Here is a 72,089-nt window from a genome sequence, read left to right on the forward strand (position 1 = left end):
ACATCGCCTTTGAAAAAAGATCTTCTATGGGCAGGATAGCTGAAGCTCGTTCTCCGGATTTACTCTGGACTAATACCCAAGATTCAATGGCGTCAATGGCTTCCTTAGAGGAGGGGGGGGTGCAGGGGCTACCAGAATTAGTAAGACCCCAGACTAATGAGCCTCCCCGCATCGCTAGTATATTAGACAAGTGTATAGATATAGTTACCCCTGCTGCGACAGGAGGCATATGCTTTGACAAAATTAAAACTCGGTCAACTATTAGTATTAAGGCGGTGCCGTCCAAAAGTGAACAGGGTCTCTCTTCAAAACGGAACCGTAATGGTAATAAAGTACAGACCCCCGGGAAGAAGAGAAAACCTAGCAAAGCTCACACTGTCAACAAGCCCGTAACCCAACCTGGAAGTACTTGCTCTGCAAGTGAAGATATAAACAACCATCCTCGTGATGAACAGAATAGCACAAACGAGCTGGGTCCATCCTTTTGGATAAAAATGGAACAATTGATCAAGAAGTCTTGGGCCCCATTAAGTGAACATTTGGACTCAATTGACTCTAGATTAGTATGCCTTGAACTATTGCTTGCTTCATCCCGGGGTAGGGAAGGGAAACAAGCCACTGGGCTAATCAGTAACTTTGCAGGGGGAGGGGGAGAGGGGTTAATTACAACCCTTAGAGCAGAGATACCCCCCTCTGTCCCCAAGGGTCCTATAGCTCCCAGTAAAACGTCTGCAAGTGGAAATTTGGTAGAACCCCGGGGAAATCCCCCTGAACTAGTCTCAAACAACCTATTAAGGGTAGAGCATTCCGGTGATAGGGGAATGCTGCCGCAAAGAGAGTCTGGTAAGCCTGTAACACAAAAGGAAGCATCGCATAAAAGCATAATGGCCTATAGCGAAGCTCCATTACCAAACATCCAGCTTCCTCCAGAGTCTGCACCCTATGTAGTGGTTCTGGTGGGGGCTCCTTCATTATGTCAGGGTAAGAGGGAATCACACCAGGAGTTAAAGAACAAGTGTACCCATTGGCTCAACAAGAATCGTCCACTACCAATACATGTCTCTGCTGAAATTCTCCACGCCAGAAGAGTGGGCTGGGTGGGGTACAAACCAAAGTCAGTGGGGGGGGGGGATTGTATAGTTGTTAATTTCAGGGATTGGAGGGTGGTGGATTACATATGTGATTGGTACCAAAACAATCCGGTATTATCTATTCACCCTCTTCCCCTGTCTTATTTCTATGCAGCCGCGATTCCAGGGGGGGGGGGGTAAACAGCATTTTAGAGGGCAAAAGGAGTGGAGTACTGGGGGGAATATATCGCTGTGTAATAGGTTTGAGGTGCTATCTGGCCTGGAAGAATGTGACTGACTACAAGGGGATAATTATGGTCAGGGGGTGGTCAATACAGCCCCCAATGAGGCAGAGGTGGTCGAAGTACAAAGGGTAACTGTTATAGAAAGCCTAGTGGTTAATACCGATCCCCAAACATCGACCTGTAAAATCTTGAGTTGGAATATTGCCGGGATGAGAAGTAAGCGTAGGGATAGGTCCTGGTTGGAAGAGATAACGTCCTATGACATTATGGCATTCCAGGAAACATGGGACACAAACCATAATTTTTATATAGATGGGTATACACATTTTTTTATTTCTGCTAATCAGGCCCAGTATGGCAGAGCAAAGGGAGGTTTAGCAATGTTTTTTTCCCTGAATTTGAATGGCTCATTTAAACAGATTGATGCGAGCTGCCACAATTGTTTGGCAGTGGAGCTATCTAGGCCACATTTTGGGAAATTATTATTGGTTAATTTTTATAATTCTCCCAATAGCGAGTGTTTAAATCAATTTTTAATATGTCTAGAGGACTTTTTCATATCATACAAAGTTAAAAACCCGTGGGCTGAGGTTATTGTTATGGGTGACTTTAACATCCACCCATGTGGACAAGAATGTGTTGACAATTCAGATGGTCCCCCATATTCTGCTCTTGTACACTTTGAACACACTATGCAAGGGGAGGCCCTTGAGAAACTTTTGGCCACCACAAATCTTTATAAATTGGGATGTACTGTGGGAGGCCCTAGGGTAGCTACCTTTAAAGGCACGGACACAGGCACAGTCATAGACTATATTTTTATGACTGCCCCATTCCTAGGCAGCGTTGTTTCATATAAGGTGGGGTCTTCTGTTTTTAGTGATCATAACCCTGTAATTTTAGAATTGGCCCAGGGGGCCCAATTAAGTTTTACAGTATCTGAGAATATGGGTACCAGACGAGAGGTGATACCAACGGACCGAGGCAGGAGACTGAAATGGACGAAAGTAATTCCCGAAATTTTCTTGGGAGAGGTTATGTCTAACACAGAGAAGGAAGTCAGTATTTGCTTGGATATTGTTGCACCAAATACACTGATTGTAGAGGCTTTTGACTTTATTTGTAAACATATCAGTAGCAAGTTGACGAAGCAAATGCATTCCACAACCACCATTAGTGGGAAAAGATGGTTTGACAATGCCTGTACTAGGGCACAGTCGGCACTCCTTAAAGCATTAAAACATTGCCCTAGAAATAGGGAGCAAATTAGGGTGTTAAGGAAGTCTTATAAACAGACCATCAGGCTAAGGAAAAATCAGATCAAAGATGAGGCATGGGACAAACTTTTGTCCCAGGAGGTCTTGAGGGATAGTGGGAAATTTTGGCAAACTATCAATGAGCCTTTTTTTTCCGGTGAACATAATTCCCGACTTGACTGTAATATCCAAGATGACCAATGGACTGCCCACTTTGAGAAAATTTATGGAAGTCAAGGGGTTGAGAGCCCACAAGAATATATCTCTAATTTAGAATTAGCGTCAGTAGTGGTCTTCCAGGAGAGTGAAGTATTTAAAGCAATAACGGAGACTAGGATAAACAAGGCACCAGGTCCGGATGGGGTCCCTGCGGACCTCTATAAAAGTCACCATAGATTCTGGGCAAGGGTACTGACCAACGTTTTTAACGCATCAGGCTCTAACATAACTCCCATCTCTTGGTCAAAATCCATCATTATTCCGGTTTTTAAAAAAGTGCAAAGAGATGACCCATCATGTTATAGGTCTATCTCCCTGATAGATTCTGCTGTGAAGATACTAGGCAGAGTTATTTTAGCTAGGCTGACAGATCATTTTGAGGGACGTGGGATCCTAACTAATGCTCAATATGGCTTTAGAGCCAAAAGGAGCACATTAAATCAATGTCTTAATCTACAGCTCCTTATTAGTAAGTATACTGTAGCTAAAAAGGGTTCCCTCTACCTGGGATTCATGGATGTCTCAACAGCTTTTGACCTAGTAAATAGGTCGAAGCTGTGGCAAATTTTACTTAATATGGGCATTGATAGTGCATTAGTTAAATTCCTTGCTGACCTCCACTGTGGCTTGATTGCTTCTATATGAGTCACCCAAGACGGGAGATGTACAAGGCACTTTAAATCAGAAAGAGGGGTTAGGCAGGGGTGCATTTGGGCACCCCTACTTTTTACACTATATATTAATGCATTAGAACCTGCCCTGAAGGGAGCTACGTTAGATGTTCCGAGAGTAGGAGATACAACTATTCCAGTTCTCCTTTATGCTGATGATGCGGTTTTACTGGCCCGCACTGGAGTCGGTCTAAATAAATTGTTAATGAAGTTTGACATATTTATGGAGTCACTTGATCGAAAAATAAATGCAAAAAAATCTCATGTAATGATAGTAGGGGAACAAAGTAGAAAGAAAAATATGATGACATTTTTCTGTGGAAAAGATGAGGTTAGTAGGGTCCCTGTTTTTATATACTTAGGTCTCTTATTTGATGAAAAAGGGTCCTGGGGACCGCAAATGAAACTTAAAAGAAATGTATTTGCTAGATCCACATCAGCCCTTATGGGCTTTTCAAAACGTCTTGGAGCCAGACCCACGGAAGCTATTTTAAAGGTCTACAAGGCAAAGTGCCTTGCAATAGCTACCTATGGTTCTGGGATCTGGGGGTATACCTCACAAGACCATCAGATCCAAGTGGTGGAAAATACATTTCTAAGAACCTTATTATCTGGGCCACAGTCAACCCCTACCTTTTCGATACATGTGGAGATGGGGCTGAATTATGTAGCAGATAAAGTGAAAATGGCCCCGATATTATGTTGGCTCAAGACATGGCTCAACGAGGAGATAACTCTGAACCATATGATCTTGAAAGACTGTCTGGCTCTGGATATGGCCAGTAGAATCCCGTGGTTAGCATACATTGAATCCACTCTCAAAAAACTCGGCCGGCCAGAGCTTTTTTCGGCCCCGGAAACCATTAAGAAAGCAGACATAGATTTGATAAAAACTGCCATGGTAAACCTTCAATTAGCTGAAAGGGAGGAATTAGAGTTGAAAAAACCTCTAGTTAGACTGCACTTTGGGTTAGTGAGTCTACCAGGTCTGGAACTCTACCTGAAGCTAGTTATACGCCCCTTCCATCGTTTTCTGTTAATTAGATTTCGATTTAAATTAATTCATTATTCTCTGGGAGACTTCCCCAAATGGGGAGCACCGGACAATGCTGAGCCCTGCAAGTGTGACAACTTGTCATTACAAGACACTTTGCACTTTGTCATGCTCTGCAAGCATTACTCACACATTAGGAAAAGGTATCTATTACCGGTGCTAAATGAAGTAGGGTTTGCTCAGGTTAGACCGGCACTTATACATTTACAATTATTGAGTAGTGTCCGGACTATTTTCCATGTCGCTAATTTCTTAGTGGCAGCCGTTCGAATCAACAATATGAAGAAAAAAGTAGGCCGAGGGAATGCTGTATTATGACCTGGAATGATGCTGTGGTTTTTATTTAGATTTTATTAAATGGTTATGACCTTTTAATTAATTTTAAGTATAATATTTATTATTCATTATTAATTGTATGGAATTCTTATTGAATATCCAAGTATGGATATGTGGGGAGTGTGTCATTTGTCCCTGTTTTTATGCCTTCTGAAATTGATAAGTAAAAGAACTTATGGTGCTTTATCTGTTTTTCCCTTTTAATTGTATATTTATGTTAATCAATGTAATTGTGTCTTTTTATGATATTAATTTATCGAATAAAAGTATATGACTGACTGAGATTTATGGTAAACTATGAAGCATAGTGTGGGAAACTCGGGGGACTAGAAGGACAGAGCCTTCATCTCATGAAACCCTATCACTTCTTTTCATAATGGGGTCGGGAATTAAATTAATCTCCTGGTTTTAAAATGCTTTAATAAACATGACCAGAATGATCTCTTGGATATTAAAACTAGATGGGAGGATTGCATTGAGACAGCGCTCATGCATAAAAAGCGCATGAGAATGAAAGAGTATGCTCAAAAAGCCTCTAGGAATGCAAGGCTTAAATATTTACTGCTTAATTACTTACATACCACATATTTATTTAAATCACAAAAGAGAGAATTATATACTATGGAAGGATACATAGAGCTGTCCCAGTTGTAACACAAAAGATGCACACTTTTCACTCATGGTCTGGGCATGAGGGGAGCTGATGGATTATTGGAGACAGTTAGTGAACACATTGAAAAGAGTTACTCACAGAGATCTTCACCACAACCTGGAGGGGTGTATACTGGGATTATAGAGCCAGCCAGAGGTTTATACACCTAGACCTTATACAACCCAAGATGTGCATTGCAATCCACTGGAAAGCAGGTGGGGCACCACCATTAGAGCGGAGGAAACAAGATGTCAATATTTGTGCCAAGAGTGAACAAGTCATGCTTTAAGAGGAAGAATGAAAAGAAGCAAGGAAGTGTCCATTTGTAGAGGGGTGGATGGCATTTTAATTGCATTTTAGCACCCTGAACATAATTAAGATGATGAGCACATAATTGTTAGATATAGCATGGAATTGGTAGAGCTGAGGACCCGATTGAGAGAAATGGAGTGATCCAGCTGGGAGACAGGAAGGCAGAAGGATATAGATGTAAAATACAGTGATTGAGATGTGGTTATCTTTTAAGTTATAGAAATGTTTGAGCTTAGTAAAATAAATGAATGTGATGTGACCAACTTATCTGCCCACCATGTAAACAGGAGTATCCAATGTAACAATAGCAAAATGTAAATTGTTGATAGTGTATGCATCCCGAAAATGTAATAATCAATTCTTATGCAGATATTGCTTGTACACAAATGCTGAGAAATATGAATAAATGAAAACAAAAAACAGATCAAAAAAAATACTAAAATCCCAACTTAACACACATACATTAGGTACTTGACCCTACAAATTGTTTTGGGTTTCTGTTACATTCAGGGGTACCCCTCCTCTCTGTGTGTCGAGAGTTCTTTCCCATACACGGGTCTCTATTCCACATGCGGGGCAGAGACTTTCGCAGTCAGAGAAGTGCCCTCCACCTACCATAACAAAAAGGAAATTGCTTCCCAAAACAGCACCCATCCTCTAGTGCTGCCCAGGAGCCAGCCATAGTTCCTTTGTCCTTTCACCAGACAGGAGCAACCATTATTTCTGGCTTCATCCCACAACAGGAGCATTGTTGAATCCCCCTGTCAGTGAGGAGCTCAGGCAGGGCAGCAGATGGCCATTACAACCTGTCTCCCGTGAGCACTGGGTCAGCAAATGCACACAGCACTCTATACTTCATGTTCTGGGGAGAATGGGTCCCCAGGCAATGCATAATTTGGCTGGCCCTGGGAGCTGGGGACTCTAGGGCCAAAGTCCTCTTTGGGGAGGGACACTCAAGCACGCCGTCTCTACATCTAAATAAGATTAAGGGGCTTTTGGTGACACTTGGGGGATTGACCCTCCCCAAGGGCAATCTAAAGAATATGGTGGTGCACCACATACTCATTCTCTTTTATTTCTTGGGCCAACCTTCCATAGCCCAGTTAGTGTTAGGGCCATTTTCGAGAGGTTTGGCTCATTTTGCATTTGGTGGCCAGGGCTAGCCACCAGGCATGTTTTAATCAGGCCTCTAAAAGGGTGCATATTGAGGGGATCTGGTTGTTCTGGTTTCCTGCACCAGCCTTCTTCTCTGCTTGGCTCCTAGTGCTACCGTCCTGCTGGTGGGCAATTCTTGTGTAGCTCCTCTGCAGCCAGCCAGCAGAATACCCTCCTGCATGCACTCCCCAGGCCCAATGGCCTCCTGTCCATCTTACGGAGCACAACAGGCAGTGGAATCAAGGTCTTACCTAACTGGTCCTCAAGGAGCAGAAGGTGGCAAGGGCCTCCTGACACAGCATCATCTGGCTTCTCTTTCCGGCTGTTCATCCTTTCCGCCGTTATCGCCTCACAGTTCTCGGGTCTTCTCAACTGTCTTTCCCTTGAGCAGAGGGTTTAAGAAGGGGTGAAAAGTTTTAGATGCCAGGCACTCCTGGCCAATCCCAGGATACCACATCATCCCTACACCCCAAATCAATCTTGCTTCTGAGCATTCGGGGACAATACATCATGGCAGCTTGAAGGTTTGTCCGAAATGACCACCTTGGAGGGCCTCAGCCATGCCGCTAACCGACATCACTGGCAGATTCCTGCTCACCAAAAAGCAAAAACAAACCCCAGCTGCTGCCCATGTTGGTACCGGAGGGCTGAGCTTCCTACTTTGTTCAGTGAGCCTGTACTGTCCCAGCCTAGGTGCGGTATGACGAGTTAATTATCAGATGCATATTTTCTTCCTCACCCCTTCCTTTCCCATGAACTGTGTGAAGAGACTTTTAGGGTAGATGTTATTCATGTACTTTGCTGTAGTGTAATTACATGAAATTACAGCAAAAGTGTGCAAGATTACACATAAATTTCCCAGGAGCATAATCCTGCATTTGACGCTATTTTCTTAGCAGAAAATGCACTCTTGCATCCAAAATGGACCTAAGGGTGCATTAACCACTAAGAAAATGTCGATAATTGCAAGAAAACAGGAACAGCAGCAGCATTTCTGACCCAAATTATGGACAAATTACGCAAACAGGGAAAATTACATACTTTTTCAGCTATTTTGCATCACAAGAGTAACATAAAATTCCCAACATTACTCTGATTACTCCAGCATAATTAAAATTTCACCCAGAGATAGAGACCTTTGTTTCCTCTGTTGGGAAGCAGAATAATGTAACTTGACCCAGTAGGGGGTACAAAGGACTGACATCTGATTATGAGCGGAACCAGAGAAATATGACTATTCTTGGAGCCCCAAAAGCTGTTGATTTAGTGTGTTGGAACTGCAAATTCAAACACTGTATGCTTCTTTTACCCCATTTTGAAACTTTGATGGTCTGTGTAAACCTAAGTGGAGCAAAACTGCTCTTTAGAGCAGATTTTGACAATATGTATAACTCACTGAAAGCACTACAGATTTTCCAGTAAACCCCGAATGACCGATCTATGAATGCTACTAATACTACAAGGACTATTTCCGGTCAGCACCAATCTATGCAGAGTCCCTTTTGCACCTAGCTACCAGTATGCAATTATCGGGCTGTGCGTGATGGTAGTCTCACATGCACAGCCCACACATGTGTGCACATTTGTTCAGGTGTAACCAACCCGGTGCCCCTTAACCTAGCTGTGCTGCAGGGACCTTATAATAAAATGCAGACACTGATGGTAAACATGCTCAGTCCATTACTGTGAATTTACTATGATCTTCTACTCAGGAAGTACTACTCAGGTAGTGAGACTCACCCACAGTAAAGGTCAAAAACTGGGTAGTCAAAAGTAAAAAAAGACTAGTGGACAAAATTTGCTACACCTTTCTATCAAAATGGCCTAATCAAAGTTCCAAGGGGAAGTCTTTCTCCTCCCCCCCCACTTCAGTGTCTATGATTCCTCCCTTCAATCTCAGGAATGCCAACAATACCCCCCACTGCCTTGAAAAGTATCATCACCTCCATCTTGTGTGCATAAAAAGGCAAGGTGCTTCCAAAATGGAACCCGCAGGCCTGTGCCACTTTGATTCGTTCTATCAGTCTGTGTGTACCAGATGTACCACACACAACATGCACCTATGCACACAGTAAGAGTCTCAGCACTAGGGTCTGGGTTTACCAGCAGCCAAGCACTTTGAACAAATGGAACAGCAGGCCTCCATTCTCAAGACAAAGACAAAAAGGTCTGTTGACTCTTCAATTGCTACTAATCATGGTATGTTGCCACCACTGGTGCTCTACGCACATAAACCTGTGACAGGGACTGTGTTCCTCTGCAATGATGGATGGCATGCTTGGTGCCCGCCACCAGTTTCAGGACCAGACTTTTTATCACAATCAGGTCTAGGCCATTACACATGTTAGGGTAGCATGAGGCTGGGGCCAAAACCTAAGAGACATAATACAGGATACTCACTGTTTGAGCGTTTAAGGCAGGGGACACAAAGGTACACTACGAAGGGGACACCCTTTTCCAAAATTGATGATTTCCTGATTTCAGCAAGGGGCATACAACCTAGGTGGGAGTGATAAGAACCTCCATCCTTGTCAAGTGAGACAAGAGATAAAATAAGGTGGCAGTGGGCTGGTGTTGACAGATTTAAATGTAAATCACTGATCCCCTTGCAATTTCTATTATAACCAGCTTTCAAACATCTCTCTCCTCACAGTCTCCCCTGAGGACAAGTTATAGTTGATTTATGATGAGGGATATGATCCTTGCCAATAATGATTGTACAACTTATTTGTAAGTAGGAACTGCATGTAGATTTGCTTCATTTTCCTCCAAAGCCACTATACCTACAACCAGACAAACTGAACAGTAGCAGGCAATGCTGACAGTTTGCTGCAGCTGGCTATCAAAAGCCGCTTGCTGAAGTGTGAAAACTACAAGAGTTTGCCTCTAATAGAACCTATGCACTGTGTTTTGGTTACCACTGTCCTGGGTTGGTTTGGCACACAGTATCTTAGTCGTGGTTTCAATAGTGATTAGACAGGGGAATATGTACGAGTGCAGGTATGAGTATAAGAGTTAGGAGTACTTCTGCAGCTGAGCTGATCAAAATCGACACACTTTTTTTTAGTTTTAGCACACCTGCGTTTTAGTTTCATAGTTTCATTTATTATATAAACGTATTTTACGCTTCGCTAAATGACGTTTGTGTTCACCAGATATTTTGAAATACAGGTGGGTGTGATCAGAATAGAGGAGAGCAATTACACTGAAGAGCTCCAATGATATTACAGATGCCTCAGGCACCCCAGCCTCGTAATATGTTGGAATAGTTGCACTGCCATCTCTGGTCGACCTGAGAAATCCTGCAATTCAATAAGAAAAAGCCTTCTTTTGAGAAGGGATGCATTTGTGTTCTAGTCCATTAAGTGGCGGTCACATGCACTGAATGTTCCTACGTTATGTAGTTACCTTGCCATAGGGATTAGAATTTTGTTGGATTTAAAACATTAGATGTTTTTATTTGAGATTGTCTCAGAGTTATCAGCATGCTTTACAGTGGATACGGTATGACATTTTTACCATCGCTTGTGATTAATTACCAACTATGTTGACCTAAGTGGGAGAACGTTCATCCACTGAAACTCATTATAAGCTTTGCAATACTTTTGACGGTCCGATTGTGATAGTGACTGGACCTTTTAAAATAACAAGGTGTTTGGTAACTCCTCTTCTTTGATGTTGTTTTTCAATTGACAATGAAACACTTCACGTTTTGCATACTTTAGGTGAGTCCATGGAGGGAACTACACTTAGAGAACTTTATGACCTTTTTGATCCCTTGTTTGTTACCAATGTGCCCTCCTTCTATGGCATTGATACAGGGGCTACTAGTGAGAAAACCTTTAGATTGCCATCCAAATATGTCCCACAAACGCCAAGGGATAGCATAGATGCATCTTGTGAAGTGGTAGCTAATGATCTACTTAAACTTTGTGATGAGGTCCCTAACAGGCACAATTTGATGAAAGACGAATAGGAAGCGGTAACTGCTTTACAGAAAGACCAAAACCTGGTGATAAAACCTTCCGATAAGGGAGGGAATGTAGTCCCCATGGACAGAGAATATTACGTAAGAGAAGCATGATTACAACTAGGCAACACTGCTTGTTATGCCAGGGTTGACAAAATGTATTTAAGGAACCTGCAATCCATGTATATAGACCTATTGCAAGGTTGGTATAATAACCAAATGCTCAGCTGAGACGAATCACAATTCTTGAAAAATTATACAAGCACAACTCCTACCCTGTATTTGCTTCCACAAAAGTTTAACAATCTATTGAGACATCCAATAATCTCATCAAAAAATAGCCCCTTGAAAACACCTCAAATTATATTGACCCCCTTCTGTTTCCTTTTGTAACTAGCTTAAATTCCTATGTGAGGTATACCAAAGGGTTTATACAAAAATACAGACTCTCCATTGGGGAAAACATGTTGGATGGTGTGTTTGGATGTAGAGAGCCTCTACACAAGTATCAAGCATATTGATGTCCTAAATGCCGGTAAATATTTCATACGAGCCAGAAGCATTAACTTCTTGGAAAGTGTCCAACTTGATTGAATAAGACAGGTGTGAAAGCCTTACACTTCATTAATATGCATGCAATGTATGCAGTAGGTTGGCAGTGACTTTTGAGGCTCTGAAGAAGACCGTTGACCCGTAGGCGTTTTGAGCCAGGTCAAAACATATTGGGAATACTAAGTGGATAGATGAATCATTGCATTTCATCAGATATCCATTTAAATCATTTTTAACCATATCCAGGGTACCTGGTAATAAAGGGAACTCCTAGGGTATACCCTGATGTATGTTTATTTTCCACCTGGATCCCTGCTTTAGTGCTGACTAAAATAATATAAGAACTTCTGAAACACTTGAGTTTGCTGGAGTGGTGGTTACTTACTCTGGATTGGAAAGGGCACTGATGATGAAGCATGCCATGATAAGTTATATTTTAGATCCTTTCAGGAGACACAAACAGAGGGCAATTAAAACACACACAAACTTTAGTGTAGGTGTATGTTCCAGAATAAGAACGTTTGTAATAGTAATGCAAACAGTCCAAACCACTCATATTCACTCTGGGTAGCATTCCCACACAATGGGCCTGGTTCACAAAGGTAAGTTACACTTTTGAGTAAGTTTACACTTTGTAGTAAGTTTACCACTATTGAGATTCACAAACATTGAGAGTACACTTACTACAAAAGTGTAAGTTACGTGTGCTCACCCCCAGAGTAATGCAGTTGAAGTACTCATGTGTGGGTGGGTGATGTCTCTCCCTAAACTTCCTCCTGACCTTCACTAAATCCCCATTACTACTCCCTTATCCTATGCCCTTTAGTAGTACTACGTATGTCTTTCCCACCTACTCCTGTGTCCTTCCCACATTTACTGCTAAATAATTACTTGTGCGAAGACTCATTTTGCAGTATGTTTTGTAGTACAACAAAACTTACTACAAAGTGCATTTTGTGAGTCAAGAAAATAGTGTTTTGCCCACTCTGTCACTCTAGATAGAGGCCTTGCTTTTGCAAAACAATTCTGACCCTACTTCTCATGGGAATTGTCCATCCTGAATGGCCAGGAGAGGCCCCCTCAAAAATGGAAAACAAGCAACCCCAGACAGATTTCAGGCTTGTGGGCCTTATTTTATATCCCCTGGTACAGCAGGGAAGGGAACCACATCTGAGCATACCCTTCGTTACTTAAGATGGGATGTATGATGCTACATCGCAAGCGTTAAGATCGCATACCTTTGCATCGGCGTCTTTACATCGCATGGCCATTCACAACGCACGCTTTCACCAGGCAAACCATTACTTCGCTTGCGTATCGAAGTGCATGCAAAATACATTCACAACGCACACAAACACCCCGCATGCTTTAAAATCGTGATTTGTTTCCCGAATACCCCCTACATAAAACACACTACCCTAAAGCCTTAAAACGTACACTACACTTCCCTAAACCCTAAAACAGTCCGCCTAAAACACTGCCCTACATAACACACACTACCCTAAAGCCTAAAAAAGTAGCCTACACTTCCCTTAACCCTAGCCCTAAGCCCTAAACTCTAATACACTACGCCTAACACACTGCCCTACAGTATGACCACTAGACACTGCTCTAAACACTAAACACTGCACTGTAAGCACAATCTCCAGACACTGCCCTAAACCCTAAACACTACACTCTAAGCATACTCCCCCTTACCTCTCTCTCCTCGCGTTGTCCCGGTGCTCCTCCGCCTCTGTCTCGGTGCTCGTCCGTGCCCCCCGCCTCGCGTCCATTACACCACATACGATTTAAAAGCATATGCGTTTTAAATGCGCATGCGATGTAATGGTACGCGGGGTAGTGGTCCGCGTCGTGACGTCGCTTGCGTTGTAACGCTTGCGACGTAAATGCATGCGACATAACGCATGCGTTATAATGGATGTTCCCCCTTAAGATGTTACAACAAACACACAAAGGTTATGAGAAAAATGCTTTCCAAAAGTCTAAACAGTAGTTCTTAACCTTTTGACTTCATTAATTGAATCACAACTGGAAGACAGAGACCCACAAGCCACCTCTATAATTTGCACGTCAACACTACACAAACATTGTACAAGTATACACTATATTAACTTAAAACTCCATTTCCCTCTACATCTCCATGTTGAACTATGGGAGTGACTGTATACCTGTATAAGACCCAGGTCGTAATCTCAAATCCAAGATAATCAAATGAAATGAGAGCTCTCGGCAGAAGTGATGACACAAGTAATAACTGGATTCACAATTCCTTAGGACACAGAAGAGCAATTCACCTTTACATGGACAAAACGTGAGACCATGCAGGTTCTTTGTGTCAAAAGGTAATAAAGGCCAAGATTGTATGAATCCTAGAAGGTCAATGCCTCATTATGCCAGAGTACATGCTGCATACTGGCTAGTGGTACTCTGCCAGTGGAAGTATTTTAGATCTACTTAAAACTGCAGGCATGCCACCTTTCTAATAAAAGATGTGTAGGTGCATAGAGTCCATAACTGCCTGTCCTTGTAAAGCAGAAGTGCAGCCTGGAAGGGCTCTTCAGTCACTCTACGCGGGGATAGATGCAAAGAGCGATTATTACACTGGTTACTTAAGTGTGCAGACACGTAGGATTTTGTGAAAGATCATACACAATTCAAAAGCGATTTTAGCCAGAAGCCAATTGCTAGTTTAGGCTGGAGTGTGTTTGAAGGTGAACAGTTCCTGCGTGTATACACACATGCTCTCAGCTTCTAACTAAAAACGTTTTTAAAATACTCATTGTTAGATCTGGCATTTTATTGGCATGGCTTCCCCTGTCTTTTTACTTCTGACTGCCTGTTTTTAACTGTGTGCTGAACTTCGTTGTTGCTAGTTTTAGGACTCTGGGCACTTTACCATTGATGACCATTGCTAAACTGCATGTTCTCTGTGTCTAAAATCTAATGGCATTTGGTTTCTCCATGATTGGCATATTTGACAGTGCACTATGTGTGTTCAGGGCATGTAAATCAAATGCTACTAGTGGGCCTGCAACATTGATTGTGCCACTCACATAAGTAGCCCTTCAACCCTGTTTCAGGCCTGCCACTGCAGTGCTTGTGTGAGCAGTTTGAAACTGCCATGTCATTTTGGCAGGTTCACCTACTTGCCAGTCCAAACTTTCCCTTTTATTACATGTAAGGCACCGCTAGGATAGGCCCAAGGTAACCCCCCCTGCCAGGGTGCAGTGTATTTAAGAGGTGGGGCATGTGCTTTTGAGTTTTGCAATTCACTGGTACTGAAAAACTGCTCGATTCATTTTTCACTACAGCAAGGCCTATCTCTCTTATATTGGAGCTGCCTTGTAACACTTTACAAATGTAACTTCCATATTGGAAGCAGATAGAAAATTAGAGTTCGGTGCCTCTGCACTCACAATTTAAAAACACATATTTCAGTGAAGTTGGTTTTAAATTGCAGATCTGAAAATGGCACATTTAGAAAGTAGATGTTTTCTTACTTTAACCATTCTGTGCATCTGACTGTCCCTAGAATACACGTCTGAGTCAGTGTGACAGCTGGACTTTGTGAATTCACTCTAGACAGTCACACACAAAGGGAGCTAAGGTGTGCCCTGCATATTCTGATGGCCCATCACCAGGCTGATGGGTCTTCCTTAGCTAGAGTGGTGGGAGGAGTTGACACTTAACCTGAACACGGCTCTGCCTGTTCTCACACAAAGAGCTGCATACCCTTCTGTAGTTTGTCTGGAGCCAGGGCCAGGAAGTGCAGGATCTTGTGCACTACAAAGGCGTTTCTTTGAAGTCTCCCTACTTCAAAGGTTAAAATGGGTATAAATTGTGGATCTATGACACCATATACTCAGAACACTTCTGGAGTGAGGACATTCTGCCAGGAAGAAGAGCTATGGTCAGGGCGGCTCCACCCTGGGATCGGAGGAGCACTGCTCCCTTCCGACACAGCTGCAGAAAACTGGATTAAAATAAAATGGTAATAAAAGGATTTTATTTTTCCGGCTTTCTGCTGAATGTAGAGGGCAGGGCGGAGCCTGTGGTCATTGCTACTGATTGAGAGCAATGACAAGTGGCCCTTTCACTGTGAATTGCGCATGTCAGTTTTGCCGACTACAGTATTACGGCTAAACAGACATGTGCAATTCAACCTCTCCAACCCCGCTGTCATAGACATAGATATAGAAGAGTCACAGGCCTTCAGAGCTCTTCAGAGCACTGAAGCAGCCCGCTCCAGCCAATCCAGACACTTCTCTCGAGCAGCATGAGAGCAGTGTCTGGATTTGATAAGGAGCTGCTAGACCTTGCGCTGGAGGAGTCTGGAGCCGGCAGAAGAACACAGAGGATGTGCTGCAGGCTAAGAAGGTAAGTGAAAGGGTTTTTTTTCATTTTGAAATGTAAATGTTTATTTGTATGTTTAATTATTTTTATGTCGACCCACCATTTTTGTGGGTCACCAACCGCAATTGGTTGTTGTGCTGCCAAGAAGGGTTGCCACTACGCTGCTTGCTTTACTGTATTGGGCTGCTGCTTCTTGCCTGGGAATGAGAGGACTAGCCTTTACTCTCTACATCCTGCTTTCTAAGGTTCTCTAATGGCTTGACTGAGCTTGCCTCCTCTTCCTGAAGTCTCAGGGATATCAAAGACTTCACCTAAATCTTGCTACTAGCACCTCGGCTCTTCTGCTGTGAGTCCTGCTCTGCGAAGAGGTTCCAAATCGAGTCCAAGGCCCTTTGAAGTAAATTTGATGCTGCAACCATGAAACCGATGCATAGGCTCTCAAACGTCACTTAGGAACTGGAGCATCCCTACGAAATCAACTAATTGCCATTGCCTGTGTCAAAGCCGTGGGTACAGTTCACCGAATGCGTGACGCAATTACCTTGACTTTAAATGCAGTCCAAACTTCACTGTAGCGCCTCTGAAGAACCACTTCTGGGTGAGCCTCAGACACTGCATCACCAATATCAAGAGTTCACCATTCCCACTCCAACGCATTCCCGGCCATGGTGACTTTTGACCGATGCATCGAGTACAGCCCAGTGGTTCGACTCCAACGCCGTGGAATCGACGCACTGAGCTCTTCACATTGACAGATCAGCAACCTTACATTGCCTTCGGAAACCAAAGCCTCGGACGCGCAACCAACACATTACTCCGTGGTGCACCGCATCATCCCTGAGCACCAACTCTCCACATCCAGGAACTCATGCACCACCTGCCTCCCTGACACATCCCCTCTGAGCATTGGCGCATTCAAGGTACTGTCAGCGGGTCTGCTTGACTCCTTTATCCAGCTCAAACGCCATTAAGGTCGGACTGAACCTTTTGATTTGCCCCGATCAAATGCAACCAGATAGACCCAGTTGGAGCTATTGGCTTCTAAGCACTGCATTTTGTTTTAGTCTTGCAAAATTCAAATCTTGAATTCTGTATGTTGAATTTTTGTCATTTTGATCTTGTTTTATCCAGATAAATATTGCCTATGTTTCTAAAGTGGTGTGGACTACTTTTGTGGTGTCTTCACTGTGTTACTGTGAGTGTGTGAATGTGCACAAATACTTTACAAATTGACTCATTAGATTAGCATAAGTGGTCTGTGCCAAGCTACCGGAGGGTGAGCAAAGGTAAACTTTTAGAGTGTACTACACTTACCCTGAGTAGAGTTTGGGTCCCTATTTGGACAGGGTGCATACCTCTGCCAACCAGAGATCCCATTTCTAACATTGGTGATCAATGGTAATGATAGGACTTGTATTTGTGCATTACATACAGTGATCGGTGTACCAAACTTCTATATCTAAGACCATTACGTACCAACATACTATTTTCCTTTTTCTCTTTGGCAACCCTTTGAGGTTTTGCAACAACCATGTCTCAATCTGGAGAGCCACCATTTGCACCTGCACTAATAGAGTTTGAGCAGGAGAATTTGGAAACCTACATGCTGTCCCATCTTTAAAGTTTCTACTGGGAGCTTAAATGTTCTTTTATAGGCCTCACTAAAAATGAGGAGCTACAAAAGGCACTGAGGGCCTGGTTCGCAGGCAGGGATGCAGCTGTGCACCTAGAGGATGGGAATATTGTTGTGGAGGAGGAGAATTAAAGTCAGCACCTGAAATGGCTCCCTGCAGAGCTGGCAGCAGTGTTTCTTTAAAGATCTGTCTTCAACAGAGTTAAAAAAAAAGGTGGGAAGGAAGGAAGCTTTAATTGGAGCTGGCAAAGCTCAATGTTGATGTGGAAAAGCTAAAATTTGCAATGGAGAAGGATAAATTGGCCATGGAGGAGAAGATGCTTTTGGCTCAAGAGTTGAGCTTGAAAGAGTTGGATTTGAAAGCCAGAGGGCTGAGTCCAGCGCAGATAGTGGCAGCATATCTTCAGTATACCCAGAGGGAAAGATACCCATATGCAAGAGCCTAATGCATGATTATTGAGTGGGAGATTACATAGATTGGTGATTACAGGCCTACGAGATAGCTTTGCAGATAAACAGTATTCCTGAGAGGGATTGGGGAGTAGGTTTGCAGAAGCATTTCACAGGGGAGGGACACCTTATTGTCCATAGGAGATGAGAACAATACAAGGTACCCCACCATGAGAGAGACCCTGATCAGGAGATATGGTCTGACCCCAGAATGATACAGCAAAAGTTTAGGGAAAGTGTGAAACCTGGTCCTCAGACATGGGTAGATTGTGTTGATTTTTTTCTGCAGAGCACTGGATGGTTTGGTGAAGGGCATTGAGGTAACAAATTATCAGGGTCTATATAATTTGATTGCAGAAGCGCACATGTTTATTCTTTGTTTTCCAAAGCTTTGCCAGTACTTGACTGACAGTAGGCTTGCTGACCCTAGGAAGCTTGCTAAGGAGGTGGATCATTGGCTGAGCACCAAAGTCTACAATAAGTTTTATGTGGAAGACTAAGCCAATGGTGGGCAGGGTCCCCAACAGAAGGAGGAGGGCGGGGAACAAAAAGAAAAGAAAAGAGTTTTCTAAAGGCCCCAAACAAGTTCCCAGGGTAAGCATTCCCTGACCCTGTTTGAGAAGAATAGCTAGTTCCCTAAAAGAAAGCCTGCAGGGAAGGGACACCTGAAATGTTTTGTGTGTAATCCTAAGTGTCCCAAGCGGGCACAGCCCCCCACCAGTGGGCAGTCACTGGAGATGGCTAGTGTAGCACTTGGGGAGGAGTTGGTCCCAGTTAATGGTGGGGGCGAACCTGCTAGTTTGCCTTGGGACAGCGAGACAGTCAAAGGAACCCTTATACCTGACAACACTAGGAAGTAGAGGCAGTAGGTGACCATCATGGGAAGAGTGTGGACACTCTGAGAGACACAGGAGCCAGCATGACAGCCAACCAGTGTAATCTGATATCTTCAGGGCAGGTAGACCCTAAGGTAGTCCTCCAAGTAGTTGCTGTAGACAAAAGTGATCACCAATGTTTGGTGACTGAGGTTCCTTTTGAGTGGTGGAGGGTCTCAGGTACCTTGAGGGTGGCTGTGAGTCCATCCATGCCTATGGATTGTCTGTTGGGCAATGACCTGGATCATACTGCCTGGAAGGAGGTGGAGCTCAGGTCACACTCGAAGATGTTGGAATGGCCTGAGTGGGTGTGCCTGACCACTTTGTCCAAGGCAGCACGTGAGGGTGGCCAGAAGGACTTGGAGTCTGAAAGAGTGGTCCAGGTCCCTACCAAGAGGAAGAAGGGCAGAGCTCTGGAAACCCGCTCCTGAAATCCCAGTGTCCGGGAGGCGGGTGAACCAGAGGGGGAGACCTCATTACCTACAGGGAAAGATGCGGCCAAACTGGGGAACCTGCCTGAGCTGTCCCAGGGCAGCAGATTGGAGCTCCCTCCAGGGAGGAGTTCTCCATGGAGCAGAAAAAGTGCCCTACTCTTGTGGGTCTTCGGAAGCAGGACCAGGCAGCTGGTGATGCCTCTGGAACTCACCTGATCTATTGGAAGAATGATTTCCTCTATAACAAGCCTAAGGTTGCTGAGCCTGGGGCAGCCTGTGTGCTGGTGACACACCAGCACTTCAGAGCCTTTATACTGGGTCTGGCTCATGATGTGCCCCTGGCAGGTTATTTGGGAAAATACAAGACCTTTTACAGGCTTGTCACCCCCTTTTATTGGCCGATAACGAGTCAGGCTTAGGATGTGTTTTGCAGGTCCTGTCGCACCTGCCAGGCAAGTGGCAAGAAAATGGGGAGATGTAAGCTCCCTTGCAAACTTTTCCTGTGGTGAGCACCCTTTGCCAGTGGGTGGGCATTGACATTGTGGGGCCTCTGGATCCCAAGAAATCTAAGGACAACAGGTTCATCCTGGTCTTGGTGGCCCATTCCACCCGCTATCTGGAAGCTATTCCTCTGAAGAGGGTGACTGCACCCGCTGTGGCTAGGCCACTAATGGGGATCTTTACCTGTGTGGGTTCCGCAAGGAGGTGGTATCTGACCGCGGTATCAACTCCATGCCTTTGTACCTGAAGGCTGCGTGGATGGCGTGTGGAGTAACCTACAAGTTCTCTACCCTTTACCACCCCCATACCAATAGGTTGGTTAAAAGGTTCAACTGTTCCCTAAAAGGGATGAAATGGGTCTCTCTGAACACATGAGGTATAAGTGGGACATCTTCTTGACATGCCATCTACTTTCTTACAGGGAGGCCACTGAAAGGGGTTGGCTTCAGCCCTTTTGAACTTCAGTATGGGCACCCTGTAAGAGTACTTCTCAGTTTGGTTAAGAAAGGCTGGGAGCAAGCTCCTAGGAAGTCAACCAGGATGTATTCAATTACATGCTGGCCTTCCACAACCAGACAGCCTGCTTCTGGAAACTCATCCAGGACAATCTGGAAGCTTGCCATGAGGACATGAAATGCTGATATGACCAGAATACCACTCTAGTTGAGTTTCACCCTGTTCAAAATATGTTGGTGATGGTGCCTGTAGAGCCCTGTCCTCTGCAAGACCAATAGTCTGGCCAATTTAAGGTGAAGGAGCGCAGGAGCAATGTCACCTTCCTAGTGGACTTTCAGACTCATAGGAACCCTTTGAGGGTCCTGCACGTGAACCGTTTGCACCCCCACATTGAGAGGTCTGAGTTGACAATGCTCTTGGTCACTGATGATGGGGTGGAAGAGGAGATTGAACCTCTCCACAACCTCCTGTCTTCTAAAAAGCATGCTGGGTCAGCAGAGGGTGTTTGTGTCCCCCCTACTCTGATGCGACAGCAGCAGAGAGACTGTCACCGGTTGCTGGGACAGTTGCATCCGAATTCTCACTCACCCCAGGAGTCACCCATTGGTGCACTCATGACATTTACCTTGGGGATAGTCTTCGTGTTAAGCACAAAACATACAGGTTGTCTGGCAGTGTGAGGGCCAACATCAAAGAGGACGTCTTTAGGATGCTGTAAGTAGGGGTTAATGAGCTCTCTAACAGCCCTTGGTCCGGTCCAGTGGTTCTGGTCCCCAATGCTGCTCCACCTGGTATCACACCTGCACTTTAGTTCTGTGTAGATTCATTAAGTAGGCAATACTGTAAACTTAAAGTAAGTACTGCTATTAAAGAAACTATTATTGAAGAAACACATAAATTATTTAGCTCAAATTGCATTTGTCTAGTGACAGAAAATATTAGAGTTCATCTGGGTCTCCATACCCCCTGAATAGGTGCTGCTGATGCCCCAGTGGTCTGTAGACCACAGTTCAAGATGATCTTACCATTAGTAACCACCCAACCTGTATCATTAGCAAAACTACACAATAGTCCCTATGGCACTGCTCGTATTACTGCTAGCCTCAATAGTTATTTGAGTAGAAAAATGGATCAACCCTGTGAAGCTAGAGATAGTACAAGGGTTTGCTTTCATTTCCGCTACTTCCACCATCTTGGTGAATCAAAATCCATGGTAAACCCCATCAAAAGAACAGGTAACCCCATTGCCCCTTTCACAATGCCCCTTTCACATTAGCTTTCTGACGCAGCAGGGGTGCAGTGCTAGTGCATTATGTTACTCTAAGCAAGCACAAATATCAGCTGTCCCTTGAAGACCTTCTCTGGCAAAAGTCACCTTTGAACCATTGAAGTGGTTACCTGGAGGTGCCTTGCTGAGCACACCTCCTTGGCTTAGTGAAGGATTTGTGCATCAGTCCCTGCATATAGTACTAGGATAGCAGTAAAACACTCCACACTAGGACTGTATAGTAATAGGACCAGCCTCCTTTGTGCATCAAGCCCCAGATAGTTGAAGATTTATTAGCAAATTGTGCATGTCTGTACTAACCAGGCTGAAAATAAATTACAAACAAGCAGTAGCGGCCTGTGGAGGGAGTTCCGTGGTGCGGTGAGGCGGGGCGGGGGAGAGGCAGGGTGGGGGGTAGTAAACACCCGAATATGGCTAAAAGAAGGAAAGTAAACAATTAAATAAATAAAATGAATTTCGTTGCGCGCGCTGCATCGACCTGAGTGCTTCAGTTTTAGGCCCTGATGAGCCCAGGGCTGAGTGTCCCTCAGTGACGCTTGTCACAGAATAGGGTGGGGTTAGCAGTCTCACTGACTCCATCCCACCCTTTGACCAGTAAGGGACTGCTGTATCCTCTCATGGGCTGACCTATAACAAGGTCAGCTAATGAGAGTAGACGGCAATCCTAATAGTCAGGAATCACCCAGGCTTACACTCTTATTTACATAGCAATGTTTGTGCACCCAGTGGTGGTAAGAAAGAATAAGGTTCTGGTTGAAGCCAATGAGTCCATGACAGGAATGAACCTGTTCCACTCAGGCATACTCCCAGACTGTACCTAAATTCGCCTCTACCTCGTAAGTCAAACACAGCGCAGATGCTTGAAATGCATGTTGCATATCAGGGATTAAGAGAGTCGGGCTTCAAAGTCTAAACCTATGATCCTTGCATGCGTAATATAGTCGCATCCAGAGCACCAAATAACTGGTTGTTAACCACGCACGGCATTGTACACATGCCGAAAAGAGCAGAATGTTAAGATTCCAAGGCGCACTGTCTAGAGATGCAGGGAACTTCAGAACGCACTAAGACTCACAGTCCACTGCTACAAGTCACCCAGGTCCCAAGGTAGTTTGCTCCACAGGTACACAACAGTAATAGTGATATCGGTGATCAAACAGCCTGATCGGGTACAGTGACAGCCCATAGTCATCAAATTACGAACACTACAGTCCATTACCAATACAATCCCCAGCTTAAGAAGTTAGCCTGAACGAGAACAGTTCCTACACCAGACTATGAGAAACTCACGGTTCTTTGCCAATCTTTCTTTCGAGTTGAAAATTGATGCTTGTTCCTGGAGATTTCTCTGAAACATCAATAAAGGGCATCTCTGGCAGCTACTTAGGAACCGCTGGCGAAACAGAGGTGGAGTGTGGTTTTCTGAAGCAGAGAGATTTAACTACTTATGTTGTTGGGAGAGAAAAACACGATAGAACTGCATCTACGGGTGTAGGACATGTATCTTGCATCAGACGCAGCTGATAAAAACTATAAGATAAACACTGGCCCAGAGATGTGCATTTTCTTGCATACCTTAACTGAACCCCGCTCGCTGCAGGAATAGTAGATGCAAGTATTTCACAACGCCGAAGCCTGCAAGCAAATCCCTTTTATTAAATCTCGAACTGTGCGACAGGCGTGTTTCATTTAGCACTCCACTAAACAGGTTGTGAGGGAATGGTGGCTGCCAGGCACGCCAATGTGCCAAGCCCCTATTGATGAGTAAATTGGCTTGTTTTGCTGCCTGTGGCCCAGCCTACCTGCCAAAACATATAAAAGGAGACACCTTCTCTTAAAATCAAAGGGGCACGGCACTGTCTCCTTTCCGTTCGGCTCTCTTGTGCACTGTGACTTTTCTGATCATTCCTTGCTTCTGCTACTCTTTCAGGAAGTCACCATGAGTTACTCTCAAAATTCATTCTCTCAGTCTGGAGGAAGAGGCAAGGGTTACAGTGCTGCCTCAGTTGGAGGAGGAGGAGGCGGAGGAGGAAGAGTCAGCTTTAGCTCTTCTTCAGTATCCCAAAGCGGAGGCAGTGGTGGTTATGGGCGTACTAGTGCTGGTGGTGGCGGTGGAGGTGGTGGTGCAAGTGGTTTTGGCAGCCGAAGCCTCTATAACCTAGGGGGCACTAAAAGAATTTCCATCAGCACAAGCAGTGTTCGGGGTGGGGGTGGTTTCGCTGGAGGAGCTGGGAGCTATGGCAGTGGAGGTGGAGGTGGTGGTGGCGGTTTTGGTGCTGGAGGTGGAGGTGGAGGTGGGTTTGGCAGCGGTGGAGGTTATGGTGTTGGAGGTGGAGGTGGTTTCGGCAGCGGAGGAGGCTTTGGAGGTGCTGCTCCTGCTTTCCCAGTTTGCCCTCCTGGTGGAATCCAACAAGTGACAGTTAACCAAAGCCTTCTAACACCAATCAATGTGGACATTGACCCCAACATCTCCAAGGTGCGAAGCGAGGAAAGGGAGCAAATCAAGACGCTCAATAACAAATTTGCTTCATTCATCGACAAGGTAAGTAAAGAACCTATTTTCCTTCATTTTTATAGAGACATGTTTTAACTTGTGATTCACTAACATGTAACATTTTTACATACAGCATTAAAAATGCAAATTCATTTGCAGTCAACAGGACTAACATTACTATCAGTAATACAAAACATTATAACTGTATAAGGACTATTGTATCTTTTAAGGCTGTGTTTACTGCCGAATAAAGATTGTTGTTTATTTATTTATTATTAGTATAAGGACTGTTGACATCAAAGGCTCTCCCTAGATTTATAAATACTTCATTTTCAGAAGATGTATATGGTTGTTGCTTAGTGAACATGTTCTTGTGCCTCGATTCTGGGATGTAAGGTCTTGATAAACAGCATCATGTCTATGTCTGTATGCAATGAGGGTTTTAATAAACTGTGATAAGTCACAATATTTCCTGACCTGTTGCCACTCACAGGCTCACAGGTCCTGCCCTGTCTGTGTTGGCTTCTGTTTCTATGATGTCATTCGAAAAGCTGGAAAGTCTTCATGACTGACATATGTAGCTAGATTAAAAAAGTCAAAATTTAACAAGCAAATGTTGTTTGTGGTTTGTATGGGAGAAACTCACCACATGCCACAGTGTTCCCGATATGAATAAAAACAGGTAGTGAAAGGGATGAAATGAGAGCCCATGATGGGCAAGTGAAGCATCTACTGCCCAGAGACTTAGCTAGTGTTTGTCCTATGACTTTTAGGTCCGATTCCTGGAGCAGCAGAACCAGGTGCTCGAGACCAAGTGGAAATTTTTGCAGGAACATGGCCAAACTGGGGTCAAAAGGAACACCATTGAGCCCCTCTTCGAGATGTTCATTAATAGCCTGAGGAGGCAGTTGGATAAGCTGGTCAGTGACAGATCCCGTCTGGATAACGAGCTGCGGGGCATGCAGGACCATGTGGAGGACTACAAGAAGAAGTATGTGATGGGCATTCTGCAGGAGGAGGGGTGCTGCGCGCATGCGGGATAGGGCGAGCGTGAGACCTAGGGGGCGAGCGGTATAGGGCACTCTCCTGGGAAATCCGGATATGACGCTAGCTGAAATCAGTGTCAAGCGCCAAGTGCAGCGCTTGCAGCAGAGGTGTGCCCTGGAAAGAGAACAAGCAGGGAACGGCGTGCACAGTGCGACCCCGGTCTCATTAAGAATCAGGTGTGCATATGTGTATTGAACTTTAAAGGCATATTTAATATTCTACAAACAAGTAGGATGTTGCATCTAATTGCAGACAGGGGGTAGTTGCTTTGTAATCAGATTTCTACAGTAAATAAAAAGGTGTCAGGTTTGGGATTGTGCACATGATCGGGGTCCAGTAAAAGACGTGTTGCAGTAAATGCAACACAAGGAGTCTTGCGTTTTGGCTGAGACCTACAACTAAGCACAGTCTGCAGCGATTCTGCCATGACCTATCCATCCTTAATCCGTGTCTTACTCCCACAGATACGAAGACGAGATCAACAAGCGCACGGCAGCAGAGAACGAGTTTGTGGTGCTGAAGAAGGTCTGTGGTCTGAGAAACAATAGCAACAGGAGCTGCTATGTACATGTCCTGAGGTTGTGTTGTGATGTCATGTGCAGGGGTCCCAGAGACACAGGGGCTGCTATGTACATGTCCTGAGGTTGTGATGTCATCTGCAGGGGTCCCAGAGACACAGGGCTGCTGTGTACATGTTCTGAGGTTGTGTTGTGATGTCATGTGCAGGGGTCCCAGCGACACAGGGGCTGCTATGTACATGTCCTGAGGTTGTGTTGTGATGTCATGTGCAGGGGTCCCAGAGGCACAGGGGCTGCTATGTACATGTCCTGAGGTTGTGATATGAAGTCATGTGGAAGGGTCCCAGAGGCACAGGGCTGCTATGTACATGTCCTGAGGGTGTGTTGTGATGTTGTGTGCAGAGGTCCGAGAGGCACAGGGGCTGCTATGTACATGTCTTGAGGTTGTGATGCGATGTCATGTGCAAGGGTCCCAGATACACAGGGCTGCTGTGTACATGTTCTGAGGTTGTGATGTCATCTGCAGGGGTCCCAGAGACACAGGGCACGCTGTGTACATGTCCTGAATTTGTGTTGTGATGTCATGTGCAGGGGTCCCAGAGGCACAGGGGCTGCACTATTGATCAGGGATGCTTGGTCTCCTTGTACAGTATGCGTGAGCGAGCACTGTGTGCCCCTATCCTCCTTTAAGGGCAGGATGTGGGCAGTGTCCAGGATGAAGAACAGTGGAGAGGAGAACAGGTACCGTAGAAGGGAAAAGCAGCATTCAAAGCCATGGAGGTTTCACAACAGCTGGGGCGCCGGAACCAAAAACAGAAATGCAAATTCACAGGAAGGGGAAGGGGAGGATTAATAATGAGTCACTGGTGATAGAGAAATATGGGGACAACGAGGTCAGTATCATTGCATGAGACAGCACCTGAGCATGATGAGCATAGAGTAAGTCACCTGAGCAGAGAGGTTTGAGCGGATCTCCTGGAAGTGCATAAAGGGATGTTGCTGAAGAAGTGTAAACAGTCTGTGAAGGTCACCAAGTTGCAATCTAAGCGATCCACCATCTAGTGCACTGTTAACTTCTTGTGATTCGTTTCTCAGGATGTTGACGCTGCCTACATGAAGAAAGTGGAGCTGGAGGCTAAAGTGGATTCTCTGACTGATGAGATCGCATTCCTCAGGCATCTATACGAAATGGTGAGTACGCAGTCCCCTTCACCCTGAAGTTCACCATCAACACCCTCTTCACTTCAGAGGGAATAGTCAGAAAATGGCTTCTGTCACTGATAAATTACAAATCATTTTTACATTTTCTACCATAATTTCTTTGGATCACAGCCTGCTCCTCTGGAACTGAACATCCCCCAGTCGAAGAGGCAGAGAAACATGCAAGTCCTATATGAATACAGGTCCAATCAATAGGGGCAGTGAAATATCCAACTGCTTTAAAATTTGAGCCTCCCTAATCCAAGAAGGCAAAGAAACCTCCATATCCTGTCATAAGGCGCACCCTCAATCAGAGAGGGAAGAGTAAATTCCCGTTCCTACACAACTAAGACCCAATAAACCTAGGGCACAGGGATATGCGACCCCATTGGTGCTAACCCCCCCCCCCCCTTCCCCAGTGAAAGAGGGCAGAGGAGAAGTTATCTCCTACAACGATTAGTGCTACCTAATCAATTCGAGCAAAGTAACGTCAGGCACTCTAGATCTGAGAACCTAATCCAAGAGGGCAGAACAGCATCCAACTCCTACAGAACTGACCACTCCCTATTCAGGAAGGCAGACAAGCATCCTTCTGTACGTCTGAGCCTCTAATTTAAGATGGAGCAGAACATTAGACTGCTATAAGGCTGAGTACCCAACATCAAAGAGGGCTGTGGCCTGTCCAGTTCCTACATCACTGAGAATCCCTGAATACCAAAGACGCAGGTACATTCACCTGTTAAGGACTGAATCACACACACATTGTCAATAAACACAGAGGAACGTCTAGCTCTTGCAGCACTGATAATCCCTAATGAAGGAGGGCAAGGGAACATGGAGCACCTACAAGACTTAGATTCAACAATCAAAGATAGTAGCGGTACATCCAGCTCCTATAGAACCAATCATTTGTAATCAAAGAGGGCAAATGGACATCCAGCCACCAGCGGCCCAGAAAAGAGACATATTCATAAAATGTTCACCACAATTGCCTGGCCCTTTGTTGAATCCTTGTGTACTTACATTTAAACATACTGTGGCCCCTTGTCATCTCTCCCCTTTGACACTTTGTAGTCCTAAAAGTCTGTTGTGCATCAAGTCCATGTGTGTGTGTATCATTGTGCCTGATCACTGCTAAAGCCCCAAAAGGAAGAGGCATTTATGGCTGTACAATATGAAGGGTGTGTGTAACGAACCTCTATAAAGTCTAGAAAGGACGTAGTGACATAAGAGGTGCAGTGTCTGAGCCTTGGATAGAAGAAAACTAGAGAGTGCAAGATGAGCAGTAGCAAGGACAGCAGAAGGGGGAGAATCAAGGTGTAGCATAACATCTGCTCAGTGCTGTGCCGCTTGACTTGCAGGAACTTGCAGAGCTCCAAGGACAGATGTCAGACACGTCGGTCATCTTGTCTATGGACAATAACCGAGCCCTGGATCTGGATAGTCTCATCTCTGGTGCGAAAGCTCAGTATGAAGAAATCGCCAGGAGGAGTCAAGCTGAAGCAGAAGCTGCCTACGCCAACAAGGTATGTGACACGCAACCTGGCACTAGAGGGATAGGGTGCATCAATGAATCTAGGGAAAGATATCACCTTCTGCCTGGCACATAAGAACAATCTACGGATTCCACAATTTACAATATTGACAACATAACATGACATGGCGTGACATAACATACGGTGGTGGACGATCTTCCAAGTTTTATATGTCTTAAATAGTGGAATGAGATATTTCAGGGTTCAGCTGTCCGAGGGTTTCTTTAGAAAAGAACATAAATAGTAACTATGTCTATGAACTTAACATGTTTTTTCACAGGATTCAGTGACGTACTTCTAGTGTGTACAACATTGTTCTCCTGATTGCCCATTATTTCATACATTTACGGTAACAATATCAAATGGCCAAGCCCCAACCATAGGCGAAACTAATGCACCTTCCATTTCTGTGTGTAGTTGTTATGTGTCTGGCGGTCCCGAATGCCAAAACTCTCAAAACTCTGCTTATGTAAATTAATATGTATTATTTAATGCTGAGCCTTGAAATCCCTTTCGGTGCATTTCTTTAAAGGCAATATACTTCTGTGTATTCATTCTTTGCTATCATAAATCTCAGGGGTCTCAAAGGTTTGCTATACTGTCTTGTCCAGTAGAATGCCCTTAATTGTGGCAATATATGCCACCATGTCTTCCAACGATTGGTCCTCCACTCCATAGCCACGCTAAGTCTCCCAATTCTCAATTTCCTTACATTTTAAAGACAAACTGTTGTATCATCTTTCACCTTTCAAAGGCGAGATAAGGTTTTCAAACGCTCATCATCTTTTTACCTCCAGTGCTGCGACTGCAATGTCTTGTCTTCTGTCATGCAACGGGAGTTCTACTCCATGCCCTTGAACGGATGCCACACCTTGTCATATGACATTCATTTATACTCAAATTCTGTGTCCATTCCACTTGTTCCCATTCTTCAATGCCCTTTTTAGGTCGAGCCTAGGGCAGCGCATGCGCTGTGCTCTGGCGAGACTCTTAGTAAGAGCTTCAGAAAATGCTACCACTGTGGCCTAGAGCTTGAGTGCATGTGCGCGGGCACGCGCTTACGAGCAGAGGCGCCATATGGCTTTCCTCTCTCGTCATGGGTCAAAGGCCCTGGCTGTTCTCTCCGCCCTCTGCATTCCACAGACCTTCTCCAGCCTGCTCTTTCCCCTCTCGACCCCTCCCTTTGGACCGGGAGGAGGGAAACTGCTCCTGTTTGCAAGCCTTACCACTATTCATGCCATGGAAGTTTGTCAGTAGGGCATGAACAGTGCATTTCATTTCTTGAAAACAAGTGTCCCTGTCTCCCTTTCTACTCTGGGCTGCTCGCTCCTCTAGCCCCCACCTCTAGGCCTCAAGGTCAGAGTCTGCCAGCAACTTCACTCTGCAGCTCTTCTCTTCTCCTCCCCCCCCTTTTTTCAGAGGGGAGGGGGAAGGGAGGCTGGGTCCATTGCAAGCTTCTCAACCAGCAGCATTAGGTATGTCAAAGAAGCGGCCACCTTACCCTTAATACGTAGTGCTTACCCCCTCTGCCCCCCGCTCTGTCCTAACACTTATCATCATGTTCAAAGCTCGCCTTGCTTACCCCCTCTGCCCCCCGCTCTGTCCTAACACTTATCATCAGGTTCAAAGCTCACCGTGCTCACCCCCTCTGCCCCGCGCTCTGTCCTAACACTTATCATCAGGTTCAAAGCTCGCCGTGCTTACCCCCCTGCCCCCGCTCTGCCCTAAAACTTATCAGGTTCAAAGCTCGCCATGCTTACCCCCGTCCCCTTCTCTGTCCTAACACTTATCCTCACTTTCAAAGCTCGCCGTGCTTATCCCCCTACCCCCCGCTCTGTTCTAACACTTATCATCAGGTTCAAAGCTGACTGTACTTACCCCCCTGCCCCACGCCCTGTCCTAACACTTATCAGGTTCACAGCTCACCGTTATGCAGCACAATATCCTTGGTGCAACAACATCAACTGTTTCATGGCTAAACACTTATAAGGTCCCAAAAGCGGGACCTATTGGCTATGCCAATGCTTGTTTACTTTTTAATCCCAGTTCAATGCCGTGCCTTAGACATCAACAGTGCCATGCGTCTTTCAATGCTTTGTTACTACTTGTTGATAAATGCGCCTAGATCATTCATTACATGCTTTTTGATAGAAGTGTCCAGCTTCCAACACAGTACAGCGGTCACACTCAGCAGATTCTCCCTTTGCATTTGAGTTTCCAGGGCCAGTCTGAGAGCAGATAGGAGGCTTCCAGCCTCAAAGAGAGAAGCAAATGTCACAGTGCTGACCCAGATGTAGGCTTCTGATGCCCATACTGCCAGAGCTTGAAGAGGATCATGGGTATTCTGGAGCTACATGTTATTCCATAAGCGCAAGAAGGCTTCAGAATAGGTTGTGAGCTGAAGAAACCACACCAGAGAACATTAAGAAGCAAAATGTTATTTTTGTTAGCCAAATAAATGCTTTTATATCAGTCCTCTTTTTCCATTTCTGTCTCCATCAGTTTCAACAGCTTCAGGCAACTGCTGGCCAGCACGGGGACCATCTGAAGAGCACCAAACAAGAGATTTCTGAGCTAAACCGGGCAATACAGAGGCTGAAGTCAGAGATTGACAGTGTGAAAAAACAGGTACTTCTTGCGTAGCTATTAAAAAATGATCCATTTTTGAGTGGCCCACACAACCTTTGATGGAGATGATGCCACCCTGCACAGATTGTGCTGCATGCTCAAGCACAGGAGGGGTTTTATTGTGCAACCATTGGACCTCTTCTCAAGAAGAGAATGGTGTTCCCCGGCCACAAATGTGCAAGAGGGCTTACTTGAATATAAGTTTAAAAATACATTAGAATAGGCCCCATAACTTTGTCACGTGGCCGCAACACTTCTGAGATCTAAAGCCAATATCTTTATGGTAACACAATCGTTGTATCAGGTCAAGCTTGACTGTTTTATTAACACCTGTAGAATGGCATCAAAAGACGAGGCAGTCAAACGATTGAGCTCAATAAACAGCCAGAAATAAGTCCATTAAGAATATAAAATTAGTATTGAATATTGATAAGCAAAGACCCCTGAGAGGTGGGTAAAGAAGGATGCATTAAGGATGAATCATCAAGGGTGAGCCCTTCTAGTTACCACTACGGCGGATCAAGAGGGAAAAGCAGTAATGTTATTTACCGTGGGTAAGTGCTTTAGAGCTATTATTCAGAGAAGTTCCTCCAGTGGAGGGAAGACGAGGATATCAGATGTGCACAACCCTGGCTAATCATACACTGAATGCCCCACAGAGGAAGGATTCTCAAGAGAAGACAATGACTACACCCTATAATGAAACCTGGGTATCCAGGAATGACACCATCCAGATAGAAGTAGCAAAGGTGGTAGCAACTTAACAACATAAAAAGCCAAAGTAGGCTAACTAATATGTTCTTCTTTCTTACAGATTGCCAGTCTACAGAAAAGTATCGCTGAGGCTGAAGACCGCGGAGAGCTTGCCCTGAAGGATGCCAGGGCAAAGTTGGCAGAACTGGAAAAAGCGCTCCAGAAGGCGAAGGAGGAGATGGCGCGCCAGGCGAAGGATTACCAGGAGCTGATGAGCGTTAAGCTAGCCCTGGACATTGAAATTGCAACCTATAGTACCCTGCTGCAGGGCGAAGAACACAGGTGAGTGAATTGTCACAATGTGGAAGTGATATAATTTAATTGTATTTTGAAAAGGTTTTGCTAGTGGTCTGCTTACGAAAATCATGTTTAAAGTCGGGTAACTTTCGAAAACCACAGATATGCACCAGAAAGGCCTTATCCTAGTTCCTTTCGCATGCGATTAATTGTCAGCGCCCAGAGTTTTTCAAGCATGCACACGATTAACAGCAAGGAACCGCCAATACGAATGCATGAACATACATGTGCTTAAGTCACTAATACTCCCCGAATAAAGGGTCAGAGGATCCCTACCATTGGTGTAATCCAAGCAAACTTCTGAGAACTACAAAAGAAATTCCAGTGAGTGGCTGAACTGGGAGAGTGGACACAATATCTGGGTCAATGAAATTAAATATCAGTTAATAAATTGGAACAAAGTATGAAAAAACAGTGTTTAAGGGAATCACAGATAGGATTCTGAATAAACAGTACATTTCCTTTCCATTAAATGTACCTCTGATTTAACTCTTGTGCTTCTGGCCTAAATTCTGCACCGTACATATTGAAACTCATGCAAATATCTACTGGCCTTTGTCTGATGTAGGTGCACCCTATGATGTTGGTTTAGCCTACTGCGCCATATCTAAAAGCGTATGACAGTCCCTGTAACAAAAGCATTTAATGACACTTCCTCCGATCAATAATAACTTTACTCTGTTCTTACTATGGTGTGTATAGATGCTATGCTGTGGCCTTTGGGACATTATATAACAAAAACACACAAGCAAAAAGATGTTCATCGAAAGTCTGTGTGCTCAACCTCCTGTTCACCAATGTTGTTTTTTTTTCTCCTACAGGATGTCTGGAGAAATTCAGAATGCAGTGAGCATCTGTAAGTATCCCAACTGTTTCTGGAGCAGTGCTGCATTTTGTACATTTTGTTGTAGGATTCCAGAAATGCTCAAATGTAATTCTGATGTGCTTTTTCTTGCAGCTGTGGTCAGCAGTGGTGGAAGTTACAGCTCTGGAGGAGCAGGAGGAGGTGGAGGATTTGCCGCAGGAGGCGGTGGATATGGTGGTGGCAGCGGGTTTGGTGCGGGAGGCGGTGGAGGATATAGTGTGGGAGGCAGCAGTGGTGGGTTGAGCGGTGGTAGTGGATTTGGCTCTGTCAGTGGTGGAGGATATGGTGTGGGAGGCAGCAGTGGTGGGTTCGGCGGGGGCAGTGGATATGGCTCTGCAGGTGGGGGAAGTATTGGTGGAGTAGGTGGAGGAGGCAGAAGCAGCTCTGGGGTGGCAAATGTTCAAACAACCTCACACAGTACTTCAAGGCAAAGTAGACATTAAATGTAAAGTGCGGAATGGCTGCTCACCAACTGATTGAAATGTGCTCACTGTATTATGGCCTCACCACATACAACCCTCTCTCTCCATCCCTGCCTACCGAAAACTCAGAACACTGCCTCTAAATTCCCATTTTAAACCAGCTTAAGCAGCAAGGTGATAACATGTTTAGAACCTGACGCCATGCCTACGAGATTGAACGGCACAGTTCAGAACTATAAGTCCACCTAACAGATCCTGTCCTGCCCTGGAGAAGAAAACAAGAACTCGACTCCTGGAGCAAGACTATAGTTTACAGACAAATGGGTTATTCTGCTAGGTCTTGGTCTCCTTTGCAGAATCTCCTTCTCAGGTCGCTGTAGATGTCACTCGATGCTAGGATGGTAATCTTCACGCCCTCAGCGTAATATCTTGTCACCCAGGGTGTTTTAATGTCAGTTCTATTGAACAGGTTGTATAGCTGTTGTGTAGTGTATGCAAAAACCATATTTGTACTGTACACCACAACCTGCACCCACTCTGTGTGCACTGTCTGCCCTCGCTTGGACTGTATAATACCGTCAACTCGACATTCTTGTATTGTTATACCTGTGACCGACTCTAAACCCCTGTCTTTGTTTGGATTTCTTCTTGGGACGTTTTCTCTACCTTTGCATACATCTAATAAACTATGCATGCCACAAAATGATGTGTTATCAAGTTTATTTCTAACGTGTTGTGTTGTACGTTGCACATATCATACATTTCGAACGGGTTAAAAGGATAGCCAGTAATCATCTTCTGAGGCCATGCAGTCATTAAATTAACCAAAATAATTTCAAAGACTTTGCCAAAAATATTTTAAGGCAGAAAAAAAAAATCAATTCTTGATGAACCGTGAGATCCAGTCCTAGCCCTTGCAGGCCAAATAAATATTAATATTTTAAAATCAACCATGCCCACCATGGCAAATATTTTCCCCGCATGTGTATAGAAAACAGAGAGATCCCATTAACAGGATCAAAAGAATGAACCAATGAAATGTAGAACTTGCCTGTGCATTACGGTGTTATTGCATACCATTACAGTGTAATGAATCTACGAAGTATAACGTGTGTATTCACTGTGAGTTTGCATTATGTTGCAGTATAATAGCCCTATTAGGTATAGGCTGTCTATACATGTGCATTCCACGAGCTGAATGTAGTGAAATAATAATCAACAAGTGAACTCTACAATGTGTGTTTGTGTGTAACACTATTATTACAACATGCTGTTACAGAAAAATCAACAGTAAACTGTAGTGTGTATTGTACTCTACATTATTTTTGCCTGCTGCTGCTGCAGAATAAAGCACATACCTTACTGACCCAGAATTCCAGCCCTGATACTTAGGAGGGGGCTGATGTTTTAAGCCATTTTGTGGTGTCAAAGCCGGAAATTCTCATAATCACAGGGTTTGTGACTGCAAAATGTGTTTCTTAAATTTACTAAACCCATTTTGTGATTTCGTAAAATGTTATAGAATCACAAAATGAGTTTAGAAAGCCATAACAAATCGCTATCTGGAAGGGGCATATTGAGGGCATCCCTTCTAAACAGTGATTCAGTATGGTATGTATCAATGTTTTGTGACCGTAATCCAGTCGCAAAGCATTGAAAAGTTACTTTCTCCTGAGTTGGGTTGGAAACACATTCACAAAGGAGAAGGAGTAACATTTGTTGAGCAGTAAGCAGTGATCCAAGGGATTATGGGTAAATCTCAAACACATTACAAATATATATTGTTAAATGCAGCCAGGAATCCGTTTAGGAAAACAGGCTGCATTTACAAAAAAAGTTTACTTTATTAGAATGTGGCTACTGACATGGTAGACTGCTGTCCCCAGCAGGCCACCATCCCTGTGATGGCCGCCATTCATACTAATGAACAAAGAAGGGCCACCCAATAACTCCTTCTGAGCTTGTGCATAGTATATACTGAGGTAAATAGCCAGCAAGAGAGCAGGCGCGTACAAGTACTGGATTCACCTGGAAGGTCATTTATCAGTGACAATATGTCAAAGTAGGTAAGAAAATATTACACTTGCCATATGAGTATGATATCCACCTTATGTTAGCCTTCTTTGCACCTTGAAAACATCTACCAGCATGGAAAAGAGCAAGGACGAGAGAGGACACCTATTTCTCATTCCTTTTCCAAGTGACATTAGCCCTCATAAATAACCATTAAAGTGTCGCTTTGCCACGGGGCACAATAAATACCTGGTATAGCTCTCATAGGTCTGGGTCCCAAGCCCAGTGTCCTCAGGATCTTCCCCAAATATGACCGGCCACATGGTCAGAGGCTTTTCCTCTAGCCTGTTGAACTAATATTGCAGGACTCTGGTGTCTTCTTGATAAATCTACAAGATGCATATCTGTCTGTGACTTCTCTACTTCTAATGACCTCCACATCCCTACCGGAACCTGGCATATTCCATAACCAAATGTTATCGTGCTTGCTGGCCAACATATTTCAAAATATCTCAACATCAGTATGGAGACACAAGATGCGAAGCTGGGGATTCTTTTACAATCTTGAAAGGACTGTTACATTGATATCTTGTGCAGGCAAAGATACAGCTTCTCTCACCAACACAAAATTAAATCCATAAGCGGACCTAACAGTTTTTGGAAATAATTTCTAAGAATCTTTCAAATAAATCTGAAATGCCATTCAGACCCTGTGCTTTAATGAATCTAAGAGTTTTGATTGCCATTAGTGCTTCTAGTTTCCATGAGGGTACCTCCAGAAGGACCCATTCACAGTCAAATTATTTTGAAATAATTTACAATTTTCAACATTTCCCTGGGTTCCTTACTGCAAAAATTCGGATAAATTTACCAAATTCATAAAAATATACATTGTTCTCAAAATTGAATAGACCCACCTTCTCCTTAATCTTATGCACATACTTTTATATCCCTCTTTCCTTACATTTGTGCACTAGTACCTCATCGGCTCGGGTGTTAATCTTGGTGAAGTCATTTTGGCTGTGCGAAGTCTGTTTCTCACATGTTACATTTTCTTTAGAGTAGAAGAGGCATCTCCTATTATTGGAGCAACAGTTCTATAACCCTTCATACCATTAAGAAGATGCTGACATTCTGACAGATGGCAGGACACCCTTCATTACTTACAGCACAGTACACAATTAAATAGCCACAAATCTTCTGTTTTTCCCCATAGAATCTCATCTCTCTCACTTGCCTCATGGATGAGCTCTCTATGTTTCTTAAGAAATCTTGGTGGATAATGTGCCCAGACAGACATCTGCAAGGCAGAAGTTGTGGCACTGGTCTATAGAGGAACTATTATACAGCCTTTGAAGGGATTACTGTTGTTATATACTATTTGGGCTGCTCATTTATGAGAAACGTGCTAAAAAGTCAAGTTTAATCAGATATGAGTCTACATAATAAGCGCGTCTTCATCGTGTATAAAGCTACAGATAAAATACTTACCTAAATTCATTCAGCCAAAGCATTTTGTCCTTATTCAATTGGGACTTTGTTAGGGAAAATGTGGGTGAGTTGATAAGTGCAGGTTTTTAAATTCTGCTGCACAATGCCAACATCACTTGTTCTAATGTTCCTGTGAAGAACATGCACCAAAGTAAAGTTCCAATTAGTATGAATCACTGTAAAAGTGGGTTACATTTCATTAAATCTGCCCTGGTAAGCCTACTCCAGTAATGTGCACAATTCTCTAGGCCTGTGCCTGGCAGAGTAGGGTATGTGGGGCAGCTATGTTGATCAGTCCACATGCATTTTTATAAACCCTATACAATTGAAGCTTCTTTCTACGGTGAAGTATGATTTGATCACAAAGTTCTATACTATCTATTTGGCTAGACTTACGCTGCCCAATAAGGGCATTGCCTCCTCCTTTTCTATTTTCTTTACTCTTGAATCAACCAGCAGGTTGGGCATGGAAGGTTCCAGTATCCAGGAATAGGATATAAATCCTTTTAAGAACTCCCAATTTCAACTAAAAATTATTTCCGGTCCTGTGAAGAAGTACAAGCAGAAAACCATTCCTGTTTATGGATTGCTGGGTCAGGAAGCAGGGAAAGGTTGGTCATTTTTACCTTGAAAAGCTCTTCTGTGCAACCTCAAACAGGCATCCCTGTTACTCCCATCCCATACTACCTCTTCCATGCATACTGATTATGCCCCGAAACACACCCACATTGGACGAAGAGGAAACAAGATATATTAACATAGCTATGAATATATCCTAGATTAAGGTCCTATAATCTGGTGACCTAGCGCCAGCCACCATAGATTAGGTAAGTGCCAGACTAGGCATTCAGCATCCTGTGGATCACTTCTCTTCAAACTGAACGTATGCCCTCAATGAAACAAACACTTAAAATAAGCATATGACCCTGCAACATTCACCTGAGAGAAGCTCTAGAAAATTCAATGAAATTTATAGTTAAAGAGTTGTTATGGTTATAAATCAAATTCTAAAATCTCCCAAAATTCATACCTCGTCTCCCAAACAGTGTACGTGCATAATAGGAATCCATAGAAAATGAGTGCAGGCAAGGTGCTACATATACACTGAAAAATGTTGAGCTGAGAGCAGACCCTAAGTCCAATGTGTGATATGTGGAGCTGCTACTATAACCGATTAGGCCTGTACACCGCTTGGAGCCCTGATTGCTCAGCAGTTGCTGTTAGAAGAAGGCTTAAGTCAGAATTAAATGCTCACTCCATGATCCCATCTGTGAAATGGAACCAAGGCCTTGGCCTGTTGTTAATTGGCATTATTAAGCATTGTGAGGTCAGTGCCAGACTTTTTTAAAAGCAGTATCACTGTTTAAGGCTAGATGGTGCAAAGTCCATAGTGAGGGATAGGTGTTAGTAAAGCCAGAGAAAGAGTGTGACTGTTATGGCGATTTTATTGAGTAGCCAAGGAGAACATCGAACTAAACTAACTATTTTTCTTCACTCCTAATTGTTATTTTCACTCCTAGGTTTTTTTGTTGTTGCTGGAAGTGTCAACCTCCTATGCTAGAAGGGTCAGCAAACCTCGAAAAACTTGAGTGTGCAGTGCAAAATTTGTAGCTTTGCAAGACATCACTTGCCTGCCTTTTTAAAATAATTATTCGAAAATGTCCATCATCCTTCTTAGAACAGGAAAATATTTTTTTTTTCGAAAAATCGAAAACAGGTGCTGATGCATCACGACTCATGGACACGTATGCACATGTTTCAGCAGCTATCTTTGAATGTATCTTCTTTAATAGAAATACCATTCTGAGACAGCTGCGCATGTGTGTGGATGCATTGCAACTCACTAACAGCCATCTTGGAATGCTTTTCTCTTTGAAAAACCACATTTCAAGATAACCAGTCATCCATTCAGATGCATGCACATGCATTTTCATTTTGCTAATGTCAATGCATGCAAGTCATGGCAAAGACAAAAATTTAGCATTCAACTTTTAAAGGCAAAAATATATCGGCTTTGCCAAAGCTTGTTCGTTTATTGATGATTTAATCCTCTAAATTCATTGATTATTAAATAAAGGCATACATGAATTAATGGCTTTGTGGGTGTGAATGCCTCCTGCTGATTACAAGCATGAAAGTTTAGAAGATAAACCGTATGGTCTACCCTGGACACTTTGACTTGAAGCTCCAAACCATTTTAGCCATACTCATAACCACCATTAAGTATATCTCTCTATATATTTTGATAGGTGAGGTGCCAAGGCTGTCAACCTCTTAGAGTCTTTTTAAACTCCTTCTACTCAGTTTCTTTGTTCAACAGCTACATGTTAAGAGCATGTAGATATAGATCTTAATATATAGATTTTGAAGGTCCCCACAGATTGTTGGACTGGATACCTGTATCATGGTAAACACAGGGCTACCAACATAGCTGATGGAGGAAACACAAATGTTCAAAATTAGATAACAAAACATTCTCTAAACCCTCAGAAACGTAATCACATGAAATCAGCAGCCATTGCCTTTCAATGGCTCATATCTGTGACAAAGAACATAGTTAAAATTATTTACGCCACCCACAAGATCTAAGGGAACAAGACCTGGGTACCTGCAAAAGTTGTCTCTTCATGTTATTTCAGCCAACACTCATTCACCTCAACCTGATTACCAACGTATCTACAAGAATTTGCAATGCAATAGGTCTCGCATTTGCAAGAGTTTGAGATATTGGGACGCGTTCTTGAGACCTGTTGGTTGAACATTTGATTTACCTACCTGCCGTGAGAGGAACGGCCATCGCAGGGGGCTCACACTGTATTTCCATACAGCCCACAAACTTCGCCGCCGTGAGGGGAACGGCCAACGAGAACTACAACCCCCAGCATCCCCAGCTCTCGGCGCTTGCCAGTGACGGCGCCTGGTAGCGCCGGAACACTCTTAAGGCCACCAGGTGCCCCCGCAGCGCGGGACGCGCCCGGGCAGCGCCCGGGCAAAGCTCGGGCCAAGGGCGGGCCCGTCCTTGCCCGTCAAAGGCCGAAGGAGGCCGGGCTGGGCCATCCCCCCTTACTGGTGCTAGCGGGTTAGTTGGACTTCGCACCTCTTTCATGTGTAGCAATTTTACTTGTTTTATCTTCTTTTATGCAAGCAGTCAAAAGCTGTTAATATAGTGTTGCTACTTCATTTACTTGTGTTGATAGCTAATTAGTTGATACCCACAAGGTAGAGCTTGTGCCCAAGTGCCTGGTGATCTAATCATGGGGAAACACTGTAAGCCCTCTACTGCTCGACCAATGACCAGGAAACTTGCTAATTCGAACCCGCGCTCCCGAGCCTCACAGCTATTGATAAAATGCTCCAGAAAACCATTGGGGTGGTAGCCACAGCAATTGAAAATACCGAAAGGCGGTTGTCAATTACTCCCGCTATTCCTCCTGCATTTTCTTTGGATGATGGTTCGGTAGATTCACTTAATCAGGTTGATGCGGAAGCCTTGTCATTTATGTTGCCCTCTTTTACACACCTACCATGTGTCCAGACTTCACTCGTTGAGAATGCGCAAGTGGAAGCTGTTCCGCTTACATCTTCCTTGGTATCTCCAGTGGCACATAAAAAGCGAGTGAAGCCAAAGAAAAAGAATCTAGCTAAAAAAATGGTTAAAAATCCAGCGCCTTCCTTATCCATTCCTGATCACCCGGATACTGGTCCCCACCCATCTATTTCAAGTCCGCCGGTGTGGGTTACCGACTTATTAATAGATCTACAGACTCACATAGACCAGACCTTAAACGCTCTTTTCAAATCCCTGTCGACAAAGATTGACAGATTAGTAACCTTGATTAACACTAAAGGTGTTGGGAAAAACCAGTCAAATTCTGCTTTGCGAGATCCTGGTAGCCTGGGGGGTTTGGGAATATCAACCATGATTAGCAAAGCTACCCCACAGGTTCCCTCTATCTCCCCACAATCCACATTACCTGATTCAGTCCAGCTGCCCTTGTTGATGCCAGCGTTACCCCCTATTGTTGTTGGTTCTTCTATCTCTTCCAACACGTCTCGAGTTGCTATTGGTCCAGCCTCCTGTGAACAACCTCCCAGTATAAAGGCTTGTGGAACACGGAGCCTGGGGGTGGGTAGGCCGCAACCGGCTGTGAATACTGGCACAAAGGGTTTGGCTAAATCTCCTCCCTATCCGCAGCTTCCCCCCGAGGCTTCATCCTATGTGGCGGTGCTCACAGGAGTACCTCCATTATCGAGTGATAGGGGGGAATCATACCATGAACTAAAAAATAAAGTTATTCACTGGTTAACTAAATATAGACCACTGATTGGAGTAGATCGGGGGGAGATTCTCTTTGTACGTAGAGTTTGCTGGTTGGGGACCAGACCTAAAGATATTGGTGGGGACTGTGTCCTAATCAATTTTAGGGACCCGAGAGTAGTTGGCCATATACTGGATCTTGGAGGGACGACCAAAATAGGCCCTATTGACACCTGTCACTTGGGGTATTTTTATATGCATCCTAGTGCTCCAAGGCCCATGGAACTACCCTATTTTCATCAAATCACCCAGCAATCTCATTATAATATCCCGGTCGCCAACTCATTTGATGCACTTAGCTTTGTGGATTGACCATCATTTTTGAGGCACACCGAAGGAACGCCCATGTATGCGAAAGGGGGCCAGATAAAGGGTGGCTGTAGTATGGTGGTGGGCCTCCTTAATTCAGCACATGGAACTGGGATAGGAGTAACTTCTATCCCCTTATCCCCCCAAAGTAATAGCTTCGCACAAGGGTTAATAGAGTCTGGTCTTTCAGACCCAATAGCATCCCCCTGTTCTGCTGCCTGTGATCCTTTAGTGGACTGTCCCTCTCAAGTAGTTACATGCAGACCCTTAGTAGGGTCTTGGAACGTGGCTGGTTTGGGGTCTAAACTCCCCAACCCAGAGTGGGGAGAGCTAATGGATAACTATGATATATGTTTATTCCAAGAAACGTGGCTACGGTCCATCCCAGTGAGGGTGGGCTATTCGTCTTTTTTTGTCCCTGCGGTTCAAGGAGCCAGGGGTAGACCTTCGGGGGGCTAGTTGTCTGGGTTGCCTTTCACCTAGGTTGCTCAGTCAAGATCATAGACACTCAGTGCCCTGATATTTTATATTTAGTGCTTACCTTCCCCGCTGGATATTTGCTGGTAGTACTTAATGTCTACTTGCGTCCCCATCCCCTTCAGCTGGGTTTATCGATTTTGGGTGCCTTAGATGTCCTTCTACACTCTCTTCCCCCTTTGTCCCACAAAATTATAGGTGCTGATTTTAATTGCCATTTTGAACCCCTCCTTATGATCCCCTCAGTGACCCTAGATGAGGATGAAAATTATAAAATCCCAGACTGTATTATGTACCCGGAAAAACGTCTATTGCCTTTGGCCCTTGAGATTAATAAGATAGTTATTTTTCATTGCTTGAGGGCCTGTAATGGCAGACTTCTCCCGATGTCCCGGGTTCTTATACTTTTAATAGACCCGGGAACTGTTCAACAATTGACTATATCTTGGTGAATGTCAAATTCTGGGGCTATTTGGGAGCCTTTTCTGTTATTCCTAGGGTTGACAGTGACCATAACTTACTGTCATTAGAACTGGTAAACAACATTGGGGGTCGTATAGTTCCTAGGGGTCCAGTAACACCAAGAAGTGAGAATTTGGTATTAGCTGCAGGTGGTAGACGCATCAGGTGGGCAAGGATCGCGACTGAGGAGGCGAAGTTGGCGGAATTATACCGCAACGTTGCCTGCTCTTTGGCGGAAGTTTCCCACCTTTTGAGTCCCAATGGAGATATCTTTCAGCATTATCGCCCGGACCTGCAGCATATTCATAATAAACTCCTTGGTTGTCTGGCTGGCTATTTTTACAGCTCTACCACACAGAGGCCAAGGACATCTAAGAATGATCACTGGTAAAATAAAAGTTGTAGGTTGGCCAAGACTGCTTTGATTAGGGAAGTAAAAGAGGGTACCCAGTCATGCATTAGAGCTGCGAGGGTCTAATACAAAAACCTGATAAAAGAGGCAAAATCCGAGTGGGAGGATTCAAGGTGGTTAAGCATGAAGCTACCATTAGAAGCTCGTGATTTTAGGGTGTTTTGGAATCTTTTGCGAGCTGGTTCGGCAGAAAGCACTTCTGCTATCATTCCTAATCTTAGCGAGGAGGTTTGGCTTGAGTATTTCAAGCCCCTCTATTCGCTTAGTAATACTGATAGTGGATTAGACCTAGTAGCCCAGCCAAATGACATTGTTTTGGCTTATCCGGAACATGTGGATCTGGAGAGTCGATCCTGCACCCTCTCGGAAATCGAGTTGGCTCTTAGTACCCTATCTGTGGGGAAAGCCCCGGGCCTCGATAGGATCCCAGGTGATTTATATCAAAGTGAAAAAAAAATCTGGGCTCCTTACATTCGGGTTTATTTTAATGTTATCCTGCAGGGCCTTGAGATTCCCTACACCTGGCTAGGAGCTGAAATTATACCTATCCACAAAAAATCCTCCCCTTTGGACCCGGCCAATTATCGCCCCATAAGCCTGATCGATGTTTTACAGAAACTGTTTGCCCGCATGCTTTTAACAAGATTACAGACTTGGATGGAGGAACATCAAATCTTAACCTCTCTTCAAGCGGGCTTTCGAGCAAAAGTCTCCACCATTGATCAACTGTTCAGGCTACAGTTGGTCTATTGGAAGACGGTTTCCATGGGTGCTGGCAATCTGTATCTGATCTTCGTGGACCTTCGGTCCGCATTTGACATGGTCCAAAGGGAGAAGCTAGGGGCTTTACTATTGGAGGTGGGCGCTCCCCCTTATCTGTGCCACTTATTTAAACAAATGCATGAAGGAACCTATGCAAGGGTGAGATATGGGAGATGTGGGGAAATTTCGGGTCCATTTCCGGTCGAAAAGGGTGTGCGGCAGGGATGCGTTCTGGCTCCAACACTATTCTCCCTTTTTATTAATGGGCTGATTGAGCATTTATTGTGTGCTACTAATCTGGATTCCCCAAGGTTAGCGGGGCGTAAGATACCTGCCCTAATGTTCACGGATGACACGCTTTTATTGTCAAAATCATTTATGGGCATCCAGCGTTCACTAGAGGCATTTTGCTCCTTTAGTAAAATAAGGGATCTGGAATTTTATCTAAAAACAAATTTATGGTCTTCAGCTCTAGCTCAGCCAATTGTCCTCATTCCCAGATGGAAGATATAGAGCTGGATCGTGTATCCACATTTGATTACCTGGGGGTAACCCTTAATGATAAAATAAAATGGGGGTCTCATATGGTGAAGGCCAATTTGAAGTTAACACAATCTGTGGGGGGTATTTTGAAGGTTTTTAATAATACCTCTTCTAAACCCATGGGCCCCCCTATGGAAATATATAAATCCCAAGCTAGAGGGGGTGCGCTTTATGGCGCAGAGCTGTGGGGCCACTGTAGTATTGCCCCTCTAACCTCAACCGAGAACTCTTTTATCAGGCGACTTCTGAAATTACCTATGAGTACCCCCTTAATCCCCCTGAGATGGGATTTAGGATTAGTTCCTATTGAAGAGATCGCCCTGAACCGCCCACTCCTGTATTGGAGAGGACTCTGGTCAACACCCGAGCTTGCGAGCTATAGGCAGGATCTTGGTGATCTCCTGTCAAGAGGGAATTTGGGGAAAATACCATGGCTGATGCATGTTAAGAACCTCTGTTATGTCTTAGGTAAGGGGGACTTGTGGTTGGCACCTGAACAGTCTTGCCGTTTGCTGACTAAGAAATCATTGATTGTGGCTCTTCAGCAGTATCAAAAGGAAATTTTATTAAATTCTTCCTTGGGTAGGCTCACCAACACCTTTTTGGACATTAAGACTAGTCCCCACTTTGAAATTTTCTTGGATGTTATCCAGCCCCCACTGGCCAAGAAATTATACATTCAGTTCAGACACGGCTTTTCACCACTGAGGGCGCTTACCCATAGGTGGTCTAGTGTGCCTTGTCCCATGAGTTCTTGTCCAGAATGTATTGATACCTGTGAGTCAGAGTTGCATGTTGTGCTCTTTTGCCCTCTCAACACCAAGGCAAGAGCAAAATGGATTATTCAACTCTGTAAGTCCAGGGGCCTTAGGGACTACCGGGAGGTGTTCAGAATTCTTAAATATAACACTACCCCTATGATAGTGTTTGCGACGGCTAGATTCCTCCTTTCCATGTGGTTTTCAAGGTGTAAAAAATTACAAAATGAGAGGTTATAATCTGTTCCTAAAGATGTTTTTAGTGCTGTAGCAAAAGCATGTCTAGATATGAGATTGTTTAGGGATTGGATCTTGTTCTACCTCGTCCTTCCTAATAATGCTTTCAATTGTGTTTTAATACAATTTAATTTGTAAAACAGGTTTTTATCTTTGATGGACTATATTATATGTTAATGTACATTTTTAATCATTTTTATTGTAAATAGGTATTTATGTCTTTTTATGGTATTATACCGAAATAAAAGCTTTTGACCGACTGACTGATATTGGTATTGTAAATGACAATGTCTTTTATTTATGTGTTTTAAAAACCTGCAAGCGGTGCGTAAACACACACTTTGTACTTATAGTCCTTGCTTATGAGAAGCAAGGCTGACAGGAAAAGAGATGCAGTTACTGCTAGCCTTGCTTCTGTAAGCAAAGACTATAAGTACAAAGTGCATGTTTACACACCGCTTGCAGGTTTTCAAACCACATAAATAAGAGACATTGTCATTTACAATGCCAATAGCTCAAACTCTCGCAAACACAAGATCTATTGAATTGCAGATTCTTAATATATGTGTAGATACTTTGGTAATCAGGGTGAGCTGGATGAGTGTTGTCTCTGGCTGAAATAAGATGAAGAGACAACTTTTGCAGGTACCCAGGTCTTGTTCCCTTAGATCTTGTGGGTGGCATAAAGAATTTTAACTATGTTCTTTGTCTCAGATATGAGCCATTGAAGGGCAATGGCTGCTTGTTTCATGTGGTTATGTTTCTGAGGGTTTAGAGAAGGTTTTGTTATCTAATTTTGAAACATTTGCGTTTCCTCCATCAGCTATGTTGGTAGCCCTGTGTTTACCATGATACAGTTATCCAGTCGAACAATCTGTGGGGACTGTGTCAATTTAATCTTGTGATTGTTTTGTGGGAGATGGAAGATTTTCCAGAGTTTTTACAACTATAAATTTAGTCAAAAACCTATGAAGAAATCTATTATCCAATGTAGTGGTTGGGGAGTTGGGTGGAATTATAAAAATAAGTTTGGCCAACCTTCAAAATCTATATATTAAGATCTATATCTACATGCTCTTAACATGTAGCTGTTGAACAAAGAAACTGAGTAGAAGGAGTTTAAAAAGACTGCAGATACTTGTTGAGCTTTGAGACGGAGGCAGCAGCAGCCTTAGGAAGGCAGGGACCATCACGCTCTGGCTTTAAAAAGCAGGAGGAAGTAAGAGGCAGCTGCAGCCAAAACCTTGGTCTTTTGATGCACAGCAAATGTGGCAAGATAAGAGTACGTTTTGCAGCCCTGTTTACAACAGAACTCTGTAAACTACAAGAACTGGTCTAGAGTGATCCAACTCAAAGAAAGAAACAACCCTCAAATGGGGAGCTGTAAACAATGCAGCTTAATATCTGGGATATATGGCAAACATCCCACCTAAAGGTGTTATGACTACTAGGTTACTTACAGCCAATCCAGCACGTAATAACCACCTCTACAACAAGACCTAGGGCTGATCTCCAGAGCCCACAAAGTATATACACATATAAGTATATACTAAAATATTTACAAGAGGTCTCAAATGCTCAACCTAAAAAAGGCTGAATCCTGCTTGAAACAAGTCTAGCAATAAATTCTTTGTGGTGAAATAAGAGATTTGGCACTGACACCGCATCCTGGTAGCCAAGCTCCATGATGCCGGAATACAAGGAACTGCCCTCGACTGGATCCGCTCCTTTCTCTCCGGCAGAACCCAAAGGGTCAGCCTCACCCCCTTCCTCTCCGAACCAACAAAGATTAACCATGGAGCACCCCAAGGATCCTCGCTCAGCCCCACTCTTTTCAACATCTACATGGCCCCCCTCGCCGCTATCGTCAAAGAGCATGGGCTCAGCATAGTTTCCTATGCTGACGACACCCAGCTCATCCTCTCCCTCACGAAGAACCCCGAAGACACCAGACGCAGCTTCCAAGAAGGAATGAAAGACATCACAACCTGCATGAGTGACAGCTGCCTGAAGCTGAACTCGGAGAAGACCAAGATCCTCGTCCTAGGACCCTCCCCCACAACGTGGGACAGATCCTGGTGGCCCCCTGCTCTCGGAAACCCTCCTACACCAACAGACCACACTCAAAACCTCTGCATCATCCTGGACTCCTCCTTCACCATGACCCTGCAGATCAATGCCGTTGCCTTGACCTGCTTCAACTCCCTCCGCATCCACCAAAAGACCTTCAAGTGAATTCCCCACGGATGCAGAAAGACCATCACCCACGCTCTCGTAACAAGCAGACTGGACTACGGCAACGCCCTGTATGCCGGAATCAACAAAACCCTGTTACACAAGCTCCAAACCATCCAGAACAACGCGGTCAGACTCGTCCTAGGAACCCCACAACACAAGCACATGACCCAGCTCCTACGAGACCTCAACTGGCTCCCCATCCAGAAGAGAGTAACCTTCAAGCTTCTCACCCACACCTACAAATCCCTCCACAAAATCGGACCCAAATCCCTCAATGAAAGAGTCTCCTTCTACGTACCCAAGAGGAAACTTCACTGAACCGACCTCGCCCTAGCAGAAACCCCCCGCATATGCAGAACCAGACCAGGCGGAAGAGCCTTCTCCTACATTGCAGCACATACCTGGAACGAGCTCTCTGTCAACATCAGATGCTCCCCCACCCTGAACACCTTCAGAAAGAGTCTCAAGACCTAGCTCTTTGACTGAACCGGAGTAGCACCCTCCCCACCTCCAGCGCCTTGAGACCCTCACGGGTGACTTGCGCGCTTTAGAAACCCTGCTTGATTGATTGATTGACTTCTCTCTCCGCTTTCTTGGCGTTAGAAAGTAGTAAAGATACAGGTCTATAGTTGCTTACAGTGGCCCCAGAAAAGGAAGGCTTCTCCAGGAAGGCTTTTTTTTTTTTTAGTCAAGGAGGATCAGACCCGAAACAAAAGAAGAATCTGCCAAGTTGCAAATCACAGGTGCCACAAAAGTATACTAGCAGTCATGAAATACAAGCAGGACACGACTTAGGAGGAGATCCAGCTTTAAGCACCTTTACTAAACACACAATACGATCTTGAATAAGAAGACTGAATTCAGTTAGACATTTCTGCAAGCCCAAGGTCGTTCCAGACAGAAACAACTGTGAACAGATCAGATGGACTTGAAGCACAACTGGATTCTAGGAGTAATACATGGAAACAATGTTGTCCTGAAAGTAAATGAAAATAGAAAAACAGTGTTGCAGTATTTGTTTAAAAGCAATGCATCATAAGGCATTTTGTAAATAATGTTACGCAGGTGTCAAACAAAAAGAAACAGTAACTTGGGGGCATATTATCAAGCCAGGCGATAAAATTATCGCTGCTTTAGCGGCAGAAAACTGCCGCTAAAACGGCGATAATGGGCTTGTTAATATGCTCTATGGAATTCCAATTGAAGCCCATGTTAGATGTCCTTCACATTTAACAAGGGCTTCAATTGGAATTCCTTAGAGCATATTATCAAGCCCATTATCGCCGTTTTAGCGGCAGTTCTCTGCCGTTAAAGCGGCGATAATTTCATCGCCTGGCTTGATAATATGCCCCAATATTGGTAAGATCCTTGCTGTACAAAATTAGAAAATTAACCATTCTAGTGCAATTATAACAATGCCATTTACTTTGCACTTTTCATTAAAGTAAATCTAGTTAAAAATAGTTATATGTTATATAAGACAGTAATTTATTTTACTTAAAAAGATTAAAGCAAAGTGTGTTGATCATAAGATGTTTCAGTGAAAAAAGCTCATTTAGAACGAAGTGGAAAAATTGAGGAAAAAGCCTGAGCACAAGTAACATTTGTGCCTGATATGGGTCTGTTTTTAAAGATAATTTACACCTATATGAAGAACAAAGGTTGAGAGTATTATGTGCAAAAGGTGAATGTACCCATTTTTGTCCAACAGTAGCCCTTCTTTTTACATTTTGCTAAGCGCTGGTGGCTACAACTTAGGCAAAGCATGAGCAGTCATAATCTGTGCTCAGTTCATGAGCAAAAACCGGTCCAAACATGGTTTGTGTCCGTTTTACCAGGGAGGTATTTGTCGAAACATGTTGAAGCAGTTTGTAGGGGAGTATGGCAGTAAGTTTGTACTTGCAGATGGTAGTAAGTTTGAGTTTACAGTAGGACAAGTAAGATTGGATCAGGTTGTAGAGTATAGATATAGTGACAAGTTTTGGGAAAAGTGGGGGGAAATTAGAGGTGGGGGTAGGAAAATGATATGTGACTTTTGATGTATAGTGAGGTTGGTAGTTTTGTAAGGCAAATTGCCTAGAAATGCTTAAGTTTATAATGTGCACTTGCTTCAATAAAGTGGCCTTTTTCCACATTTCAAGTTGTCGGTGTCTGTGCTGTACACTTTCGCTCAATAGCGACTGGTCCCACATCAGTGTAACGGGGCAGAAGAAGAACTTAAGTCAGGAGAGAGGGAAATCTGCTTCCACCTGTTGAAGTGACTAATAAACTAATCGTAAGAAAAAAGGGTATGCAGTTCCTCTAGTGGTTTAGACGAAGAAGAGAGATATGAGGGGCCTTGTGGAGTGTAGATGTGGTGAGGAGTGGTTAAAACAAGTTGGATAGTCCAAAAATACTTTTATTCAGACTGGCGATCCGCCTGATTAAAAGCGTGAAAAAGAGTGGCAGCTATCTGAAGTTTATGATTCAGTTTAACTACGCTCAACTCTGTGGGTCAACATGTTTCATGCCGTTAGGTCAGGAGGATCCCGGGCAATTCTTCAGGACCTAGTGGTTGAACTATCTACACTATGTGGTGGGTGTGAAACCCACCTACCACATCTCAACACTGTGAGTCGAGTACCCACAGTATCTCCGAGCGACCTAGTAGTAAACAAAGTATTGCTTCTGTCAGTTGCCGGGATTAGATCCCGGTGCCGGCGGAGAGGGGTAGGTTTTGACGGCTCACATCCTGGAGCCCAATGGGCATTACAATGTATTAGTCCAGTTATGCTGACAGCAACTGACAGAAGCGATACTGTAGGTAGTTCAATCACGTTTTTAATCAGGTGGATAGTCAGTCTGAATAAAAGTATTTTTGGACTATTCAACGTGTTTTAACCACTCCTCACCACATCTACACTCCACAAGGCGCCTCACCCCCACTGGACCATACGGCAAGGAACAAAAGATCTCTGCTAAAGAGCCCCTCTATGGGTGCCCGTCGGGTATTGCAGCGCCGACCCAACGAGGAGCAGGCCCATATGATGAAGCATGACACCTAGCTGGCTGGGTGTGTGAGGGCCCTAGTTCCGACAGGAGGAATTCCCCTCCTCCTAAAACTTTCCAGAGCAGCACACACTTGGGTGCTGATTGATATATCTCTCTTCTTCGTTTAAACCACTAGAGGAACTGCATACCCTTGTTTCTTACGATACGATTGGGCATGTATGCTGGACTTCCTTCTTCAAAAAAGCCCCCTAGTCCCTCCTTGTTTGATTGACTAATAAACGAATACAACAAATATATAAGATGACCTTAATTGCCACGCATCAGCTGTTTTGTCAACAGATTGGCCCCAAAAGTATATGCAAGCCACCGTGTTCAGAACCCCTTCAGTGACCTTACAGTGCATGGCAGTCCTGTGTTAAACACAGCTTTTCAGTCAATGAAAGGAAGTACGGGAGCGGGTCCCAACTGCGTTGGGTGCCTTGAGAAAAGGAGTGTAGATATCAATAGTGCAGCAGGCGCAGTGGCAGAGGTGTGTGAGGGGCCCTCTGTATCTTAATTAATGGTTGTTTTTTTGCTATTAAAACAGAGGATGGAGGAGCAAATCTAATTTCTTACATTATTCAATTAAAAATAAGCCACTGTGTCACCTAAAAGCACAGATGATGATAAAGCAGCTATATGAGAGACCTTTATTTTATACCATTCTCTGCTTGGCCGAAAGGATCTTTGGCTAACAGAGGCGAGGGTTTTATTAGCACGATTTAAAACTGTGAGAGCTGAGCAGTGAAGGATGACACAGCTCCTCCCCTCAGTCCCTTGTGTAAACAAATGCCTGCATCACGGTGTGACTGCCGGTGCTTATTATTAGAGTTTCGATACTAGACAGCAGCTGCATCCCTATGGACTGCTAGTAGCGTCTTCCTACTCTGTGCGGGAACCACGCAAAGGGAGCAACAGCACGGGGACGGCATTTCAATGAAACGTTACAGAAACAGGATTTCTTACATGAAAACCATAGTATCCATTGCAGGCAGTTGAGAGGAGGCGGGCACTGTTACATGCTGCCATCGAACTCCCAGCTAACAATTTCACTCCCAGAAATGTAAACAAATACAACGTGCAATAGTTCTTCCCCTACACTCTCCTGTGCCTGCACTCTTTCGTAGGATAAGCGGTCCCTTCCAAACACTGCGTTCAGCATCTCTGCAGTCACAAACTCGTTCCCAAATGGGAGCAAACTGGAGCCGTTCCAGGACGCAGTGTCTGCTCAGATGCTGCTGGGAGAGAGCGAGGCCTCGTGACATCTGGGAGGGAAACTGGTTTTTGGACAGCCAGATCAAAAACGTTAAAAACGAATTTGAGCACCCAGCAGACTGGCACTGCTAAACTCACAGTCCGTCTCCCTGGAGCCACCGCAGTGTTTCCAGCAAATTATTAGAGCTGGGTGGCATGCATGGAGAATTCCCCGCCTCACCCTGAAAGTCGAAGTTCAGCAGGGAGCCTCTCACAGCCGCCATCTTGCTAGTAGCACATTGTACTATAATACGTAAATCAGGACAGATACTCCCTGTAGAAAGTAAAGTGCGACCAAAGTGAAATCCTCCTAGGAGAAGGGGCATGGCCATTCGCCTAAACAAAGAACACCGAGACGGATGTAGAGGGCGGACTACGTAGTCATATCTATACATTTATTTATACGATTTTTTATATAGAGCAGCTGACATTATACCACTTGACTACTAAAGCTTTCCACAATTTATTTTTGCACTTTTATATAGCGCTAGCTCCATTGGAGAATATTGGAGGGGCATTGTTAAGCCCTCCGACGGCCAGGAGGAACTGTGAACACAATGCCCAACAAGCCCAATCCTACTAAAAAATAGCCCAAATTACAATCAACATCGAAAATTGCTAAAAGTCTAAAAAATATAAGCAACCAAGAAGGAGGCATGACAAAAGATGTACTCCAATACAACTGCGTAATTAGGAGGAGGTGGGAGGGAGGAGTACGACATTTAAATGTAATCAGTTATGGTGCTGAAACTACACATAGGCAAACAGAAACACAGCAGGAAACCAAGAAAAAAAGTAGCCCATCAAAGAACAGAAGTAGAACTATAGTGTGATGAGACAGTACTCAGTTCCTGGTGTGTTGGAGGAACCTAAGAGAGAAAGGAGGGACAAAGAGGCAGGACTGAGCACTGGCAAGCAAGGATTTTTGCACTGCCACAAACAAATCAAAAGCTGGGGGATGGCTTTAACCCAACATAAGAAATTACAATAGGTTTCGAATGCTCGACCTAAAAATGGGATGGCAGATGTTTGGCCATTCAGGAACCTAGAACATCAAATGCCTTGAACCCTATCTTGAAAGCAGAACTCAACTGAGGAGTTCCAGAACACAGAACCCTGTAAATCAGACTTTCTTCATATCCCTGTTTGCAATCCAGTACTAATGAAATTCTTGCCTCAAGTTTACCAGCAGATGATATTGCCGATTGTTTTGTTTGTTTTCATTCAGGTCCATCAGTAGACAAATCAGCGCATTTAAAAGGTACCCAAACAGGGTAATGTAAATGTAAATGTAGTGCATTTATATAGCGCTCCGCACACCCCCGAAAGGGTCTCTCAGGCGCTGTGCACATACCGCTGTGGAACCCTTCCTGGCCTTTCCCTGTGAAGTGCCCACTCCTGGGAACCCCCAAGGTGAAGCCAGGCATCCTAGCGCTTTTGGGGCCGTTGTGGAGATTAAGCAAGCTATTTCCCAGAGTTGCAGAGTGGGACCCATGATTAGAATAGGCACCAAGGCAAGAATTATCAGGTCTGGGGAAATTGAGCCCAAGACCCACCAAGGCGGGAATTGAACCCTGGTTCGGGTCAGACCTCTGCATCAGGGTCTGCCGCTCTAACCATTGAGCCTCACTTCTCCACTAATATGAATATGTTTCCAAATGTCTAAGCAATGACTAAGGTGCCCAGGCTTAAAATGTTACACGTAATGCAGACAACATTTCCAGGTATGCTGAAGGCACTGTTCTTAACCCCTTGAATGCCCATGACGAGCTGGACTCGTCATGGCACACAGTTATCGTGTGCCCATGACGAGTCAAGCTCGTCATGAGGCATTCCCTGGGAAATCCCTCTGGTGCGGGCACTAGAGGGATTCCCTTTAATTCAAAATAGCCTCGGGAGCTGGGAAAGAGCTTCCCCAGCTCCTGAGGCCGACCCCCTGCTTTCCGTGTAATGACGATCGGCGCGCATGTTGCGCCGACGTCATTACACTGAAACTGAAATGAGCCAAGAGGCTCATTTCAGTTTCACGTTCAACGTGCTCAGGGGGCTATCTCAGCCCCCTGAGCACGTAGAAAGACGGGAGAGGTATCGTTGGAAAGGGGAGAATCTCCCCAGTAGATCCCGGCTTGGGGATCGCCACAGGAGGGCAATCCCCAAGCAGGGATCCACCCACTAGACACCAGGGAGGGGGGAGCGGCCCCTTGGGCAAGGGCCTTTGCTCCCCCTGATGACTGTGGCACCATTGAGTCTTTTTGCCCCCCCTGGAGCAGGCAGATGGGGCAGTAGCCCCCAATCTGCCCCCCGGGGGGCAAAAAGCCCACTAGACACCAGGGAATAAAAAAAAAATAGGGGTGGGGTCTGCCCAAAACGGGGCCCCTAATCTGCCCCTTCAGGGGGGCAGAAAGCCCACTAAACACCAGGGATTTGTTTCTAGTTTTTTATTAGGGTCGGCGCTGTCCGAAACGGGCATGCCAATGCCCCCACCCACCCATCATCATTACAGCCTTTCTACCCCGCCTGGGGGGCATATGGGGCATTGGCCCCTAATCTGCCCCTTCGGGGGGCGGAAAGCCCACTAGAAACCAGGGATTTTTTTAGAAAGTAAAAATAAGGGTGGGGGCTGCCCAAAACAGGCATGCCCATGCCCCCACCCCCGCAATCATTAGTCTTTCTGCCCCCTCTGGGGGGCAGATGGGGCATTGGCCCCTAATATGCCCCTTCGGGTGGCAGAAAGCCCACTAAACACCAGGGATTTGTTTTTAGAAGGTTTTCTTTAGGGTGGAGGCTGTTCGAAACAGGCACGCCAATGCCTCCCTGGAATCCCCCGGGTGTCTAGCTGTCAGAAATGTGTGGGTTTGGTAGGTTTCCCTCGGTGGCTGCCGAGCCCCGGGCCAAAAACCCAGGTGACCCCCCTAGCAAAACCAGGTCGTTTTGAGGTAGGCAATTTTCATGTCGCCTCACTACGTTGTGGGCCCTTGCCTGTCGCGGTGTTAGGACCACTAATGTGAGTCCCAAAGCGAAGCGCAAGGAACTTGGTTCAATAGGCGTTTCAGTTTCAAATGGGCTTCAATGGTCGAGTTTGTGGCATGCTCCCAATTCTAAGATGGCCGCTCAGGCGCTGGGGTCTGCGGTCTAGTTATTTACAAATCCAGAGAGACGATGAGACGCGCGCACGCCTGAAGTAATGCGCACTCACCCAGACATTTCCTCAGAGAAGACGTGTTCGAGTTTGTTCCCAGTTCTGAAGTAAACTTTTGAGTAAGAAGCTTTCCAGAGTAACGCTTGAGAGTAGTTCCGAGTCAAGAAACCGAAACTTACCGAAGAGGTCAGAAAAGTCGCTAGAGTCCGTAGTGGGCTATTTACCGGGAGTCGAGTACGGAGTCACCTCGTCTCTACAGGGAAAAAACGAGTGAAGACTTCAGCCGCACCTGAAAAGAAAACCGAAGAAAGCTAAGTGAATTACTGATAGATTATTCGTTCACATTAAAATGTAAGTAGTGTTTGGTGACGCAATAAGTATAACACTTACCAAGGTCAGCAGACATCAGCATACAGAGTCCTGTAACAGAAAATGAAGAATATTATAGGATTTACTGAGAAAAGGTTCCTAAGGAAAAATTAATTGACAATACCAACAGTTAACTAGGAAAGTAAGGAGAAAGACTTACCAGAGTTATAGCAGCTCCGCAGTAACCTAAGGAGAGGAAGCAAACAGGAAAAGTGAAAAGCACAAAAGGCTTAATTTAGAAGACGACAGTTTTTAGAATAGCAAGAGGCAAGAAAAGAAAGAAGTGAAATCACGAGAAGAAAAAGAAGGCCACACACAGAAACATTAATGGTAGGTTTAAAAGAGAAAGAGTTAGAAGATGTTTAAAAACAGAGAATAAATAGGTATAATAAAAAGATATATGTTTTACAGATAATTAGTGACATCAATAACAAGAAAGAAGAAAGACAGAGTTGAACAGGAAGAGAGGCACAGAGTTCAGGATTCTGGGTAGGTAAAAAAATTATAAGAGAAGAGAAGAAAAGAGACAGAATAGAGTAGAGAAGGAATAATAATTTGTTGTGTGCTTAGTTACCCTTAGGAGTCTTCAGAAGGCAGAGTGATAGCTGAAGAAGAATTCCAGATAGGAAAACCAGAAGGTCCAGAACCAGTCTCTTCTATCGTTTATTATTTTATCCAATTTCCCCCTTCCCCCTTGCTGATCAGTTAGAGCCAAAGACATTTCTTGGGGCTGAGTGATTAGTAGTGGGAGTCGGGAAGCTAGTGACTTCTGTTCCTGTGCAAGACAACAGTAACCAGCGAGAAGTTGAAGGTGAGCCCTGACACGTAGGTACTTGGGCCTCCCACACGAGTGAGGCACCATTTTTATCGGGAGACCCAGGGGAACGCTGGGTGGTAGGAAATTTGTGTCAGCCCAGTGATGCCACAACTTTCCCACACAAAAATGTGTGAAAAAGGTGATTTTTTTAGCTAAATTTGAGGTTTGCAGGGCATTCTGGGTAAGGAAGCATTGGGGGATCCACGCAAGCCATACCTGCCTGGAATCCCCCGGGTGTCTAGTTTTCAAAAATGGGTGGGTTTGGTAGGTTTCCCTAGGTGGCCGCCGAGCACCGGGCCAAAAACCCAGGTGACCCCCCTTGCAAAATCAGATAGTTTTGAGGTAGGCAATTTTCATGTCGCCTCACTACGTTGTGGGCCCTTGCCTGTCGCGGGTACTTGGGCCTCCCACACGAGTGAGGCATCGTTTTTATCGGGAGATCCGGGGGAACGCTGGGTGGTAGGAAATTTGTGTCAGCCCAGTGATGCCACAACTTTCCCACACCAAAATGTGTGAAAAAGGTGATTTTTTCAGCTAAATTTGAGGTTTGCAGGGCATTCTGGGTAAGGAAACTTTGGGGGATCCACGCAAGCCATACACCCCTGGAATCCCCCGGGTGTGTAATTTTCAGAAATGTGTGGGTGGAAATTTGTGGATCCACGCAGATTCCATAACTTTCCACCAGAGAATTGTGCGGAAAATGTGTTTTTTTGGGCAATTTTTTAGGTTTGCAAGGGATTCTGGGTAACAGAGCCTAGTGGGAGGCAGTCAAGTCACCCCATCCTGGATTCCCCTGGGTGTCTATTTTTCAAAAATGTATAGGTTTGCTAGGTTTCGATAGGTGCCGGCAGAGCTATGGTTAAAAACTACAGCTAGGCACTTTGCCAAAAAAGGGTCATTTTTCACAGCGAAATTGAGGTGTGTCCACGTTGTGTTTTGCGCCATTTCCTGTCACGGGCACTAGGCTGACCCACACAAGTGAGGTACCATTTTTCTCGAAAGACTTTGGGGAACGAGGGGTGGGTGGAAATTTGTGGATCCACGCAGATTCCATAACTTTCCACCAGAGAATTGTGGGGAAAATGTGTTTTTTGGGGCAATTTTTTAGGTTTGCAAGGGATTCTGGGTAACAGAACCTGGTGGGAGGCAGTCAAGTCACCCCATCCTGGATTCCCCTGGGTGTATAGTTTTAAAAAATGTATAGGTTTTCTAGGTTTCCCTAGGTGCCAGCAGAGCTATGGTTCAAAAGCTACAGCTAGGCACTTTGCCAAAAAAGGGTCATTTTTCGCTGCGAAATTGAGGTGTGTCCACGTTATGTTTTGCGCCGTTTCCTGTCGCGGGCACTTGGCAGACCCACACAAGTGAGGTACCATTTTTCTCTGATGACTTTGGGGAACGCGGGGTGGGTGGAAATTTGTGGATCCACGCAGATTCCAGAACTTTCCACCAGAGAAATGTGGGGAAAATATGTTTTTTTGGCAATGTTTTAGGTTTGCAAGGGATTCTGGGTAACAGAACCTGGTGGGAGGCAGTCAAGTCACCCCATCCTGGATTCCCCTGGGTGTCTAGTTTTCACAAAAGTATAGGTTTGCTAGGTTTCCCTAGGTGCCGGCAGAACTATGGTTCAAAAACTACAGCTAGGCACTTTGCCAAAAAAGGGTCATTTTTCACTGCGAAATTGAGGTGTGTCCACGTTACGTTTTGCGCCGTTTCCTGTCGCGGGCACTAGGCCGACCCACACAAGTGAGGTACCATTTTTCTTGGAAGACTTTGGGGAATGCGGGTGGGTGGAAATTTGTGGATCCACGCAGATTCCAGAACTTTCCACCACAGAAATGTGGGGAAAATGGTTTTTTTGGGGCAATTTTTTAGGTTTGCAGGGGATTCTGGGTAACACAACCTGATGGGATGCAGTAAAGTCACCCAATCCTGGATTCCCCTGGGTGTCTAGTTTTCAAAAATGTATAGGTTTCCTAGGTTTCCCTAGGTGCCGGCAGAGCTATGGTTAAAAAACTACAGCTAGGCACTTTGCCAAAAAACGGTCATTTTTCACTACGAGATTGAGGTGTGTCCACGTTACGTTTTGCGCCGTTTCCTGTCACGGGCACTAGGCCGACCCACACAAGTGAGGTACCATTTTTCTCGGAAGACTTTGGGGAACGTGGCGTGGGTGGAAATTTGTATATCCACGCAGATTCCAGAACTTTCCACCAGAGAAATGTGGGGAAAATTTGGGTTTTTGGCAATTGTTTAGTTTTGCAAGGGATTTTGGGTAACAGAACCTGGTGGGAGGCAGTCAAGTCACCCCATCCTGGACTCCCCTGGGTGTCTAGTTTTCAAAAATGTATTGGTTTGCTAGGTTTCCCTAGGTGCCGGCAGAGCTAGGGTTAAAAAACGACAGCTAGGCACTTTGCTAAAAAAGGGTAATTTTGCATTGTGAAAATGTGGTGTGTTCACGTTGGGTTTTGAGCCATTTCCTGTTGTGGGCACTATGCCTACCCATACAAGTGAGGTACCATTTTTATTGGGAGACTTAGGGCAATTCAGATTTGTAAAGGAACTGTTATTACCTATTGACTTTCGATGCATTTCTGCCTTCCAAATGAAAGACATTGTGTAAAAAAGAAATCATTCTAAAAAATGACTGATAATTCTCATGCTAGTATGAGTATTCCCAATTTTGGAAATGTGCCAAAATCTACTGTTTCTAAACTTTATATTTTGTTCCCATTTCAGAAATACATAGATGTCTTTCATACTGATTTTTTCATGTACACATTTTTACAGAATAATTACTATACACCCGGTACATAATAAAAAAACATTGCACGTTGCTGCTCAGTTTTTGGCTCTGGGTTCGTCGGGTTCTTGGTGAACCTACAAGTCCTATATATCCCAACAACAGTAATGTCTAGCGGATGTAACAGTATATTGCTTTCAAAGAGCTGTCATAATTAGAAGAAGTTACAGGTGAAAACGTTGACACAAAAGGCTTTCTTTCAACAAATTTTCAATTTATCCTATATTTAACTGTTAGTTTCTATAAAGAAACCTTGATGGATCTACACAAATCACCCCTTGCTGAATTCAGAATTTTGTCTACTTCTCTAAAATTTATAGCTTTCCAGGATCCATTATTGCTTTTGTACCCATTTCTACCATTAACTGGAAGGAGGTCGAAAGCACAAAAAATAGCAAAAATAGGCTATGTCCCAGAAAAATGCCAAAACTGTGTAAAACATGTTGGGTTTCTGACAAAAGTCTGGTATCCTCTAAAAGCTGGGAAAATGGTGATTTCAGCCCCACAATCCCTTTTTTGATAACATTTGCAGGGAAAAACCCAGATGCTTTCATTTGCAGCCCATTTTTCCAATTTTTCCACCAAACTACATTTTGCTGTATTTTGGCTCATTTCTGTGACCCCTCCAGGGGAATCCACAGACCCTGAGTACCTTTAGAATCCCCATGATGTTGGAAGAAAAGGACGCAAATTTGGCATGGATACCTTATGTGGTCAAAAAGTTACAGGGGCCTCAGCGCGCACTACCCCAAATAGCCAAAAAAGGGCGTGGCACAGGAGGGGAAAAAGGCCTGGCAGCGAAGGGGTTAATAAATACCCAACAAGCAAAACAAACTGTTTTACTTTGGGCCATAAAATCAGAGATTATTCCTGGATCTTACACAGGTAGAAGGGGGAGTTTGGAAGCTCCAAACGCAGCAACGCATCAAGTAGCCAAGAATGCAATAACTTCAGGAAATTCATATATCTCCAAATTCAATTAAGCTTTTTAATAACACAAATGCCTTATTGCCCAACTATCTAATATAGCCTTATAGCCCGCCGTAGCGGGCTATACCGGCTGTTAAAGGCCCGCTGCAGCGTTAAAGGCCCGAGCTGAAGGCGAGGGACTTTAACAAAGCAGAGGGACTTTAAAAGCCGGTATAGCCCTGCTACGAAGGGCTATAAGGCTATTAGAACATTCTGCCACTAGAGGGCAGAATGTTCCAACAAAACAAAGCCTGAGGGAGCGCGAGGGGATTGAAATCCCCTCAGGCTCCCTTAAGCCTTTGTTCACAGCCAGAGCTGTGAACAAAGAGACATTGGAATGTTGGTGCTCCGGGCTTATACCAGCCATCTCCCTGGAGCCACCGCAGTGTTTCCAGCAAATTATTACAGCTGGGTGGCATGCATGGAGAATTCCCCGCCTCACCCTGAAAGTCGAAGTTCAGCAGGGAGCCTCTCACAGCCGCCATCTTGCTAGTAGCACATTGTACTGTAATACGTAAATCAGGACAGAACTCCCTGTAGAAAGTAAAGTGCGACCAAAGTGAAATCCTCCTAGGAGAAGGGGCGTGGCCATTCACCTAAACAAAGAACACCGAGACGGATGTAGAGGGCGGACTACGTAGTCATATCTATACATTTATTTATACGATTTTTTATATAGAGCAGCTGACATTATACCACTTGACTACTAAAGCTTTCCACAATTTATTTTTGCACTTTTATATAGCGCTAGCTCCATTGGAGAATATTAGAGGGGCATTGTTAAGCCCTCCGACGGCCAGGGGGAACTGTGAACACAATGCCCAACAAGCCCAGTCCTACTAAAAAATAGCCCAAATTACAATCAACATCGAAAATTGCTAAAAGTCTAAAAAATATAAGCAACCAAGAAGGAGGCATGACAAAAGATGTACTCCAATACAACTGCGTAATTAGGAGGAGGTGGAGGGAGGAGCACGATATTTAAATGTAATCAGTTATGGTGCTGAAACTACACACAAGCAAACAGACACAGAGCAGGAAACAAAGAAAAAAAGTAGCCCATCAAAGAACAGATGTAGAACTATAGTGTGATGAGACAGTACTTAGTAGTTCCTGGTGCTTGGGAGGAACCTAAGAGAGAAAGGAGGGACAAAGAAGCAGGACTGAGCACTGGCAAGCAAGGATTTTTGGAGGGCACTGACACAAACAAATCAAAAGCTGGGGGATGGCTTTAACCCAACATAAGAAATTACAATTGGTCTCGAATGCTCGACCTAAAAATGGGATGGCAGATGTTTGGCCATTCAGGAACCTAGAACATCAGATGCCTTGAACCCTATCTTGAAAGCAGAGCTCAACTGAGAAGTTCCAGAACACAGAACCCTGTAAATCAGACTTTCTTCATATCCCTGTTTGCAATCCAGTACTAATGAAATTCTTGCCTCAAGTATACCAGCAGATGATATTGCCGATTGTTTTGTTTGTTTTAATTCAGGTCCATCAGTAGACAAATCAGCGCAGTTAAAAGGTAGCCAAACAGGGTAATCAATTAATATGTTTCCAAGGGCCTCATGTAGGTAGCCAAATACCGGTCGGTAACGGCCGATTTTCGGTAAATATGCCGTTACCGACCGGTATTCAGACAAGTGAGATGTAGGAGTCCAAAAACCACTTTTCGGTAAATATGAGGCGGTAAATACCGATTCATAGTTACCGAATTCTAAAATACCGATTCATATTTACCGAATACATTATTAACGAATCGGTAAATATGAAGTGGTAAATATGAAGTGGTAAAAATTTAAAATGACATGTAGGAGCAGTCGGTAATTAAGAAATCCAGGAAAATCGGTAAATAAGAGTCGGTAATTAACACGGATGGAAAGCAGGTGGTAACCATCAACAATGCACATAAGCAATCCCAAAATGCAACAGCGTGGACAACATGGCCGCCATGTACGTCATTGCAAGGCGCCTACGTCTACAGGCAGCAGGACTGAGGGTGTGGCGACGGGAGGAACAAATCTACAGACAGCGCATCACACTATTACAGCTGACTGATGCAGAGATACATGAGAGGTACAGGCTACACCCCGAAACCATCATGGACTTAATCAGGGACCTTCACCCACTCCTGGACCAGCCAATAAGAAGGGCGCACGCCATACCCCCACATGTGCAGGTGCTCTGCAGCCTACATCTGTTGGCATCCGGCAGTTATCAGGTGGTGATAGCTGCGGTGGGTGGGGTATCCCAGAGTTGCCTGTCACGTTTCTTCAGGAAGTTCCTGGATGCCATGATGCAGAGAATGCACCACTACATAAGCTTCCCAAACACACAGGCTGCACTGCAGAAAACAAAAACAGACTTTTATCACATGGCACAGTTCCCCCATGTCATCGGCTGCATTGATGGTACACACATCCCAATCTGTCCTCCAGCTGATACAGAGCACATCTACAGGAACAGGAAGTCCACCCACTCCATCAATGTGCAGGTGATCTGTGATGCAGGGAACATCATCACAGATATTGTTGCAAAGTTTCCTGGGAGCACCCACGACTCTTACATCTTCCAGAATAGTGGGATCTACACACGACTGAGAGCCGGAGAATTCGGAGAGGGATACCTGCTGGGTAAGTAACAGTGACGCCCCTTGAAACCTGCAAATCAGAGTGTATAGAGGCATGTAACTGATGGTTCCCTTTTACTCATCCAGGCGACAGTGCATATGCATGCCGTTCATTCATCCTCACTCCCTACCTACACCCAGCAACCCAGAGTGAGAGACGATACAACGTGGCCCACAAATCTACACGCAATGTGGTGGAGCGCACGTTTGGACTGCTGAAGAGCAGGTTCCGCTGCCTCCACAAGAGCGGAGGCGCACGCCAGTACAAACCCATCACCTGCTGCAAGATAATTGCCACTTGTGCAATGCTGCACAACCTTGCCACGAAAAAAGGTACAGATGTGGAACTAACATATTTTGAGGACAACGAGGATGAGTCAGGCCAGCCAGAGGGCAGCGCAGCTAGAGTGCCAACTGCAATCGATGGGAGAGAGAGACGGGCAGAGATCACATGCAACTATTTCTGAGTAAGTGAGGGGACACAGCGAGTTGTGAGAAGTCATGACGTAGTTTAATGTGGCACCACGCCATGAACACATGAACAGGCCAATCTGGCAATATGCCATCTATACAATGAGTATGTCCAGGGTTACGTCACCCAATGGCAAGTGGATAAGCAGGGCCACATCAATGTTTGCGCATACGCGCTGCAGTGGTGGATTGCACGGCCTGTGCATCCTCACTAGAGCCAACCCCAAGCCGCCTGCTGCTCCTGCGTGCTTCTGGGACGGGGGGTGTGATGCTGCTGCTGGTGTCGATGCTCTCCGCAGCATCCCCTGCAGCAGTTGTCGACGCCTGACTAGTCAATAGCACCCCTAGTGCACTTGTCACCTGCACCATCCCCCGAGACAGATCGCTGCAGCACTGTGTTAGGCCCTCCTGCATCGTCACAGAGCGCCGGCAAAGTAGGGAAGTCGCAGTTGCCAGACGGTTGAGTGCCCTGCTGGTAGTGTCCCTTCTCTGGCGTTCCCGGCGCCGTGCTTCGATGTCAGCATCTAATTTGCTGCACAACTGCTGGATTGACTGGGACATGTCCCGAATGCCCGCAGCCATGCCGCCAATGTTTGTGTCCATGTTGACTAAGCTTGTCCTCATCACCCGCATGTGCCTCTGGACTGACATTACTGCCTTTGATTGCAGGCGCTGTTGCTTCAACATTTGGCCCTCGAGCCCCAAGAAGACACCATGGCCGTCAGTGGGTGCTGGTGGACTCTGGACACGCGACCTGCGGCGCCCTCTTGCTCCCGTCTGTGCTGCCTGTGAGGTGTGGGGCACAGTGGGATGGCTCCCTTCCTGGGGCCCGGTGCGGTCTTCTGGGCCCATGCTGTCGTCTGACGAGGTGTCTAAGGCTCGTAGCCTGGCTGCTGGACGCCTCCTCATTCTCACACCTGCAAGCGGAGATGTGGCCGGTGAATCGAACATGAGTGGCGATGCTGGCTCTGGTGGTGGTGATGCTGGCTCTCGGTGAGGTGATGCTGGCTCTGTGTGCGGCGAGGCTGGCTGCGTAGGTGGTGCGGCTGCAAGTGGGCCTGCTCCCTGGTCTGAACTCGTGCTGGCTAGAGGTGATTTTTGTGGCCGGTGTGCCGTCTCCCCTGCAGCATGCCCTGTACTGCATGATGTCACATCTGTGGACAGAAAAACAACATTGGCTCAGTGTCCCCGAAGGGCTGCATTGCAAGCGGCACAATAAATCATTTCACATTCCAATCTGTCCTCTGTCTCCTTGTGCCTCGAGTGCGTGACATGCCTTGTTGCCCTGTGACATTTACGTCATGGATAGTGTTGCCCTGACTACATCTCCCGGAATGCATTGCCTGTCTGCACTGACACGTGTGGACTGCAGTGTGATTCTCGTTTCACAATGGGGGATGTGGGATAGGGGTAGGGGGGGCTACATTGCTGTGCTTTCGTCTTACCTTGGTGTGTTGCGGCTCTGGCAGAGCTGTCGGCGTCCCCAAGACCCACGACGCTCTCTTGCTCGAGTGTGGCCGCCACCAGCTCCTCCAGTTCGGTGAGGGCAGGTGCCCTGTTGGTTCCACCTCCGGTCTGGCTGGCCTCCTTCTGGATGTCGCCCATCTTCCTCTTGGTCACAATCCTCAGGTCATACCAGCGCTTTTTGAGGACCTCAATGTCCCTGTGGGTCACTCCCACAGCATTGACCTGCGCCTGGATGGCCAGCCATATGTTGCACTTTTCGGCCTCAGGCACTTGCAGGGATTGCCTCCCAAACAGCTTCTGGTGCTGCTTCACCACCTCCTCCACCAGCACCTGGAGTTCCTTGGGGCTGAATTTGAGCTTCCTCCTCCTTTCCCCTCCGTCTTTCTGTGTTCTCTGGCTGGACATGCTGTTCGTTTCCCGCTCGCACATGCAACTGCTCCCTGCCTCTCCTCTGCACTCCGAGCCTCTCCAGGGTCGGCTAATTATGTACACCTGCCTGGGTGTGGCCACTTCGGCTAATTGTGTACACCTGCCTGGGTGTGGGCAGTTCCTGGTTGGGTGGGCTGTCGTTGCACAGGATTAGCTGTTTCGTCAAGTCATGTGATGTTATTTACCGAATCCGTACGTACCGATTCGGTATTTTCCGATTCGGTAGATACCACCTCGGTATTTTCCGATTCGGTAGATTCCACCTCGGTATTTTCCGAATCGGTAATTATCACCTCGGTATTTACCGAATCGGTGAATTCCGATTCGTATTTACCGAATGTTACCGAATCGGTAACTGTTACCGAATTTTTACCTACATATAACTTACCGATTCTAATTTACCGATTCGGTACGGCTCGGTATTTAAGAACCGGTAAAAATTTTTTACCTACATGAGGCCCCAAATGTCTAAGCAATGACAAAGGTGCCCAGGCTTAAAATGTTACACTAATGCAGACAACATTTCCAGGCATGCCGAAGGCACTGTTCTTAATAAATACCCAACAAGCAAAACAAACTGTTTCACTTTGGGCCATAAAATCAGAGATTATTCCTGGATCTTACACAGGTAGAAAGGGGAGTTTGGAAGCTCCAAACGCAGCAACGCATCAAGTAGCCAAGAATACAATAGCTTCAGGAAATTCATATGTCTCCAAAATCAATTAAGCTTTTTAATAACACAAATGCCTTATTGCCCGACTATCTAATTAGTGATAGGAAACGTTATACTTCTCCTTTCCAGACTAACAACCTTTCACAGACATGGTCTAGTCTTCGTAAAAAACAACCCCACCCAAGATACAAGGATAGCTTATACTGGTCCTTTGTATTATGAAAGATGAGCTATTATTATTCCCCGCTAGCTAAGTTACATTAATACAGTTATAACCGGACAAATGATGCAGATATCTAATTTAATTTCAGTTATGCATGAATTTCACTCTCAGGCATGGCGGACCGTATCAGGTTTTTGCTTTGGAAGTGTATTTTTACTAATTGTGTGCAATCTGACTTGGATGTGTATCCATGTAAATTGATGTATGCTTGATGTAATGTTGAAGAGCAATGTCTGCACTGTTTTGTCTTTTTATTTGCAGAACCAAGAGAGATCTGTGAATTCTGAAAAGTAGTGCAGAAGCACTGCTGTAAGATGAAACTTGAAGCTCTTTAAAAAGTAAAAGATTAACTGGTTGCAGGAGTGGCTTGAAGGTGAAGCAACATGGTGGGTGGAGAGAAGTTTCAAGTAGGAGAGAACACTGGTGAAGGAGAGCAACATGGAGTGTGTGGGCAGAAGCACACAGTGAAAGAGAGCAACGTGGAGTGCAGAAAGCAGAAGCACAAGGCTGAAGAGCAATACAAGAGTGGGTGGGGGAGAGAAGTACATTGACAGAGAGCGAGGGGGGATAAAAGCCCATGAGGGAGACATCTGGAAATTACATGGACTGCCATGCAGTGCATAAACAAAAAGAAAAAAGTAGATCGCTAAAATCAAGCAGAGGACACACAGTGGCAATCTATCAAAGATATCACAAAAGGAGGCTATGCTTCATGGCAGGGACAAACACAAGATATCTCTTAAGAAGAAGGCAATTGTGAGTGACAGGAAAAAGGCTAATGGTAAAATGGTAAGCAATGGGCTTGTTCTAAGGCCCTCTATGGCTTTCGAAAGCCAAAAATAGCGAGAGCAGATATAGCCAGATTTTAATTCAAGAAGAGTAAAAATAAAGAAACTAAGTTTAGTTAAGAGAAGAAATCAAAAGGCACCTCTAGCCAATTTAGTATTCATGTTCACCAGCACAAAACAGTCATTCACTGTTTTAATGAAACTGGTGCAGGTGTGTGTGATGTGACTGTCCCCTTAGTAGTTCTTGCAAATGACGATAGTGTACTATTTTAAGTTCCATGCATATAAATCTACTAAACCTCTACTGGCCAAACTCACATTATAGGTTCAGTTTAGTTTCTCATTGGCAGATTATCATTTATACATTTACTGACATTTTTCTATTTTGTCTCTGTCTGCCAGTGTACAATAGGTCTTAAATAAATAACATCTTATGTGGACGTTTGTATATCTATCTATCTATCTATCTATCTATCTATCTATCTATCTATCTATCTATCTATCTATCTATCTATCTATCTATCTATCTATCTATCTATCTATCTATCTATCTATCTATCTATCTATCTATCTATCTATCTATCTATCTATCTATCTATCTATCTATCTATCTATCTATCATCTATCACAGTTGACTCTGGGTAGTTATAGTTAAGATCGTGTTTCCATAGGAAAGTCATTTTTTTGGGTTGCTAATAACTTTGGTGCTATTTGACGGAATTCTGTGCAATTGGTGTTAATGTTGAGAGTGGAGGTATTTTGTATTTCTAACTACCTTGGTTCTTCTTAAAATGAACTACAGTTGTATAACAAAATAAAGACAAGACCCAACAACTACGTTAAAAAAGAAATCCTGTTTTTGATCACTGGTGTAGCTGGAGTGATGTGGAGAATCTATGTGTCAATTATGGGTTGGTTGGAGCAGTATGCACAGGGACCTGAATTTGGGGCTCAATATATGGTGAACAGAGTGGCAATTTCAAGCCCCACATATAATTCCCTGTTCCAGGGCAGAATCTCAGAACTGTATGATGCAGGGGAAGATTTGACAGTCACAACTGGTTATTTTGACCTCAGTGATTTTAGCAGGCGTGCCACAATTAGGGCCTAAGCCTTCATCCATTTCTTTGTTTTGCATCTTCACATCCCTTGCAAATATATCCTTTAGATAAACTTTACTTAATGGCTGTCTTTAACTTACTCTTGGGCAAGGAATGCATCCAGTCAACCCTTACACTTCATACTCTGAAAATGAGCAACACTGAATTTGATTTCAATCTGCCTGGCAAGGCATCTAAATCCAGAAAAGTTACAAATTCCACTTCAAAGTTAACACTTGTCACTGAAATTCCTGCAGATTTATTATAGCTGCTCTCCCTGGATGATAGAGGTGAATTACATTATCAAGGCTTAGTGTATAGGTTTGGTAGGGGGCCCTCTAATGGTTTCTTGCAAGGGGGCCCACTAAGGTTTGGAATGCTACAGATGCCCGAAGTGGCCGCTGAGCAAGAAGTCACTGTGCCGATCTTGCAGACAAAACCCACAGATCATGGGATATGGTTTGAATATATGGCGTTATCCCGCAAACAATTAGGCTGCATACCATCACTCCGCATTTATTACAACGCAGGTGCAATTACTCCTCAATACCATCACCTCGCAAACTTTTACCCCGCATATGACTTTACCACGTATGCAATTACAAATGCATGCGTGGTGAAGGCATAAACTGAGTAAAAGTACTTATCCTAAATATATATATATTGCTTGGAGATTTGTTGTGTGGATTTAATCGGGGGCATGACCCACTACAGTCGCCGAGCCTATTGAGGAGATAACACGAGGGTGAAAAGAAGCGACTGTGTGGAAGGGAATCGGAAAGGGTGACATCCCGTTTTCCGACCATTCAGAAAAGTAAGTATTCACGGAGGCTAACGTGTAACATGAGCACTTGCAGGAGATGAAAAGCACATGACAACGTGATTAAACGTTTCACTACAGCAATGCAGGTACGGACTAAACACTGCGAACATTAAAGCGGAATGAGAATCCATCTGGATTCTATGCAAGAATTTCCTAATGGCAGTATCATGCATTGTGGGACTTGTATTTTCATATTGAGTCATGTGACCTCACGTACAAAGAGCATGCACGACGCACTTTGCATTTTTAAGTATTTCCACCTGTGACCAAGGCGAAAGCTGAAGCGCGTAAGGACATGGAAATATGTGCTGCTGTCTTCTAAATAAATGCTTTGCTTTCTGAAATGGGCCTCATCTGTTTGGAAGAATATATAATTATATATGTTTATATATTTTTTAAATATCTAAATTAATTATTAATTAAAATATTAATTATTATATATTTTTTAAAAAAATATTACCCTTTGAACCCTAAAAACCAAACCCACCCTGATCCCTTAAAATTTCCCTGCACCCCAAAATCCCAACCCACCCTTACCCCTAAAAATTCACCTGAACCCCAAAACCCAAACAAACCCTGAACCCTAAAAATACCCCTGTACCCCAAAAACCTAAACGAACCCTTACCCCTAAAAATACCCCAGCACCCCAAAACCCAAACCCACCCTAAACCTTAAAAATGCCCCTGTACCCCAAAAACCTTAACCCACCCTTACCCCTAAAAATGCCCCTGTACCCCAAAAACCTAAACCCACCCTTACCCCTAAAAATACACATGTACCCCAAAACCCAAACATACCCTGAACCCTAAAAATGCCACTGTACCCCTAAACCCAAACCCACCCTCAACCCTAAAAATACACCTGTACCCCAAATCCTAAACCCACCCTCTACCCTAAAAATACACCTGTACCCTAAAACCCAAACAAACCCTGAACCCTAAAAATGCCCCTGTACCCCACAAACCTAAACCCACCCTGACCCCTAAAAATACCCCAGCACCCCAAGACCCAAACTCACCCTAAACCCTAAAAATGCCCCTGTACCCCAAAAACTTACCCCACCCTTACCCCTAAAAATACAACTGTACCCCAAAACCCAAACAAACCCTGAACCCTAAAAATGCCCCTGTAGCCCAAAACTCAAAATGAACCCTAAAAATACTCATGTACCCCAAAACCCAAACCCACTCTAAACCCTAAAAATGCCCCTGTACCCCCAAAACCTAAACCCACCCTTACCCCTAAAAATACACCTGTACCCCAAAACCCAAACAACCCATGAACCCTAAAAATGCCCCTGTACCCCCAAACCCAAAATAAACCCTAAAAATACACTTGTACCCCAAAAGCCAAACCCACTCTAAACCCTAAAAAATACCCCTGTACCCCAAAACATTAATATCCCCCTAAACCCTAAAAATACTCAAGCACCCCAAAAACCCAAACCCAGCCTATACCCTAAAATTACCCTGAACCCCAAAACATATACCCCTACACCCCAAAACCAAAACCATATACTTACCTTAAACTTAAATATAAAAACACATGCTTTTACCATTCATGCATTTACAACGAATTTCATTGTAAAATCATGCGTGGTAAAAGCATATAAAATGTAATGCCATGCGTTATAATGCTATTGCGGGGTAATGGTACTTGCATTAATATTGTATGCGGGGTGATGGTATGCGGGGTAAAAATTGCGTTGTAAATGTTGATTACCGATTCCATATGCTAGAGGGGGACACCAGGGGCACCAAGTCTGTGACCTGATCTTCCCCCCAGAGAAATGAGGACACCATAGGTGCACCAGCGTAGCATCACAGAGGCATGGAACCTAAGAGAAAATTATCGTAAACCCTCCACTAGGAGAAGAACAGGACACTTATCCCACAAGAGGAACCACAGGGAGCCTCCGGTCACATCAGGAGTGTGACCATGAGTGTGAGACTCTGCAGCCACTGACTGCAGCCACCTGGACCACATGCTGCCAATTTACTGGAAATTGTCTGCAGCCGCAGTGAGCACCCACAGACGGGGTGCATTCAGGAACTCCAGATGATTCACCCTGCTGGAGCGGGTAACACTAACTTCGTGCCTTGCTGCCCACGGGAAGTTTGCTGTTAAGTTAGCCCAGTAGCACTGGAAGAATATTGACTTTAAGTTAGAGTCAAAAGTGGACACTTGAGACTTGAACTACTAGTTGGCATACCCTGGAAGTTACTAATAATGAATGGCGAATAACCGCTATCACGAGGAGGGAGTGAGTCTGAGAACCACCAAAGAAACACTAGGTTCCTGCCCCCAGAGGAGATTGTGTAATTGTTTGTGAATGTCGTATTTTTCCTTTTTGCGGCAGGCGGTAGAAAAAAATACTTGACTTTTTCTAATAAAAGTGAGAATTTGGTTTTACAATGATTTATTGATGCTGCTGCTTTCTGTTGAGTTGTGAGCCCATGATCACTAACCTGTACCACCACCTCCCCACAGAGGAAAGTTTGGACTGCTAGAAGCACGCTATTCTCAGAGTCAAGTGCAGGAGGCATACTTGGTCCAGTTGCTCAGGATCCAGAGTAGGTCAGTCCCCGGTACATCAGGAGTAAAAGGCCTCAACCGCTACGGTTGGGCCCAGTAGCCTCTGCACAGCCCATGGCCCTATGAAAGGGGTTCTGGGAATGTGTTTCAAGTTGGACTTTTTTGAACGTTTGTGGCAGACCATCCTGAAAGGAAGGCTACTTCTTAGTTATATCAGGTAGCAAAGTTGTCTAATTCACTTTCTTCAGTTTAGTAGTGTGCCCCCTCTGAGTGTTGACTGCAACCACTCAGCACTGATCTGTTATATATTGTGCAATACAAGATGACATTTAAATATTGTAGAGGCTTCAGTGTGAGGGTGTTCATTTATCTCTTGTACTGGATTAATGTCTGGTGTAATTTTACAGGGAACCCAGATCCTCCGGCCCTCTTGTGCCCTCGTGTGCCCCTGAACACCCTTACTTCTGGAAGAGGTCTCCCGTTTTTTTCTCAACGTGAGAGCCAGTACTAACATTATGCTGGTGGGAGCCTCAGTAGGTTAAGAAAAGTCCCAAGGATTCCTTCCAGTGATTTTCAGGCACACAGACAGCATGCCAATCTGTCTGTGCTGCCACACTGTATGGTGTGAAGCAGAGCCTTAAGTTATATATTTCACTAGGGGTCCTGGCTCATACTCCCTCAGCGCCCAGTCACAATGCACCTCTGTGTTGTGACATTTGTGCATCAAGGGGCTAATGGTTTCTTAAAAAAGGGCAGCACGCTTGGCCATTACTACCTGACCGCGTCTGTGTAGGGAGCAAGCACCTCCGCTACTACCTCGCTAGTCTCCCTAGGGAGACCCAGACTTAGAAGAGGGCGCATACTAATTGCAAATGCAGCAATGAATTCTAGCTTTACATCTCTGGATGCTCACTTCAGCCTTTGGGTAATTCCTGCTTCACATTTAAGGCATGGGGCTGTCTGTCTCCCTTGCATTCACCGCTGACTCCGTTGTTGGCCCTCGTAAGCTCTCCAGGCCTATAGAACCTCTGGGCTCATTGACGCAAATTCCCGTACCACGACCCTATTGTTGGCAGGGTCAGGTTTCTCCACTGCAGATCCTCATGAGCAATCCATGTTTCTTGTCTGGCTACCTGCCCCTGGTGCACCTGCAGACCAAATCGATATAGCTGCATCACACCCACAGCCTCTTTCCTTAGCTAGCAACCTCCAGCCCTCTCCACCACAGCACTTGATCACAGGTATCCTTCCAGTCACAGGGCTATGGCAAAAAGCCCCCAATCAGCTACGAGAGTCCCAACTGCC

General features: G+C 44.7%; 1 protein-coding gene across 1 annotated transcript; it reads left to right on the plus strand.

Moving 5' to 3' along the window:
* The first annotated feature begins 23,316 nt into the window (after nucleotides 1-23,316).
* On the plus strand, nucleotides 23,317-33,947 carry LOC146833190 (keratin, type II cytoskeletal cochleal-like). Its single transcript, XM_085600847.1, has 9 exons — nucleotides 23,317-24,027; nucleotides 24,753-24,970; nucleotides 25,491-25,551; nucleotides 26,640-26,735; nucleotides 28,106-28,270; nucleotides 30,782-30,907; nucleotides 31,722-31,942; nucleotides 32,779-32,813; nucleotides 32,916-33,947. Exons 1-9 carry the CDS (start codon nucleotides 23,425-23,427, stop codon nucleotides 33,263-33,265), a joined length of 1,875 nt encoding a protein of 624 aa, XP_085456973.1. The 5' UTR covers nucleotides 23,317-23,424; the 3' UTR covers nucleotides 33,266-33,947.
* Nucleotides 33,948-72,089: the final 38,142 nt, after the last annotated feature.

Source organism: Triturus cristatus, chromosome 4_2, assembly GCF_964204655.1.
Source record: "Triturus cristatus chromosome 4_2, aTriCri1.1, whole genome shotgun sequence".
Lineage (NCBI taxonomy): Eukaryota > Metazoa > Chordata > Amphibia > Caudata > Salamandridae > Triturus > Triturus cristatus.

What these genes read in the sequence shown, in the direction of transcription:
- LOC146833190 (XM_085600847.1), top strand. Translation starts at nt 23,425, where the DNA reads ATGAGTTACTCTCAAAATTCATTCTCTCAGTCTGGAGGAAGAGGCAAG. An exon ending in TTGCTTCATTCATCGACAAG is followed by an intron (nt 24,028 to 24,752) that starts GTAAGTAAAGAA and finishes TATGACTTTTAG; the next exon opens with GTCCGATTCCTGGAGCAGCA. An exon ending in TCAGAATGCAGTGAGCATCT is followed by an intron (nt 32,814 to 32,915) that starts GTAAGTATCCCA and finishes TTTTTCTTGCAG; the next exon opens with CTGTGGTCAGCAGTGGTGGA.